Source organism: Varanus komodoensis, unplaced genomic scaffold (genome assembly GCF_004798865.1).
Source record: "Varanus komodoensis strain SLA01 unplaced genomic scaffold, ASM479886v1 scaffold43, whole genome shotgun sequence".
Taxonomy (NCBI): domain Eukaryota; kingdom Metazoa; phylum Chordata; class Lepidosauria; order Squamata; family Varanidae; genus Varanus; species Varanus komodoensis.
The window spans coordinates 8295518-8347280 of NW_025335985.1; the positions used below are offsets into that span (position 1 = coordinate 8295518).

At 64.8% G+C, this 51763-nt stretch overlaps 1 protein-coding gene across 5 annotated transcripts; it reads left to right on the forward strand.

Annotated features, from left to right (window-relative positions):
- The first annotated feature begins 9385 nt into the window (after positions 1-9385).
- TLN1 (talin 1) lies at positions 9386-47500 on the forward strand. Of its 5 annotated transcripts, none has more exons than XM_044443889.1 (57): positions 9386-9518; positions 11879-12042; positions 13439-13536; positions 13888-14017; positions 14176-14328; positions 14428-14570; positions 14714-14841; positions 15149-15209; positions 16854-16958; positions 17117-17272; positions 17455-17556; positions 17913-17989; positions 18147-18327; positions 18582-18695; positions 18784-19101; positions 19413-19511; positions 19728-19778; positions 20677-20844; positions 21000-21294; positions 21524-21690; positions 22074-22202; positions 22326-22439; positions 23004-23117; positions 23217-23351; positions 23721-23849; positions 24167-24269; positions 24552-24760; positions 24913-25032; positions 25781-25978; positions 28970-29109; positions 29301-29394; positions 29517-29606; positions 30011-30133; positions 30316-30459; positions 30753-30914; positions 35120-35260; positions 35431-35612; positions 35954-36086; positions 36554-36655; positions 37971-38141; positions 38322-38471; positions 39057-39158; positions 39306-39425; positions 39739-39885; positions 40833-40999; positions 41141-41324; positions 41409-41534; positions 41639-41755; positions 41850-42035; positions 42544-42651; positions 43720-43825; positions 44027-44151; positions 45096-45221; positions 45301-45363; positions 45874-46056; positions 46415-46543; positions 46658-47500. In XM_044443889.1, exons 2-57 carry the CDS (start codon positions 11913-11915, stop codon positions 46787-46789), a joined length of 7680 nt encoding a protein of 2559 aa, XP_044299824.1. In that variant the 5' UTR covers positions 9386-9518; positions 11879-11912; the 3' UTR covers positions 46790-47500. The 5 variants fall into 5 exon arrangements, with proteins under 5 accessions (XP_044299824.1, XP_044299826.1, XP_044299825.1 ...); XM_044443891.1 differs by having other exon boundaries at positions 38325-38471; XM_044443890.1 differs by having other exon boundaries at positions 9386-9504.
- Positions 47501-51763: the final 4263 nt, after the last annotated feature.

The following is a 51763-nucleotide window of genomic DNA, read 5'->3' on the forward strand; positions in this document are numbered from 1 at the left end:
GAAGCGCAAAGGGCCGGAAGAAAACCTCCTGGCCTCCCAGGGTCTCGGCGCTGGCTGCCCGGCCTGCGCCGCTTGAACCCCGAGTGCTTGTGCAGCGCTTTGTTGTGCCCTGTGCCCTTTCTTGCACCGCTGCCCCCCGTTGCCAAGGCAAACGCCACTTCCGGGATCATCAGGAAGTATTTTGAAAATGCGGCCACCGGTGCTGCACCTACTGGGCTGTGACTGCGCCTCCAAAGGGCACTTGTAGAGCTGAAAGGGGCAAGCCAGACAAGCAAAGTTGACTCCCTTGGGAAGAAAGATTGCAACCCCTGGGACTGCTTAGCCTGGAAGAAGCGACATGTTAAAAACCCAAGAAAAGCCTCGCTGGATCGGACCACCCAGCCCAGTGCGTGGCTCCCACAGCGGCGGTCTGTGTGGCATGGACTGATAAGTGGACTCCAGCCCACAAAAGCTTGCAGACTGGATCCCTCAAGCAGGATTGGTTCTGGACCACTTCCAGTCACGCCGCCTCTGGTTGCCAAGGCAGTCCGTAGCCAGCAGAGCCAGTCCGTAGCCAGCGTTCGCCTCCAGTCCTCTTTCAGAGCCACCCAGTTTGGCAGCCACAGCCACTTCCTGTGGCGGTGGATTCCATAGCTTAACTCTGCGTTGTGTGAGGAGCTGTTCCCTTTTGTCTGTCCTAAACCTCCCACCAATCAGTTTCATGGGATGGCTGAACTGAAAAAGACCTTGGAGTTACTGTGGACAACAGGCTAAATATGAACTAGCAAATGCTGTTTGGGATGCATTAATAGAAGTGTTACTTCCAAATCACGAGAAGTAGCAGTTCCTCTATACTCCTCACTGGAATACTGTGTCCAGTTCAGTGCACCAAGATTTAAGAAAGATGCAGGAAAGTCAGAGAGGGTCCATCAGAGGGCAACAAAAATGATCCAGGGCTTGGAAGCACTGCCCTATGAGGAGAGACAGAGAACTGGACATGTTTAGCCTTGAGAAGAGAAGACTGGTGGGACATGACATCACTCTAGAAGTCCTCTCGCCGATTCCAGAGTGCAGGACACAGAATAATCCATTCAAGCTGTGACAACCCAGATTCGGATGAGGTATCAGAGCAATAGGAAAGTGGAACCAGTTGGCTGGAGAGGTGGGGGCTCTCCCACGCGCGAGGCATTCAGGAAGAAATGGCAGCCGCCAGCGTGGGCTGGGTGCAGGTTGCTGACCCGCAGCAGCAGGGGGTGGACCAGATGGCCGCCTTGGCCCCTTCTAAATCTGCTGTGCTACGATACCATGATCCCAGGTTCCAGTGATAAGGGAGGGGAGGGGTTTTACCATGTCTCCTCTTGAGCGCTTCTTTCTGAGCTAACCCATCTCGGCCACTCCTCGCAGGGAGTTGCTGCAGCCCCTTGGTCCCCCTGGTCGGCCTTCTCTGCGCTTCTCCCAGCTTGGTGACGTCCTTTTTCTGGTGCAGCAACCAGAACGAGCGCAAGTGCCATCACAGCAAAGGGCGTGGGAGCACGATCTTGGCAGCTCCGCTTTCCGTTCGCAGCAGCTGAGCCCTGGGCTGGTCTTTTCCTCAGGCTGCCTCTGCCACCCCAAGATCTGCCTCGGTCGCCGGCAGCTCAGATTCCACCCCCTCTACTGGAAGTTGAGCTTCTTGCCCCAACCTGCATCACTTCACATTTGCCCCCTCGAACCACATTCGCCACTCTGCTGCCCCTTCTGCCAGCTCGGAGAGACCCCCCTGGAGCGCCTCACAGCCCCTTCTGGTTTTGGCCACCCTACACAGTTTGGTGTCACCAGTAAACTTGGCACATCGGTGCTTATTCCAAACTCCTGGGGACCAGGTGGGAGGGGGCATGATAGAGGGGCATGAAATGACTCACGGTGCAGCAACGAGGGAGAGGAGCGCCCCAGTAAGGAGCACCCTCTGTGGCTGAAGGGTGGGAGCTCCGGAGCCTGGGGGGACCCTTTTGCCCAGCGCACAGCCAAATTATGACACTCTTCCGCAAGCCGTCTTGATGGCCACCAAGCTGGACAGCTTTGGAAAGGAAGGGGGCACGTTCGTGGCGAAGAAGACTCTCCGTGGCCGCCCCCGCCAAATGCCCCGTGCTGCATCCTGAATGGGAGGCCGGGCTCCGGGGAGCACAGCTCCTGTGCCCAGGCACTGCTCGCGGGCTTGCCAGGGGCTTTCCCCGCTTGGTGAAAAAACAGCCAAGTGGTTTCAGTCCTGCTCTTACGTAGGGCTTCCGGTGAATTGCACTGGGCTGCTGGAGCGCTGCGCTGAGCAGCGTGTGCTTCCCGTGGCCCCCTTGCCAGGGGTGCCGGGGATCGTGTGCTGCTCGGCTGCAGCTCTGGGCGTCCTTCGGCCCCGCGAGGGCGTCCCGGGGGGCACGCAGTGGTGCGGGTGGGGCCGGGGTGGATCTGCAGGCCTCCCCGGCGAGGTGCAGCGGCCTGCTGGGCAGCTGCCCGGGGGCATTTCCTTCTAGGTGCTGTCGAGCAGGCTTGTGCTTGGCCTTGGTTTTGTGTGACCAGGAGACACGCAACAGACGCGCTCTTGGATTCGGCCAGCATTCCATGGGCCTGCGGGTGATCGTGTGCTCTGGAACAGTGAACGCCTGGGGGTTGCATTGTCCCGGCGCTGGAGGACTTCCTTCCAGGTGGTGCGTCTCTTGCCGGGAAGCTGCTGCTCCTGCGTCTCCCCTGCACTTCTGCCTCCAGGGAGAAGGGCTCTTGCCGCAGCTTGCTTGTTCGCCGGCGGTCCGGAGCTGCCAGCCAGGGGACTGGCGGGTGCGCTGTCCTGCCGCCACCGCCTCTGCTGACTCCTTTGGCACGAGCGCAGCACGTGCTGGGGGGCACCCGCTTGGGTGGGGGCGTGGCTGAGGGCGGTCTGCCGTCCCAGCCCTGCAGCCGGTCGGTGCTCAGCAGAGCTGGGAGCGGCATGGGCGCTGGGCTTTGAGAGCCGAACAGCACAGTTCGTGAGTCGGGATCGGCTCATCCGGCGTGGCGTCCCCGGAGTCTCAGCAGACGATTGCTGCTGGGACAAAGCTGTCACAGTGGAAGTCGCCCCATTTGTTAAAGTGTGGTCTTTTCGGCTCTTTGGAACTGCTTCCAGCTCTGATGAGCAGACACGGGTCTCTTGCTGGCTGGCGCTGGTCAGGGCTGAGGGAGGACTGCGCCCTCCTCCGTCGGGAAGCCTGAGGTGACCTTCAGGTGGCACATCTGGCAAAGAGGTGGTGGCCGTGCAGGCAGCGCTGTCTGACCGCTCAGCCCCTCCCCGCAACGGGCAGCACGTGGCTCTGTCCTCACGGGATGTCAGTCCTCGCGGCCCCCCCATTCCATCTGGCTTCTAGCCCGAAACAAGGGCTCCAGGCCACGCCGGCACTCTGCTCGCTGTTTCGCAACCTTTTGTTGCCCCTTCCCCTCATGTGGCATTTGGATTTTTCCTGATGGTCCATCTTGCCTACCTCCAGCTTCGCTTCGCTTCTCTTCTGTGAGAGTTCAGTTTGGCAGTGGGTCCTTTGTGTATGCCCTGATAAGGCAACTGCAAAAATGTGACTTTCGGCTCCCTGATTAGCACCATGGCTTCCTGCCCCAGGAAGTAGTAGCTGCACTTTATTCTGCACCAACCAGGCCTCATCTGGAACCCCGTGTCCCTTTCTGGGATCCACCCCCGCCGAATGCCCCATGCTGCATCCCGAATGGGAGGCCGGGCTCTGGGGATAAAAAAAATGGGGATAGGTTCAGAGGAGAGCAAAGAAGCTGGCCAGGCACATGGGTAAACCGAAGCCTGGAAGCGCTGTCCCAGGTAATTGCTCAGAGCTTCGTTCCCGGCTGCCCTGCTTTCAACGGGCTTCCGCTGCGGGAGGTTAACTTTGGGTTAAGCACCAGAAGAAGCTTCTTGCTGGTAGGAGCAGTTGGAGCACGGAAGTGGCTCCTGGGAGGGACTCAAAGAAACTTGGCTTCCGGGCTTCCTCCACTGAGCAGCCGGGCTGGACGGCCTCCTCTCCAGCGCTGAAGGTCTGCGATCAGCTGAGCTGATTGTCTTCTAGGGCGCCGCCCCTGCCAGGACTTCTGCCTCCTGCCAGGACTTCTGCCTTCAGACACGCATCTGTCAAGGCAATTTATGCTGAGCACCTTTGCAGCTGGCTGTGAATCAGAGCCGCAACAAGGGTTTCCTGGAGGGCAAACTATTTTCCTTCTCATGCTTGAGCAATCAGCTCTGCACTTACCTAACAAAAAGATGGTGGTTGGACAGGAGGTTCAAGTGCCACTGACTGCGCTGCGACACCCGCAGTGTGTGCCGCTGTGTGTGCGTGGAGCCGTGCTGTGCTCCTGGCTGGCCGCCCCGGGGCCTGTTGTGGGGGCAGGCGCAAGATGCAACTGGGCTGCCAGGGTAGTGTGGGAGCTGGGAGGAAGCGTGGGGGTTTCCGACGCATTTCCCATCTCTGTGGTGGGGGAAATATTTGCATGCGCTGCAGGGTGTAGGTATGCGCATGCTGCTGCTCCTGTGCAGGCACAGGCCAAAGCCCTGCCTCCCCCAGCTGAAGTGCGGCGTGGAGACGCCCTGCTCCTTGCCTGGTGCGCTCCGCCAGCCACAGGAAGCCGGAGGGGCCTCTGGTGCTCACTGAGCAGAAGCCGTGCAGAGCATCTCAGGAATGCGCTGCTGGAGCGTCTGCGAGGGCAGGCGGCAGAGAGAAAGGAATGCCCCCCCCCCGCTCCTCCTCCCGGGTTGTGGCCGTGCACAGCTGCTCTGGTGCTCCTTGCACAGGAGTGACCCCGCAGCCAGAGCGGAGAGGAGCTGCAGCGAGCATGTCCGGGCCCCCTCTGCCCCGGGCTCTGGGGGACGGGGGTGGAGGGGGACCCAGGCTCCTCTGCAGAGTCACCCTCGCTCCGGCTGGCGTGGGCCCTCACTGTGGGTGGCAGGGCTGGCCCGCTGCCTTCTCTGGTGGACTGAGCTTCCAGTGGCAGCCCTGCGGAACGGCTGCTATGCGTTTTGTTATGTGTCATCGGGTCGGACGGCAACCCAGTGCATGAAGACCCCCCAGACCGTCCGGCCGAGCCATTCTAAGGCCAAGGCTGTGGCTTCCTTTGCAAGTCTCCATCTCTGGCTTGGCCACCGCCTTCTGCCTTCAGCTTTCCCTGACATGGTGCTGCTCGTCGGGGAGCTTTGCTTCCTCACGAGGTGCCCAACGTGCAGCAGCCTCAGCTTTGCCATTTTTGCTTCGAGGGAAAGCTCTGGCTTGACTTCACTGAGGACGCCCTTGTTCACCTGTCTGTCTGTCCGGCGTTTTTGCAACGCTCCCCTCCAGCACTGTGCTTCACGTGTGCCCACATGCTTCCTGTCGGCCCTCCTCACTGTCCAGCTTTCGCATCCATGCGCCGTGGTCAGGAATGCAGTGGTGTGCATAATCCTGAGCATGGTCTCCAGTGAAATGCCCTTATATTTGGTTCTCTGTTCTGGTTGCTTCATTCCTGCCCTCCCAAGTCTCGGTCGTCTTTCGATTAATTGCCCAAGAAATCCAGTCTGCCTTGAATTGCTGACCAAGCCGAAGTCTGCAGCGTCTGTCACAATGTCAGTTTCCTCACTGTCGACAGGAAGGCTCCTTTGAAGGCCTGTTTGGTTGTAACATTCAGCTGCAGTCCTGCTCTTGCACTTTTTTCTTTCACTTTCATTGTGTGTCAGCTCAGTTCATTAGTGCTTTCTGCCACTAATATGATACCATCTGCATAGCTCAAACTGTTGATAGATCACTCGCTAATTGTTGTCCTTTCCTCTGATCTTAATCCAGCGTTCCTTATGCAGGTGAATTGGAGATAGGGAGGGAAATGCAGCCTTTGCTGGCGGCTTGGCCGATGGGAAGCCATCCTGTTTCCCCATATTCTTTCCTAGCAGTAGCTTCTTGCGGGTGCTGCAGGTTACGCATTGGGACAATTGGGTGCTTTGAGGCTTATTGTGCTTGCTGCATATGGGATGTTGCACCAGCTTGACCATCACTTGCCAGCATGGAAAATTAGAGAAATAGTCTTGTGATGGCAGCTCTCTTCCACATCCCCTTTCTGGAAGACAGACATGTGCACCGAAAATGTTTCCAGTTTGTGGGCCATGGTTTTTCCCCCATATTGGCAGATTCCTGTCAGGATTTTGACTGATTCCATCTCTGCCGCTTGGAATAGCTTTTCTGGTCTCCCATCTCGTCGAGGGCTTCCTTCCTTCCCGGTGCTTTCAGAGCAGCTCTCGCCTCACTCGCCAGCGCTGCGGGCTCTTTCTCACAGGATTCCTCTTTGATGGACTCTGTCATCCTTCTTGCCCTTCTTCACAGTCCGTCTGTATAGTCTTTCCACATTCTCTTGCTTTTATCCTTGTCTGGTAGGAAAGGAGAGGAGAGGAGAGGAGAGGAGAGGAGAGGAGTCCCCGCGGATTTCACTCTGCTCGCTGAGGTGGCCCTGGGGTCTGACAGCAGAGACACCCCGTTTGTCTTTTGGCATTCGTACTCAACCTCTGGATTTCCCTTTGGTTTCTTGGAAGAGGTCCCCTGTTTTTCCTCTCCTGTTTCTTTGCACTGGTCATTGTACGAGTTTGTTTTGCCTCTGCGTGATAGTTGCTGAAAGGCTGCATTCAGGATTCTGGCCCTCTTTTGGTCACCTTTATCTGTTGCTTCTTGTCTGTCCTTGGCGATTGTGCGTGTTTCTTCTGCCATCTTTCCAGGCTCTTCCTTTCGTTTTGCTATCGGCATTGTCTTCTTGCGTTCCTCCCTAATGATGCCTCTGGTTTCAGCCCACAGTTCTTCTGGCTCACTGTCATGGCTAGCAGATTTTAAGTTAAACAACCACAAGCCAGCAACAGACACGAATTTGGAGCAAAAACCCATTTCAGAAAAAAGGTGTGTGTCGGGGCTTAACCATAAACAAATTCAGCAACTCGGAGTTTGGCACTGGAAAGATCAGTCGGTGCAGGGGACCCACCCTGCTTGCGGGGGTGGTGGGGGGCAGAGCCTGATCCATCAGGAGGACAGGTGAGATTGAAAAGGCCATTCTAGGGTTCCCACCCACCTAATTGGTTGTGGTATGTCTCAGTTTCGGCAAGGCATTTGACCCTTGCAGTTCTCTTGTTGGCAAACTGGTACAATGGAAGCCGGTAAGTGCTGCTCTTTGGTGGATCGTAGCTGTTCAGTAGATGGCACCCAAAGACTCATGCTCATCAGTGGCTTCTTGTTCGTCTGGGGAGCAGACAAGTGAGGCGCTGCGGGCTTCTGGTGGAGAGGAAAGTTGATCAAACCTTAGAAGGAGGCAGGAGCAGGATTTAATGCAATCTTGACAGGACAAAGACTTTTGCCAAGGCTTTCAGTGAATTTCTGCAGCAATAAAGCCGAGGTTTTAGGAGGCCTCAGGCTCAGCCACGTGACGCAGTGGCTGGAGAACCCACTGTGGTTTTGCTCTGCATTAGCAGCAATGCATTGGCCAGACGGCCAGACGGGACCGCTCTTCTCTACCCCATCTGAGGTGTTCTCGGGACTCTTTGCCTCAATTCTTGGCACCCCCTCTGCAGAGGGATCTTAAGGAATTAGAAGGAATGAGGGGCAGCCAAGAGGGTGAGAGGGGCTGGAGGCCACATTCTGTAAGAAGAGGTGGAAGGATTTGGGCATGCTTAGCTTGGAGAAAAGATGAGTAAGAGGCAACATGGTATTTTCAGGTATTTGGGGGCCTGCCACATAATTTGTTCTCTCATCATAGAATCACGGAATAGTAGAGTTGGAAGGGGCCATGAAGGCCATCAAGTCCAGCCGCCTGCTTGTGCAGGACACCTGGCGATGCCATCCCACTCGGAGGGCGGTCCAGGCTCTCAAAGCATGGGGCTCAGGTGCGAAGAAAGGGGTCTTCACTAAAGAGCATCCACAAGATTCCAGCTGCTTGGCGGTGAGGCCAGGCACCCTGCAGGCGGGGAGTCTTCTTGTTGGCAGTCTTTACGCCGTGGCCGGACAGGCACCAGTGGCGCGCTAGGCCAGGAAGCTTCCTGCATCAGTGGGCTGGCCGGCTTGTGAGAGCCCTCCCCACCTTTGGCTCTGTGGACCTGTTCATGCAGGTGGAAAGCAGCCCCATCCGACGGGGGCCAAAGGGCATCTTCCAGTGCACCGAGCCTTCTGCCAACAGCGTCTCCACCTCCTGGGGCCTGAATTTCCGCCTGGGGGCCCTGGGCCGCTTGATGCTGGGCAGATGGCATGTGATCCACTGGGAGGCAGGTTGGTAGCCTGTCCAAAACAGCAGGGCACTCCTTGCTGGGCCTGGGCGTGTGGGCAGGTGAAGGACACGGCAGCACGCCTGGCCCAGGTGCTGGTGCTGCAGAGCAGCCCTCTCGCTGGGGAGATGTTGACCCCGTGCCCTGGTGAGTTTGCGAGTGCCTCTGCAAGGCACAAGGGCGGGCAGGTCGGAGGCCCTTGGGCTTTGGGAAGTGCACGCCTCCACCTTACCTCTCTCCGTTCTGCGTCATGCCAGAGCTCCTCAGAGCCCATCTTCACAGGCTCAGACCACAGCCAAGCCCAGCAGGCAGTGCTGTTTCTCCATCTCTGCCGGGGAAGGGCTTGGAGGGGGAGGGCTGTGCCTGCCCACGGGGAGGTGGGGACCAGCGCACGGCTGCATGGCCCAGCCTCTTGGCTCCTCGGGGTCGGCCAGGCTGCTGGTCATGTGGCGGGGCCTCGCCTGGCTGGCCTTGCTGTAGCCTAGGGCCAGTGAGGGGCGAGGGGGACACCTGCCTGCGGTTGGGGCAGGGAACAAGGCGTTTATCTTTTATTGAAACTTTTGTATACTGTCCACTACAAAATAGTCTTGGGATGGTCTTACAAGAAAACAAAGTAACCGGGGTGCCACCGCAGAAAAGGCCCTTCTCCGGGAGCCATCCTCCTAGTCTCCTTCCCACAGGGCTTCCAAAGAAGGACCTCTGACCCAGATCCTTTCAGCTTGCCCCCGGTCCCACCAGAGTCGCCGCTAAAGAAAGAGCAGTCCCACAAGGCTGCTTTCTGCGGCAAGGGTTCCCTCTCTTTGGGCTCCCAGGGGCCCGTCTTGCCTCCGGGAGTGTATGGGGTGGGGGCCGCTGCCGTGCCCGAGAGCCTGGAGACGGCTGCCCCAGCCCCGCGTCGCGGCCTTCCTGTGCTCGGACAGTGTCCGCAGCTGGCTGTGCGCTCGTGAGACTCCGTCTGCATGTGCCGAAGGCGCCCCCTGCACGCAGCATCCCGGGGCTGTTGGTGGGCCCAGCGTGGGGCAGCGGTCCCGGGGACGAGGGGGAGCCGGGGAGGGGCGTGTCTTGCTTGGGGAGGAAGCCGCTGCGGCTGCTCTCGGCCAGGGAGAGGAAGCAGCGACAACAGGAAGCCCTGAGCAGCGCTGGCTGCGGCAGCAGGAGCCGTGTAGCCCCCAGCGGCGGAGCGAGTGGGGGGCTGGCCCCGGGGCCCCGGCCTGGCTGTGGGGGTGCTTTCTGGCGACTTTCTGAGTGAGCCCGTGGCCGACGGGAGCTCTGAAGTGAGTGGGGCCAGGTAGGCGGCTTGGGTGCTGAGCCCCAGGCAGGAGACAGTGGGACGGTGGTGTTTGGGGTCTGGTGCTCGGTGGCTCTCAGGAAGGGGTCGCGGCCGACCAGCGGCAAGCATGCGTGGAAGGCACGGAGAGGCCACATGGCTGCGCCTCCGACAGTCGCTGGGCTTGGGTGCGAGTCCCAGGAGAGCCACTTCTGCGTGCGTGGGGAGTTGCTCTCCCCAGAGCAGTGGATGGCCCCTCAGCGAGAATGAGGAGCAGCTGGTGGGTGCCAGCTCTGGGTGCTGTGGTGCTGACCCGAGCTGGGGCATCCCGCCAGGCGTGCTGCTGGGCCCGGGCCGGGGCCTTGGTAAACCGCAAGCCTGTTGCCCGTGTTTGGGGGGCAGAGCAGTCCCGCCCGAAAGAGCCAGCTGAGCTGCTGGTGCAGAAAGGAGGGGTGGGCACTGCGGGGCCGAGGCCTGGCCCTCAGGTCCCTGGAAGCAGCCAGGCATGGGGAGGAAGTGGTCCCCGCAGCCCCCTCGCCCTGCTGTCTCGGGCAGCAGGTCCTGCTGGCCATGAGCCCACGGAAAGGCTCCCCGGCCAGGAAGGGGGAGGAGCCTCCCCGAGGAAGCCGGAGGGGGAGCCGGCGGTGAGCAGCTCCGGGGGGCTCTGCGGCTTCTCTCTTGCGGCTTCTCTGCCGTCAGCCGCTGCCTGTCTCACTTGCGCACCCGTCCCACTGTGGCTTATCGGCCCGGCTCCCTCTGGGCAGCCTTCCTGTGGGGGATGACGGGGCCAATCTCCTCCCGCCAGCCCAAGAGGGCTTTTTCCGGCAGCCCTGGAGCTCCGGCCAGCGGGCAGCCCTCACCCTGCCAATCCTCGTAGCTGCCGTGGCGCAAGACCCGGTGTGCTCCGGAGCAGTGAGGGGGCCCTGTTGTGGTGTGTTTGCCGGTGAGGCTTGGGGAGGAGTTGCATTGTGTTGATTATGACCTACAAAGCCCTAAACGGCTTGGGTCCTGGCTACCTGAACGAGCGCTTACGTCCGTATATGCCCGACCGCCCTTTGAGATCTGCGGGAGAGTCCCTTCTCCAGGAACCCTCCATGAAAGAAATTAGGAGAGTAAGTACCCGGAGGAGGGCTTTCTCTGCGGTGGCGCCCAACCTATGGAATTCACTCCCCAAAGAGGTCCGCCTGGCACCGTCGTTACTGGTTTTTCGGCGCCAGGTAAAGACCTTTTTATTTAAACATCATTTCAATTGTTAAAACATATGATCTGGCCTGGGCAACTTCTTCTTCCTTCTCTTTCTCCTCCTATATTTTTATTTTATACTGATAATTTTAATTTTGTATTTGTAAATCAATGTATTTTTTTTGTATTTTTATATTTAATGGTAATTTATTGTGTACTATTGTATTTCAATGTATTTTATCATGTTGTAAGCCGCCCCGAGGTTTCGGCAAGGGGCGGCATAGAAATGTTATAATAATAATAATAATAATTGTGGGGTCAGGCCAAGTGGGGCTCCTGCGGGGCAGACTGGGTGGGGATTTGGCTGTGGTGGCTTCGGCCAGGCTTTAGTCTGCACGTCGTCTTTGCTGCGGAAGAACCGCCTGCAGCCTGCGCCTTCTCAGCATTCTGGAGAACTTTGCAGATTGGAAGTCAAAGAAGACAATTCCTGTTCCCCACTAGACGGAACCGTCACTTCCACTGCACCAGTTTCTTGGCCAGCTCTGTAACGCGTGTCCAGCTGCACTGCTTCTCCAGCAAAGAGCCAGAGCGACTCGCATGCTCCCCGGCCCTCTGAGGGGCTGCTTGTGCTCTCTTGCGCCTGCTGAGCGCTTTTGTCGCTCAAGCCAGCAAGGGCAGCTCCTCTGGCCGCTGTGGGAGGGGCCTTGCGCCCCTGCGCAGCCCGCCCGCCCGCCCGCTGCCCGCAGGCCCCGTGGACGGGAGCGCTCGTGGCAGATGGTGCAGCCATCGCGATGTCACATCATTCCCTGGAGAGGCCCCTGCCCTTCCCCGTTGGGAGCTTTGTTCAGCTGCCTCTGGTTCCTTTGTCGTTTGGGCCTGGGCCTGGGCCTGGGTGCTGCCCAAGAGCTGTGCCTGAGCATGAGGAGCCCGCTGCTGCGCAGAGCTGGGCTTGCGGCAAGGGCCGGTGGCAAGCCAAGGGTGGCCTGTCCCCGCTGGGCGGAAGGCATGCTGCGGCTGCTGTGGGGGCTGCCCCTCCTGAGTGGTGGTGCCGGGTGGGGACCCCTCGCAGCACGGGGTGGAGGTGTGGAGAGCGGCGCTGTGGTGTGGGCTCGCTGGCAGCTCCGGGTGGTGGGGGGCTCCCCTGGGCCTCCGTGCCCCCCACCCTGGCAGCAACCGTGTGTCTCCTTGTGCATCTGCAGGTGAGGCCAGAGGGGGGACCTCTCAGCTGCCAAGATGGTTGCGTTATCGCTCAAGATAAGCATCGGCAATGTGGTGAAGACGATGCAGTTTGAGCCCTCCACCATGGTGTACGACGCCTGCCGGATCATTCGGGAGCGGGTGCCGGAGGCGCAGATGGGCCAGCGTAAGTCCTGCGGGTGGGAAGCAGCACTTCAGGCCTTTCCCTCTGAAGTCTTGTGCCCCTTCTGTGCATTGACTGTCTCTCCCGCTCGCTCTGGAGAGAACCGGGGCCGGGGCGTCTTGCCTGCTCTTGCACTGGTCCTCCGGCCCAGTTGCCTGGCAGAGCTGCTCTGCTTTCCACGTGGCTGGGAGTTCGTCCTCACTCTGCAAAGGTGCCTCTCCGTCTCCCTGGTGTGGCGGTGCTGCTGCCGCAGACCCTCTTCCTGGGACAAGGGCAGGCTGGCCTTACAGAAGCCCCGGCGAGGCTGCTGCCACTGCCCAGTCAGCCCGGGCCCGCCTGGCTCCGTCCTGCCCGCAGCGGGCGGCAGCTGCAGCTCCGGCCGCACGTGCAGCAGGGATTCCCCGCCGAGCTGAGCGAAGCCGTTCAGGACACCTTGACAGGTGACCATCCTGGGTCAGTCGGCCTCGAACACCGGGATTGTTTGGATGACAAGCCCTTAGAAAAAGCATGGTTGCAAGGAAGGACTCCCTGTCAGCTGCAGACGCTGGAGAGGAAGCGGCAGGCCATGTGAGGGGCAGGAGGAGCCGGGCCTGCTGCCCCCGCGTGGGACGCAAATGTGTGCCGGGCCCCTGGACTGCTTTGCCGGCAGTCCATTCCCCAATCGCTCGGTGGACCCGGGTCTCAGCTGCTGACCCTGACACTAGTCAAAGCCGCCTGCACGGATGCGTAGCCCCCGGTCCCCTTTTCGGTGCCAGGGGAGGCAGGGGAGTCCGTGCTGCCCCTGCTCGGAGTGCGGTCCTGGTGGCCTCGCCATGCCCACCGGTGCCATCCCACTCCTGGCGGGCCAGGGGTCAGCGGGCTCTGCCTCTGCGGTTCACATCAGGTTTCAAAAGCCAGGGGAGAGGCTGGCCTCAGGCCCACGAGGCCACGGCACGCTGGGGCGGGGTAACCGGAAGGCTCCACCAGCCTTTCCTTGCAGGCGGGAGTGAGCGGCACGTGCGTGGCAAGGAGAGGGACTGTGCACTGGCCACCTGCCTGTCCTGCTGCTCCCGTGAGGGGGTCTCGGCAGAGTGGGCCGGCTTGCAGCCGTTCCTTGCCTTGGCCCAGAGCGTGCCCAGGCCCGTGGCCAGCGTTCCTTCGCACTGGAGAACTGAGAACCGAAAGGGGTTGTCCACTGCCCCCACCGGTCGTGGGAAAACCAGGCTCTCCACAGTTCCCCTGAGTGGGGGACGGGGCCCTTCTGAAGGCCCCATCCTGGTCCCCGTGCCCTGGCGGGGGGCAGCCCTTGAGCCGGGCCGCATGCAGCAGTGCGGTGGCCACAGGGCCAGGCTGGGCCTCTGGGTGCGGCCGCCTTCCGAAGGCCCCCGCTGAGTCCTGCCCTTTCTCTGCGGCTCTGCAGCCAGCGACTTCGGCCTCTTTCTCTCCGATGAAGACCCCAAGAAGGGCATCTGGCTGGAGGCCGGGAAGGCTCTGGACTACTACATGCTCCGCAATGGGGTACGTCCCTCCCCGCCTCGTCCCGTGGTCTTCGCGGTGCGATCCCGGCTTCCTCGGAAGGGGCCCGAGGGACCCCTGGCCCATCCTTCTGCTCTCGCAGAGGCCACCCTGATGTGCCAGGGGGGCAGCCATAAGCAGAGTCTGAGCGCAAGAGGGCATGCCCGCCTGCTCTCCGACAGCCGGTGTGGAGGTGGTGTGTGGCCCTGTGCCCACGGTCACTCCGGGCAAAGTCCCCCCTTCTGCCCCCCCCCCGGCCCGGCCCGGCCCGGCCCAGACCCATGAGGTCTCCCCGCTTGCGTTCACACTCCGCTCTGGCTCTGGCCTCCTCTGCCCCCTCCCCGGGCTGTGCAGGACACCATGGAGTACAAGAAGAAGCAGCGGCCCCTGAAGATCCGCATGCTGGACGGCACCGTCAAGACCGTCATGGTGGACGACTCCAAGACAGTCACGGACATCCTCATGACCATCTGCGCCAGAATCGGTGCGGGTGCCGGTCCCCCTCCCGGGATTGGGGGGGCTCTGCCGCAGTGGCTCCCCCCAGAGGCCGGGTGCCCTGTCCCGGCTGAGTGGGGGGCTGCACGGCCCTTCGCTTCAGCGGGGTCCCGCAGCGGCTGATGCCGCCGCCTTGGCGCCCCGCAGGCATTACCAATTACGACGAGTATTCTCTGGTGCGAGAGCTGGTGGAGGAGAAGAAGGAGGAGCAGACGGGCACGCTCCGGAAGGACAAGACACTCCTGCGCGACGAGAAGAAGATGGAGAAGCTCAAGCAGAAGCTGCACACCGACGACGAGCGTGAGTCGGGGCGGGGGGGGGGGGGGGGGGGGGGGGGGGGCCACGCGGGGCAGCTCGTCCGCCCGCCCACCCACCGCCTCCCCTCCCCTCCCCGTGCAGTGAACTGGCTGGATCACGGGCGCACGCTGCGCGAGCAGGGTGTCGATGGCAGCGAGACGCTGCTGCTCCGGCGCAAGTTCTTCTACTCGGACCAGAATGTGGATTCGCGCGACCCGGTGCAGCTCAACCTCCTCTACGTTCAGGTATCTCCTGTCTGCCCGGCACGGGCCTCACTGATCCACCGCCCCAGCCGGGGGGCCGTGCGGGTGCCCAGCGGGCCCGGCCCTGCTGGACAAGGGCTCCCCAGGGGAGACGGGCCCCCACCCACCCTGTCCCTCCCCCACAGGCCCGCGACGACATTCTGAACGGCTCCCACCCGGTGTCCTTCGACAAGGCCTGCGAGTTTGCCGGGTTCCAGTGCCAGATCCAGTTTGGCCCCCACAATGAGCAGAAGCACAAGCCGGGCTTCTTGGAGTGAGCCGGCCCATCTGCGGAATGGCCCCCGTAGCCGCGTGGCAACGATGCGCGGGGCGCACTGGGGGCAGCGGGAGGGAAGGTGGTGCCAAGTCACGGGGGGTTCCCCAGGATGCCCCAGTTCCTCGGGCCCCTCGCTGGGTCTTCCTGCACCCCCCACTCGCTAGAGGCAGCCCCTTGGGTTTGGCAGCCCTGTGCCCCACAGCGTCCCGCCTCACCTCGGGCTGCTCGGGTCGGAGGGAAGGTCCGCCTGCACTCTGCCTTGCCTGCCACGTCCCTCACTTCCCCCTGCTTTCCTTGCTCGCAGCCTGAAGGACTTTCTGCCCAAGGAGTACATCAAGCAGAAGGGCGAGCGCAAGATTTTCATGGTGAGTGAAGGCCTGGAGCCAGCGGCTGCTCCTTCTGCACGGAGGAGCGCTTGGGTGCTCGGGTCGGGCCGTGCCGCCGCTGCGAGCATCCAGGGGACACGTCATGCGCTGGGTTGTCAGCGGAGGGTGCACTCACACACCCTGACCCACTCGGGCTGCTGGCCGATTGGGCTGGTCGCTGGGTGACCGGCCCGCAGCAAGTCGTCTGCCAGGCTGTCTGTCTGTCTCCCTGTGTGCTCTTGCCCCGCCCAGTCCCCCCAGGGGCGTTCCAGGAGGCGCACGGGAGAGCCGAGCTGCGGCCACCCACTCGCCGCAGTGCCATGCGCGGTCTCCCGCTTTGATCCCAGAGGCCACGGAAGCTGCAGCCGCACAAGCCGCCTCGCTCGAGCCGTGAGCCGGTAGCTGTGGGCTGCACCTCCAAGCCCCCCAGCGGCACCAGGTTTCTCTAATAGCTGCAGTTGCAGAACTGCCTGGGCATGGAGGTTTGCGGGGCGCTCGCTGCTGAGCAGCTGCCGGGCTCCACCCCAGAGGGAGCTGCGAGCCCCCCACCCCCGGGCATGCATGGGCCCCCCTTCAGTTGCTTGTGGAAGGCGAGCAGCCAGGAGAGACCGATGGTGTGGGGTCCTTGCAGGTGAAGGGGACGTTTGGGGGTTCGCATGCCCTTCGAGTCCCTCGTTTCCCCCGCCATCTGGTGCCCGGGAAAGCACCAGTCCGCCCTTTCCCAGGGGACTCTTTAGAAGAGCGTTCTGAAAGGGAAATGGAGGTCTTGGGGTGCACAGCTGGATTTGCCAATCCAAAAATTATCTTTCTCCAGTCCCCCCACATGCTTTCTAGAGGGGCCTGATGTTTTTAGTCCTTTTTCTTAGACATTTGCAAAACACGCCCCAGAAAGGGCACTAAGAAGAGAGGGGGAAGTTGGGGATTGTAACATGAAGGGAGCGTCACTTGCAAATGTCCCCTTTACATGTCCCAGAATCCTTCGTGCCTTTGGTTACTCTGGAGAGCTTCCCTGTGACCCCCATGGGGGCCATGGGGCTGGGAGCAGAAAGGGGGCTTGGGATTGCAGCTGTGAGCGGGGCTGTCAGCACTAGCTGCCTCGGGTGCGCTTTGGGGCACCTCCACGGGTGCTCTCCGGGGATCCTGAGGCAAGATGGCAAGGGGTCTTTGCTGCTCTTGCCGTGGGGCTGCGTAGCCAACTCCCCACGTCTCCTGCGGGGTCCGAGCATGCGGCAACCTTGGTGGGGCGCGCTGCTTCCCCCAAGCAAGCCCCCCGGGGGGCTTGGCCCGGCGGCAGCCACGCTGGTGGGTTGCCTTGCGCAGGGCCGGCCATGGAGCCTCCCAGGCCGCTGGCACACCCCGTCTGCCGGGTGTGCTCACAGGGCCGGGGGCTTCGCGGCCCGGACCGCCCGGGAGACCCGGGTTCCCACGCCGTTCTGCGGGGCGACTGCTGCCCTTGGCCGGTGACTCTCCCGCTTGGCCTTCGGGGGCCAGGGTGGCACCGCGTGCAGGGTGCCTGGCTCTCCTCGCTGGGCCTTCCCCGTGCGGGTGGGTACAGGGACCTCCCAGCAGGGGAACGTGTGGCGGGGCTGGGCCGAGGGCGGCCCTGGGGGGCTCCGGGTCACGGGCCGCCCGCTTTGCACGCAGGCCCACAGGAACTGCAGCACCATGAGCGAGATCGAGGCCAAGGTGCGCTACGTCAAGCTCGCCCGCTCCCTCAAGACCTACGGGGTGTCCTTCTTCCTGGTCAAGGTGAGACCGAGCACCTGCCCGGGGGAGCGCGGCCCCCGCGGCCAGGGACTGGGCCCGGCGTGCTGCGCTGCAGAGCCCTCACCCGGGGCCTGGGGGAGGGACCGCGGAGGGGCATGGCTGGCCTGTGCCGTGACCCCCCCCGCCCCCACGGTCCGCAGGAGAAGATGAAAGGGAAGAACAAGCTGGTGCCGCGCCTCCTGGGCATCACCAAGGAGTGCGTGATGCGTGTGGACGAGAAGACCAAGGAGGTGATCCAGGAGTGGAACCTCACCAACATCAAGCGCTGGGCAGCCTCCCCCAAGAGCTTCACGCTGGTACGTCGTGCATGGGCTCCCCCCCCCCCCCCCCCCCCCCCCCCCGTGCCCCCAGGCCCGGGGCCCTGTGGGGGGGGGGGCAGGGCCGCCCGCTCCCCAGAGGGAGTGCTGGGGGGGCGGGCGGTGTAGGCGCCCTCTCTTGCCCGTCCCTCCGCCATGCTGCCCTCCTTCTGGTGCTGCAGGACTTTGGTGACTACCAGGATGGCTACTACTCGGTGCAAACCACCGAAGGCGAGCAGATTGCCCAGCTCATCGCAGGCTACATTGACATCATTCTGAAAAAGGTCAGCTCGGCCGGGGGGGCGGGGGGCGTAAACCAGGGGAGCAGAAGGCTGCCGGGACCCTCCTCCTCGGGTCCTGGAGGGAAAGGCAGATGCTGGTGAAGGAGGCCCCCTCCCCTCCCCTCCCCTCGGCCACTTGCTTCCTCGCTGGACTGTCCCTCCTTGTCCAGCGAGATGGCTCCTTTCTGGCCTGGGCCCAGCTGCCCCCTGGCCTGCCCCTGCCCGCCCCAGCCCTCCTCTGTGGCCTGGGGCCATGGGGGGCATCCCCGCCCGTGCTGGGGGCGGCTCCTCCGCGACGCTCTGCGGCATCCCCTCCCGGCCGCTCCAGCAGTGGGTAACGGCTGCCTCTCTGACCGCAGAAGAAGAGCAAGGACCACTTTGGTCTGGAGGGGGACGAGGAATCCACCATGCTGGAGGACTCCGTTTCTCCCAAAAAGTAAGCCTGGGGGAGGGCGGGGGGGCTGGCCGGCCGGCCGGCTTCGAGGGCGCAGTCCTTTGCACGCAGGGACGTGGGCCATGCAGCCGGGGTGCTGAGCGAAGGCGGCGGGAGGGCAGGGCGGCTTGTGCAGACCCCTTGCCGGCTTTTCCCACAGGTCGACCGTCATGCAGCAGCAGTTCAACCAGGTGAACAAGCTGGAGCACGGCTCGGTGGCCCTTCCGGCCATCATCCGGCCGGGCGCCGGGGGCCCTGAGAACTTCCAGGTCGGGACCATGCCCCAGGCCCAGCAGCAGGTCACCAGCGGCCAGATGCACCGCGGCCACATGCCCCCCCTGGTGAGTGGCCCCCACGCTGCAGCCACGCATCTCGCTGCCCGGCTGCCGCTCGTCCCCGCCCGTGGCGAGTGCCGGGCTTGTGCGGCGGGGGCTTGCGTTGCGCCCCTTCCCTTCGGCCTCCCGCACCCGGGCGGCTCGCGGGCCCCAGTGCGGGCTGTGCGCGCCAGCTTTGCAGCCCCGGGGCCGGGCTTTGGCCGATCTCCCCCCCCCCCCCCCCCCCGCCCCGGCCTGACCGTCTCCCCCCTATCTTGCAGACCTCCGCCCAGCAGGCCTTGACCGGCACCATCAACTCGAGCATGCGGGCCGTGCATGCGGCACAGTCCAACCTGGACGACTTTGAGACGCTGCCCCCGCTGGGGCAGGACGCAGTGAGTGTGGGGGCCCCTGGCGTGGGCCTGCCCCTCCCGCCGGGCTGCACTGACCCCCCCTCCCCCTCCCCCTCCCCCTGCCCCCCAGGCCTCCAAGGCGTGGCGCAAGAACAAGATGGACGAGTCCAAGCACGAGATCCACTCCCAAGTGGACGCCATCACGGCCGGCACGGCGTCCGTGGTGAACCTGACCGCCGGCGACCCTGCCGAGACCGACTACACGGCCGTGGGCTGCGCCGTCACCACCATCTCCTCCAACCTGACGGAGATGTCCAAGGGCGTCAAGCTGCTGGCGGCCCTCATGGAGGACGAGGGCGGCAACGGGCGGCAGCTCCTGCAGGCGGCCAAGAACCTGGCGGGAGCCGTCTCCGAGCTGCTGAAGACGGCCCAGCCCTCCAGTGCCGAGGTGAGCGGGGGGGGGGGGCACGGCAGGGGGCCTTTCTGCGGATGGGAGCCCGGCTCCGTCCCCCTAGCCGAGCGGAAAGGCTTCTGGGTGGAGGGCGGCCTCGGGGAGCAGAGGGGCTGCCCGAGGGGCTTGCCCGGCTCACCCAGCTTGGGGGCTCCGCTGGATGGCCCAGGCTGCCCTCTTGCCGGGCTCGCTTCTGGCAGGGGCCGCCCTTGCCTTTGGGGGTCGGGCTAGGCGGGCAGGGATGTGCCAGGAGCAATCGAGCCCGCCGGCCCCAGAGGCTGGCCCTGACCTCGGACCCTTCCCCACAGCCCCGGCAGAACCTCTTGCAAGCAGCAGGGGCGGTGGGGCAGACGAGCGGCGAGTTGCTGCAGCAGATCGGGGAGAGCGACACGGACCCCCACTTCCAGGTGAGTTGGGTGCAGCCGGCCGCAGCCTCTGCCGGGGCCGGGCCAGCAGGGAACCTCGGGGCTGGGCTGGGGAGGACTCTGGTGCAGCAGGTCCGTCCGTCCGTCTGACTGTCTGTTTGTCCAGGAGAGTGGGGCTGGCGAGCGGGGAGGGGAGGGGAGGGGAGGGGGTGGCCTTTCGGCCCAGTAACCAGCCTTGTGTTGTGAATTCATGCACAGATCATGGAAAGCCGGTGCCCCCGGACCCTGTCCTCTTCCGACCCCAAAATGGTAACGGAGCCTGCCTGTTGGGCTGTGGTGCCCGGGCAGAGCCCGCTCCTGGTGTGGCCGCGGCCAATCGGGCTCCTTGCTGGCCAGGGGCTTGCGGCAGAGCTTCCTCCCAGAGTCGGTCCGTGGTGCTTGCTTGCTGCTGCAGGGCAACTCACTGCTGGCCGCTCCAGGGCCCCCTCCCCCGATAGCCGGGGCACTGCCCGGGCCCGGCGAGAAGTCCTCTGCCACAGGCCACAGGCTTCGGCGAGGCAGAGGTGCTGTCCGGGCAGGGCTCTGCCGCCTTTGGCCAGCCGGTGCACCGGGCGGCCAGGTAGTCCTCATGGCACAGGCAGCCCCGGGGGCCACTCCCGGGGCTGCTCCACCCCCTCGCCTACACTTCCCTGGCTGGAAAGGGCCGTGGCCGCGGGCCCTGCTCGACCCGCACAAGCTCCAGGGAGACCTTGGGATTGAGACAGAAACCGAGTGAGTCTGAAGGGGCTGCCCGGCTGCAGCCGGCTCCGCTCACGACACGCATTTCCCGCACCTGCGCCAGGGTCAGCGGGAGGGCAGGGGAGCCCCTCTCGCTGGGGAGGGGGTCTGTGGAGCGCGAGAGGCGGGAACTGAGCCCCTCTCTCATCCTCGCCTTGCCAGCTGCTGCGGTGCTTGGCCTTGGTGGCGGGCTTGGCGTGGCTTCCTGCGTGGGCCCGTGATTGAGGCCGGAGTGGTGGTGGCTTGGCGGGGGTGCTTCTCTGGACGATGGACGCGCAGGTGGGCCCGTGGGCCGCCTGGAGCGTGGGGGCTGGGGCAAGGGGGGCACCAGGCTCACCCCGGGGCAGGGAGGCCTGGGGCCGCAGGGCATCGCTTGCCCCATGTTTCCTGGGGGAGTGCGCGCACCCACGGCCTCATGCCCCCCCCACAGGACATGCTGATGCAGCTGGCCAAAGCGGTGGCCAGTGCTGCGGCCGCCTTGGTCCTGAAGGCCAAGAACGTGGCCCAGAAGACGGAGGACTCCGTGCTGCAGACGCAGGTGATCGCCGCGGCCACGCAGTGCGCGCTCTCCACCTCTCAGCTGGTGGCCTGCACCAAGGTGAGTGCCGAAGCTTCCCGGCCCGGGGCGCTCTGCCTCTGCCTCTGCCTCTGCCTCTGCCTCTGCCTCTGCCCCGGCCGGGCGCAGCCTTCAGCCGTCGGGGGCTTGCTGCCTCCGGCACTGACCCCGCCTCCCCCGCTGTGCTTCCCGGGCAGGTGGTGGCTCCCACCATCAGCTCGCCCGTGTGCCAGGAGCAGCTCGTCGAGGCGGGCAAGCTCGTGGCCAAGTCCGTGGAGAGCTGCGTGGACGCCTCCCAGGCCGCCACCGCCGACGCGCAGCTGCTGAAGCAGGTGGGCGTGGCGGCCACGGCCGTGACGCAGGCGCTCAACGACCTGCTGGAGCACATCAAGCAGCACGCGGCGGGGGGGCAGCCCACCGGGCGCTACGACCAGGCCACCGACACCATCCTCAACGTCACGGAGAACATCTTCAGTTCCATGGGGGATGCTGGTAAGGCGCGGTGGGGCCGCCGGGCGGGTGGCCGGGCTGTGGGGGCTGCCCAGCGTGGGAGGCGGGGAGGTCCGGTGGTTCCGGAGACCTCGGAGCACGGCTGGCGGCCTTCGGGGCCCGGAGGCCGAGGAGTGGGAAGGCACCTCCCCGAACGGCCGCCTTGGAGCCGCTCGGCGGGGCTGCAGCTCAACCGCGTGGCGCTCATGGGCGGCCCTGTTGTCCTCGCTAGGGGAAATGGTGCGGCAGGCCCGGATCCTGGCCCAAGCGACCTCTGACCTGGTAAATGCCATCAAGGCCGATGCGGAAGGGGAGACGGATCTGGAAAACTCGCGCAAGCTGCTGAGCGCCGCCAAGATCCTGGCTGACGCCACGGCCAAGATGGTGGAGGCCGCGAAGGTTGGACGCTGAAGCGAGCAGGGTGCTGAGGGCGGGCCACCGTGCCCCACTGCGGTACCCTTGCGCCCCACACGGGCCAGAAGCTGGCCTCCGTGTGCTTGGCTAGTGGTGGTCAGCAGGACCCGAGTCCTCCCCCACCCTCCGCCCCGGTCGGCCGAGGTGTGTCCCTCCTTCTGTGGGGATTGGAAAGGCCCGTGCAGCGGTTGCCCCATGATCCCCGGCCTGAGTCGACCCACAGGCCGTGGGCCTGGGCCCACACAAGCCCCCGTGCATTCCGCCTGGGCTGGGCCCCTGCTCGGGGGCCACTGTGCCTGTGGGGCCCTGTGGCCCAGCAGGGGCAAGGGGAGGGCCTGGCCTGACAGGCTCCGCTCCGTCCCTGCCAGGGGGCCGCGGCGCACCCCGACAGCGAGGAGCAGCAGCAGCGCCTGCGGGAGGCGGCCGAGGGACTCCGCATGGCCACCAACGCCGCCGCCCAGAACGCCATCAAGAAGAAGCTCGTCCACCGGCTGGAGGTCGGTATCCGTGGGGGGCAGCGTGGCTGCTGCTGGCCTCCCCTGCCGCCTCGCGGGGGCGGGTGGGGTGTGGGGCTGGCCCCACAGACTGGGCAGGGCACCTGACCGCTCTTCTCCCCCCAGCACGCTGCCAAGCAGGCGGCAGCGGCGGCCACCCAGACCATCGCGGCGGCGCAGCACGCGGCCAGCGCCAGCCGGAACCCCTCGGCCCAGCAGCAGCTGGCCCAGAGTTGCAAGGTGAGCGGAGGAGGCGTGTGCGCGCGGCCGGGGTGCGGGTGGTTCTCCTCCACCCACCGTCGGCCGGCCAGCCAACAGGGAGCCCGTGCCTCCTCCCGAGGGCCTCCCCAGGCACCTAGGCGGTGAGGCCGTCCAGAGCAGAGGAGCCGCCCCCCGGCCCGGGCAGCCCACAGGTGCCCCACCGAACGGGCAGAAGCGGCTCCCTGCGCATTGGGCGGCCTCCCTGCAGAGGCCCAGGCTGGGCCTGCGCCGTCTGCGTGCAGAGCAGCTGCCATGCCTCGCGGCGTCTCCCGCTGGCGCCTCGGCCTCTGGAGGCACCCCACCTGGCCAGGGCGACCTCTTGGCGCAGCCCTCCGGGGCGCAGAGGGCCAGGGCAGTCTGTCGGGGGAGACTGAGAGGCCCTCATGCTTCAGCTTCCTGAGGGCAAGGGGGGTGTCTATGGCAGCCCCCTGCCGCATTCCTCCAGTTCAGGGGGGGGGGGCTGAGTGCCTGGGGGCCGGGCCGCGGCTGCAGCATTCTCAGCTGGCCTCCTCCTCCTCCTCCTCCTCCTCCTCCTCCCTGCAGGTGGTGGCGGACCAGATCCCGATGCTGGTGCAGGGAGTCCGTGGGAGCCACTCGCAGCCGGACAGCCCCAGCGCCCAGCTGGCTCTCATCGCCGCCAGCCAGAACTTCCTGCAGGTGAGCGGCTGCTGGCTCGGAGCGCCTGGCCAGGCGTCCCAGGAGGCGGGGGGGGGCGCCCTCCTCGCTGTGCCTCACCTCTTCCCCCTTCTCCTGTAGCCCGGCGGGAGGATGGCAGCGGCTGCCAAGGCTGCGGTGCCCACCATCTCCGACCAGGCCTCTGCCATGCAGCTTGGCCAGTGCGCCAAGAACCTGGCCTCGGCCCTGGCCGATCTCCGCACGGCTGCCCAGAAGGTAAGGCGGGAGGCAGGCCGGTGCTGGAGAGGGACTCTGGTGCTGCTTGCCTTTGTCGCTGTGAGTAGCCAGATGCCCGCGAGCCAGCCAGCCCCCCCACCCGCACTGGTGCTCCCAGGTGGACTGCTGCTGATGAAGGAGGTTTCAGGCAGCCAGCGTGCCCCTTTGCACTTGCTGCTCCACACCCCCTCCATCACGATCTCCCAAAGGAGTCCGAGCTGGCGGCTCTCCTCTCCGTTGGCGGCAGATGCCCAGTCCATGCCACGAACGGATTGCGAAGGGTGTCCCTTCTTTGGCTGCCTGGGTCGGTGGTGGGAGGGAGCGGACTGGCCCAGGAGGAAGTGCTCATTCCGTCCCCTGTCTTGGCAGGCGCAAGAGGCCTGTGGGCCGCTAGAGATCGACTCGGCCCTCAGCCTGGTGCAGGGCCTGGAAAGAGACCTGCAGGAAGCCAAGGCAGCTGCGCGGGAGGGCAAGCTGAAGCCCCTTCCGGGGGAGTCGGTGAGCGGCGAGGGCGGGGGCTGCCGGGGGCGCCTGTGGGGGCTGCGCTGTGAGGGCGGGGCCTGGCCCCGAGGGATCGCCGTGCGTGGCCTCGGGGCTCCGGGTGCTGCACCAGTGGGGATGGGCGCACTGGGCGCAGGCGTCCCGGGGGCTCCCGTCGTGGTCTTGATGCTTCGGCAGGCAGCCTGTCAAGGATTTAAGGAAATGGGAATCGGGAGGTTTGCAAAATGGGTGGCCAAGATGGCGCTGCCTGAGGGGGCCCACGGAGTGCTTCAGCGCTGAGACCCCCCTCGACCGTCCGTCCGTCTGTCCTGCAGATCGAGAAGTGCGCCCAGGACCTGGGTAACAGCACCAAGGCCGTCAGCTCTGCCATTGCCCAGTTGCTGGGGGAGGTGGCCCAGGGCAACGAGAACTACACAGGTACGGGCTCCCTCGGAGCTGCCCGGCCCCCTCACCCCAGGGCTGCCCTCCGTGGGCCGCCCTGACTTCTGCCCAGGCACATGATTCTGGCCGGCGGTCCCACCTGCCCCTCCACGCCTGGCGGGGGCCCATCTCCTTCACCCAGAGACGGCCGCCGCTCGCTCCCCTGCGGCCTCCCAGCCGAGCATGTGGTCCTCCCACCCCCGCTCGTTCGCTCACCCACCTCCAGGCCAGGCTCGGGGGGGAACTGCCTGGTCCCACTGCCCCTTGGCTCCCCCGCAGGAATGGCAGCCCGGGACGTGGCCCACGCATTGCGCTCCCTCAGCCAGGCGGCACGCGGGGTGGCGGCCAGCACGGCCGAGCCTCAGGTGCAGGCGGTCTTGCTGGAGTGCGCCGGGGACGTCATGGACAAGGCCGGAAACCTCATCGAAGAGGCTCGCAAGGCGGTGGCCAAGCCCGGGGACCCCGAGAGCCAGCAGCGGCTGGCCCAGGTGAGTGCCCGGGCCTTCGGGCTTGCGCCGCTCTCTCGGCCGAGGGCCCGGGGCTGGCCAGCGCCGTCTTCTGCAGGGGCCCAGCTGTGGGCTGAGGGGCCGGGCCTTCCGAGGGCCCGGCAGGCTGAGCCCGGCACCGTCTCTCCCGCCAGGTGGCCAAGGCGGTCTCGCAGGCTCTCAGCCGCTGTGTGAACTGCCTGCCCGGGCAGCGGGACGTGGACGCTGCCATCCGCACCGTGGGCGAGGCCAGCAAGAGGCTGCTGGCCGACTCGGTGAGTGTCTTTCCTGAGGGGTGGGCAGCACAGGGCAGGAGGCAGAGGCGGAAAGGTGGGCGGGCACCTGGCAGAGGCTATGGGGGGCTGTGCTATAAGCCCGATGGAAGCTGAGCCAGGGGAAAGGTGGTGGGGCCCCCGAGGGCATCCTTCTGCCAGGGGCCCCTTTGGCCCCAGCTCTCAGAACGGCTGCCCAGGCCTCCCCCGAGTGCTCTTCGGGGCTCCCCGCGCGTGTGCCCCGCGGCTGCTTGCAAGGGCTCTCGGTCGGCCACGGCCCGGCTGCCCTGCACTGCGGAGCTGCTGCAGGACTGAGCCGCTGTCTCCGGGTCTCGGCCCGTGCTGGGGAGCATCGGGACCATGCGCATCTGCAGCATTCGTGCCGCCATGGGGGCCGCTCCTCTGCTGGGCCGGAGCTGCGGCCGGAGGACAGAGGGCCAGGGGGCCCCCAGTGCAGGGCGCAGGTGGCGCGTGGTGCCTGCCCCCCCCCCCACCGCCCGGCGTTCGGCTGCCCCGCAAATCAGAACCCCCGTGGCTTTCCTCCCTGCCTCGAGTAGAGGGCTGCAGACCTGGGCAGGAAGCAAGACGGGTGCGCCGGGGCCGCCGCCTGCGGGTTTTCTAGCACATGGGGTCTTCCTGGCAGATCTCGCACAGCTCCTGCCCGGTGCGGCCGGGGTGGCGGGACGCGGAGCGCGGTCAGGACTGGTGCCTCGGTGGCTTGCTGAAGCCGGCTCTCCTTTCCCGCCCCCAGTTCCCTCCCAGCACCAAGAACTTCCAGGAGGCCCAGAGTCACCTGAACCAGGCAGCTGCTGGCCTCAACCAGTCCGCCAACGAGCTGGTGCAGGCCTCCCGGGGTACCCCGCAAGACCTGGCCCGGGCATCCGGCAAGTTTGGCCATGACTTCAACGAGTTCCTTCAGGCCGGTGTGGAGATGGCTGGCCAGTCCCCGGTAAGAGCCTTGTGGGGCAGGGGGTGGAGGTCCTGCTTGCAGGCAGAGCAGGTGGGGCCTTTGTGCCGGGGAGTTCAGGGGAGAGGTGGGCTGCAGCTGAGCTGGACTGAGCCTGGCCAAGGGGCTTCTCAGAGAGCGAGGCGAGGCGAGGCGAGGATTGCTCCGGCATTCTGGCAGGGCAGCAAAGCCGCTGGCCCCTGGGAAGGGAGCGTGCGAGGGACCGGCGCTTGCAGAGGTCGGGCAGCGAGAGGCCCTCTGGGCTGTGTTGCCAAAGCTGGGCTGGCTTGCGAGGAAGCAGGGTGCGGCTCCTGCAGGCAGGGAGCGCTTTCCGCGGGGCTGTCCAGACCCCGCTGTCTGCCGCAGCTGTGCCTGGTGAGCTGCTCTTCGGCCTGTGGCGTGCTCGGCCCCACCTGAGAAGGCTCGGGCAGAGCGGCAGCTGGCGGCGGTGGTCGCGGGGCTTCCCGCAGCGAGGGCCTGCCGGCCGCCTCTCAAGCGGGGCCACTTGCCCCCGGGGTGCACTTTCTGGTGTCATGGAGAGGCCCAGCGAGGCACAGTGCCGCAGCGATGGGTGCCAGGCCAAGGCCAGCCGGCCAAGGAGCCCGGGCAGAGCCGGCTAAGCTTCTTGGTGAGGAGCGGCATTGCTGCCGGCAGGTGAGGCAACCTGCCTGCAGTTCGGAGCGGGCTGGGGGCTTGGCTGCAGCGGGCTGGGGTCTCCCGGTGAGGCAGAGGCTTGTTGCAAGCTGGAGCCAGGCAAGGGTCGGCTTGAGGCGCGCCAAGTGCAGCAGCGAAGGGCCTGTCTCCGTGCAGAGGCGAGCCTTCTCTGTTTTCGGCTGCCAGGAACTGGCAGGAAGGATTTACAGGTGCTCCTTTCTGGCCAGGCCATCCTATTTATTTATTATGCGTCCGTCGTACCCGCATAGCATATGTAATTCTCCTCCTCTTGATGTTATCCCGAAAACATTGAGAATCTGTTACTGGCCAAAAGTCTCCTGGTGAGGGGCTGGGCTGGGCTGTGGAGCTGGAATCCAGATCTCCTGAGTCCCGATCCCATCCTGTTAACCACAGCACCCCACTGGCAATTTTGGGGGTTTCTGGCACCACGATTGTTCGAGGAGTTCCTTTCTGCACCTCCTCCAGGGGTGCAGCATTGTTCCGGAGGTGCCGTATCCAGACGGGTACGCGGGGTTCCAAGGGTGGTTGTGCTGTGGGTTTGTGTGCAGGCATTGTCATAAAACTGGTAGTAGCACCCTGCTCTTGTAGAAGTCCTGGGCATGACCGAGGCGGTTCTGTGCAGTGCGAGTGGCCACACCTTAAAAAGCAGGATCTTGTCAAGCTGTAAGAACTGCAGAGAAGAGCATCGCAAATGGTCATGAGGTCAGAGCGATTCCCCGCTGAGGAAAGGCGGCCTCATCTGACAGCATAGCAAGAAGTGAGCGAGGGGAGGCAAGGCAGGCGCACAGAGTTGCGCATCATCTCTTCTCTCATTGCACAGCGACCGGCAAGAAGCAGCCCATGAAGGAGATTGAACGATCGCCTCAGGCTGATCGAAACAGGAGAGCTGAAGGGAGCTGGGAGCCAGGGGGCATCAGGCCCACCCCTGCTCGGTGCAGGGTGCCCAGATTAGCCGTCCCTCTCAGACGGCTGCCCACGTGCCTCATGAACGCCTCCAGTGTGCGAGAGCCCGTGACCTCCTTAGCTCACAGGACCAGGATAGTGGAGTTGGAAGCGGCCGAGAAGGCCGTGGGTCCAGCCCCCTGCTGCTTCAGGACGCCAGTCTGCACCATCCCACTCAAACAACTGTCTCCGGGGTGGGAGAGCCCACCCGCCCCCTCCCCAGGCAGCTGGTCCCACGGTCGCATTGCTCTGGCCGTGATTGGGGAAGCTTTTCCTGATGCCCAGCCTGAACCGGACTGGTCACAGCTTCCACTGATTATTCTGTGTCCTATGCTCGAGAATCAGTGGGAAGAGATCTTGACCTTCCTCTTTCTGACACCCTTTGAGGGACTTAGCGGTGATCTTATTCCCCCTCGGATCTTCATTCTGCCTTCCAGGGTGTGTGCCGTTCCACCCAGTTTTGTATCTGTAACGATGAGCCACCCACGAGTCCCCATCTCCCCGCGACTTTCTGCACTCGCCTTCTCACCCTGCTTCCCAGAATCCCCAAAACCCAGATGGGCAGTTGGACACTGGACTCAGCACACAACACCACAAGCTAGAGAAAAAGAGAGTTATTAAAAAGACGTTAGACAATATAGGGGTTGTGCTTGGAGAATCTTCTTTTTCAAGATTTCCCTCCTCTCTTGGACTACTTTTTCCATGGCACCGTTGTTCTGAATTCATTAAAGTCGGCCTTCCTGAAGTCCAGGGTGCACGCTTGGCTGCAGCTCGCCTTCGCTTCCTTGATAACTGGGAATTCAAGTATCTCAGGGTCGCGTTCCCCCAGGGTTCCCACGGCTGCTGTTTTGTGTAGTAGGTCACCCCTGTTCGTTACTGTTAAATCGAGGGTCGCTCTTCTTCTCGACCAGTGTGGGGACAGAATGCTCGCCTTGGGTCTGATCCGTTGCGACTCGTGGGCGTGCATGAGGGGCCACGTGGAGGCAGAGGGCTGCACCCGTGAGGCCCATTTTCAGCCTCGCGCTTTGCACTGACCGGGGTTGGCGAGGAGGGTTAGGCAGAGGAGGGGGAATTGCGAGGCAAAGAAGGGCCGAGCACCAGCTCCTTCCAAGCAGGAGTTGGGCTTGAAAGCTGAGGTGTTTCTTCCACTTTTAGTAAGCTAAGCAGAGAGAGCCCTGGTCCATGGCCAGAAAAATCGTCCTTCCTGCGAAGGTCATTCCCGACCCGGCTGGGCATTCGGGGGAGCAGCCTGACGGGGTCGGCTTGGCTGGGACTGGCTCCGGGCAGGGGGCTGAAGTCGGCTGCTGGGGAGGGGGAGACCAGCCGGGCTGCCAGGTCAGGGCGGTGGGTGAGTGACCTCTCCTGCCACTCCTCTAGTCCAAGGAAGCCCAGGCCCAGGTGGTCTCCAACCTGAAGAGCATCTCCATGTCCTCCAGCAAGCTGCTGCTGGCAGCCAAGGCGCTCTCCGCCGACCCGGCGGCTCCCAACCTCAAGAACCAGCTGGCGGCCGCCGCCCGGTATGGCTCCTTCTGGGGTGGGTGGGTGGCTTGGAGGGCTGGCAGGCCGCTCCGGGGAGCCCCGTGGGGGACGGGGCAGCGTCCCCTCCGGCCCTTCCGGCCAGGGACTCCACGATCGCGGCTTCCCGGTGCCTGCCGGGCAAGGGCCTCTGCGGGGACCGGGGCCTAATGCGCCCACTTTGCCGTGGCAGGGCCGTGACCGACAGCATCAACCAGCTCATCACGATGTGCACCCAGCAGGCGCCGGGCCAGAAGGAGTGCGACAACGCCCTGCGTGAGCTGGAGGTGAGCCGCCGTGGGCTGGGGCAGCCGGGCGGGCGGCCATGCAGGCCGGCCATTTTCCGGGGTGGGCGGAAGGGAGGCGTGCGAGCGTGGGGTCTGTGACACGGAGCGCCCCTTCCCCACAGACCGTGCGAGAGCTCCTGGAGAACCCCACCCAGGCGGTCAACGACATGTCCTACTTCAGCTGCCTGGACAGCGTCATGGAGAACTCCAAGGTGAGCGCGTGGGCCGACGGGGGAAGCGGGGCTCGCTGCCGCTGGAGGCAGTGCTGGGCCCCAGTGCGGGCCTCTTGGAAGCGGATCCGCCAGCCTGGCAGAAGGCACTGCTCCCGTCGGGGGCCGGCTGCAGCAGCTGCCTGCGGGGCTCGTCGTGGCATGCCTCGCGGGACCCTTTGCCGGGGATCCTGAGCAGGGCGGTGCCACGGGGCGCCCGTCTTGGCTCGTGGGCTTCCCGGGGGCGCCCACTCGGCCCCTGCAAGAGCAGAGAGCTGGGCCACTGCAGGCCCCTTGCAGCTCTCCTTGGAAGCTTTGATGTCCCGTGCCCAGCTTGGAAGGCCTGTGCCCGTCCTCGGACTCCGGAGCTGCTGCTCCCCGCTAGCGGCTGTGTCTGTCTCCTGCAGATCCTGGGCGAGGCCATGGCCGGGATATCTCAGAACGCGAAGAACAGCAAGCTGCCGGAGTTCGGCGAGTCCATCAGCACCGCCTCCAAGGCCCTCTGTGGCTTTACTGAAGCTGCTGCCCAGGTAAGCGGTGGTGGGAGGGGCAGGCGGTGGCCCTTCCGCCCTGGGGACAGAGCTCCTCAGTCCGGCAGGAGGTCGCGGGCGTCGCTGCCCCGGCGTCCCTGGCCTGGCCTGGCCTGGCCGTGTGCCAGCCGCCCCCTGCTTCGCAGCGTGCTCATCTCGTCTTGTCTCTGCGTTGCTCACAGGCAGCCTACCTGGTTGGGGTCTCAGATCCCAACAGCCAGGCCGGGCAGCAAGGCCTGGTGGACCCCACGCAGTTCGCGCGAGCCAACCAGGCCATCCAGATGGCCTGTCAGAACCTGATCGACCCGGCATGCACTCAAGCCCAGGTAGTGGCAGCCCCGGGCCGTGAGCGGGCAGGGTGGCGCTGCTCCCGCCGGCTGCCCCGAGGCCGATGGGCCTGGGGGCCGGGGGAGGCGGTCCTGAGGGGGCCCTCCAGCCCGGGCGGGCCGGCTCGCCCGGCTGCCCCGAGCGGCAGCCGTGGCCCCAGGAACGGGCCGGTGCACTGAGCCTGGCTCGGGCGGCCCACACGGCGGGAAGAAGGTGCCCGGTGCGGGGGAGGCAGAGGCTGGCGCCTGCCTCCGGCAGCCCCGCGAGTGCCGGCATGCCGCGCCCTCCGCAGGTCCTGTCCGCCGCCACCATCGTGGCCAAGCACACCTCGGCCCTCTGCAACACGTGCCGCGTGGCCTCGTCCCGCACCTCCAACCCGGTCGCCAAGCGCCAGTTCGTCCAGTCCGCCAAGGAGGTGGCCAACAGCACCGCCAACCTCGTCAAGACCATCAAGGTACCCGAGGCGGGCCTGCGAGCCGTGGGTCGGGATGGGACGCGAGGCCCCAGGCTGGTTTGCAGGCCCCTCAGTGGGCCTTGTGTTCCTCCGGAGTGGCCGACGGAGGACCTTCCACGCCTGTTCCATAGGCCCTCGGCTTTTTGGGAAGCAGGCAGGCGCAGCCCAAGGGCCCGTGAGGGCAGCCTCTGAAGTGCATCCTCTGGTCACACGGCCAGCCAGTGGCCCCCGCGGGCACCGGCGTGGAGCCCGTGAGCGTGAGTCGGTGCCAGCACTGCCCAGGCCCTGCTTCAGGTCTCGCCTGCTGGAAGCCACGCAGCTGGCCTCCCGCTCGTGCAAGGAACGAGGTGCAGGACTTGCACAAGTCCTTCCGTGTCTCACGATTCTGCAGACACAGTTGCACAGAAGTAGCTAGTTAAAAGCCTGTGGTTATTTGATTAACTACAAATATTGTGTAAATAGGGTCAGGGACTTCTTGGGGGCTACCTCCAGTCCAGGGAAGGCCAGGCTGGAGAAGCCTCCCGGAGAGGGTGCTGGAAGGCCAGGGAGTCCAGGAGCAGGTATGGCTCCGAGAAGGGGGGTCTTGGGGGCGCAAGCCTTGGCGATGCGGCTGATCCGCGAGCGGGGAGGCCTTGGAGGGCCACTGGATGTGCAGAGTGGTGGTGGGAGGGATCGGGAGGAAGGGGGACCCTCACGGGAAATGGCCCTGGGGCAAGTGGACCAGGGGGCCCACCGGGGAGGGGCAGGGGGCTTCTCCGCAAGGCTGAGGCTGCGTATGAGCTCAGACTAGTGGAAAATGTCAAAAGGGAGAAAAAGCGCATCTGCCTTCATTTCCAGTGCAGCTGCTTAAGAGAGGGAGGGGATCCAGGCACTGACGGGAGGGAACAGGCCCAGATGCTAAATGAACATTTGCTTCTGCGTTCTCCCCAAAGCAGGTTGGGGGGGGGCAGATGAGGCTGGGGTTCTGGGGGCACAGAGTCGCTCCCCTAGACATTCAGCAGCTCCTTGGGGCCCTGGATGTTATGAAGGTGCCTGAGGGGTTACACCCAAGTGTGCTTTGGGAGCTGGCAGGGGGACTCTCCTATCCATTAGCCTTCAGTTTCGAGGCCTCGTGGAAAACTGGAGGCGTTCCAGAGGCAGCCGTGGATCCAATCTACAAAGAGAGTAGGAGAGGGGATATGGGGAATTAAGGCCAGTTAGCCTTATGCCCATTCTGGGAAAGAAGATGGAAAGTTTATACTCTTTTCGGTACCAGGCCAAAACCTTTTTATTTAATCGTTATTTTAAAATTAGCATTTTTAGTGGTTCACAGTTGCTTTAGTTTGATTTATCTGTATTGGTTTATAGTAATTTTATTGTACTGTTTTATTGATTGTTTTTTAAGACAATTGATTCTAATCTTGTAAGCTCTCCTGAGAGGCTATTGTCAAGGATGGCATATAAATGTTTTAGATAGATAGATAGATAGATAGATAGATAGATAGATAGATAGATAGATAGATAGATAGAAAGAAAGAAAGAAAGATAGATAGATAGATAGATAGATAGATAGATAGAAAGAAAAAAAATACATAAATGAAGGAAGTAAGGAATTGCTCGTGATAAGAAAAGCTCTGGAAACCCTAGACAAGGAAGGGAGGTTGGCAGCCACACAGCACGGCTTCCGCAGAAGTAGATTCTGCCAGACAAGCCTTGTGGAGGCCAACTACAAGGTCTTGAGGGGGCTGGAAGGGGGGAAGGGGGTGCATGAGCTTTACCTGGATTTCAGCAGGGCCTCTGACGGGGTCCCACATGATATCCTGGTTGAGAAATTGTGACCTTTGGGATAGGTGGATGCACAGTCCAAGGGATTAGGCTACTGGTGGCGAACCTTTGGCATGTTTGCCACAGCGGGCACGCAGACCCCTCTCTGTCAGCAAGCGAGCCGAGTCGCGCCAGCAGCCGAGCATCGGATAACAGCGCACATAGGGGCCATGCGCATGCTCAGATAGGATGACATCTCGAGCTACGGCTCATTAGCCCCGCTTTGCCTGAACTTTCGCATGGCCGGTCAGGAGCTTGCCAAGGATATATATATATATTTTGCTTGGACTGGCAGTGAATTGTTTTTTCTAAACAAAAACCTTAGTTTTCAAGTTTCATTGTAGCATTGGCACCTTGCGATAAATAAGTGGGTTTTGGGCAGCAGTTTGGGCACTCAATCTGTAAAAGGTTCGTCATCACTGTGTTAGGATTGGAAAAACAAGGTGCCCTGGAATGATTTTGATGATTGGAATGTGCTTAGAATGGGCAGAAATGTTGAGCTGTCAAGAAAAAGCGGCTCAAGAAAGGCTTTTTCAAAATTGCATTATATTCAGTGGAACTTTCCCTCTGTATTAGGGTTGGGGGGTGCACCAGGGTAGGGTTAGGGTTGGAAAAATGAGGTGCCCTGGAATGATTCTGACAGTTGGAATGTGTTTAGAATGGGCAGAAATGTCGAGCTATGAAGAAAATGCTACTCAAGGAAGGCTTTCTGAAAATTGCATTATTTCAATGGAACTTTCACCGTGTATTAGGATTGTGGGGGTGCACCAGGGTAGGGTTAGGGTTAGTAAAACAAGGTGTCCAGGGCTGATTTTGACGGTTGGAATGTGTTTAGAATGGGCAGAGATATTGAGCTGTACAGAAAAAGCTACTCAAGGAAGTCTTTCTGAAAATAAAATTATTTTCAATAAAACTATCACCCTGTATTTGGGTTAGGGGTGTGCACCAGGGTAGGGTTAGGGTTAGGGTTAGAAAAACGAGGTGTCCTGGCATGGTTTTGATGCTTGGAATATGTTCAGGATGGACAGAAAGGTTGAGCTATGCAGAAAAAGCTACTCAAGGGAGGCTTTTTCAAAATGGCCCTCTGTTCCGTGGAGCTTTCGCCCTGTATTAGGGTTAGGGGTGTGCACCAGGGTAGGGTTAGAGTTAGAAAAATGAGGTGCCCTGGCATGGTTTTGATGCTTGGAATGTGTTTAGCATGGGCAGAAATGTTGAGATACGCAGAAAAAGCTACTCAAGGGAGGCTTTTTCAAAATGGCCCTCTTTTCAGTGGAACTTTCACCCTATATTAGGGTTAGGGGTGTGCACCAGGGTAGGGTTAGGAAAACGAAGTGTCCAGTGCTGATTGTGATGGTTGGAATTGGTTTAGAATGGGCAGAAGTCTTGAGCTGTGCAGAAAAAGCCACTCAAGGATTTGTGAAAATTGCATTATTTTCAATGGAACTTTCACCCTCTATTTGGGTTATGGGTGTCCAGCAGTGTAGGCTTGGGGTTTCTAATACGAGGTTTCCATGCCTCATTTTGATTGTTGGAATGTGTTTAGAAGGGGCAGAAATATTGAGCTTTGCCGAAAAAGCTACTCAAGGAAGGTTTTTCAAACTTGCCCTTTTTTCAATGGAGCCTTCATCCCCTTTTGGGTTAGGGCAGTCGTGATGAACCTATGGTACGTGTGCCAGAGTGTGCCATTCACCCAGCTCATGCGCATCGTGTAACAGCACACGCATGGGCCATGCTTATGCTCGGGAAGGTTGACATCACGAGCCATTGCTAATTAGCCCCGCTTTGTCTGAGCTTCTGCAGGGCCGGTCATTGAGTTGCCAAGTATATATGTATATTTGCTTGGACATGCTGTGAGGTTTTTTTTACTAAAAAAACATCTCTCTGTTCACGTTTTATTGTAGTGTTGGCACTTTGCGATCAACAGTGTGTTTTGGGTTACAGTTTGGGCACTTGGTCTGTAAAAGGTTCCCCCTCGCTGGGTTAGGGCCTGGTGGACGGACTGCAAGGCCGAGGGTGGCTGTCAGTGGGGAATCAGCTGGATGGCAGCCGGTGGCAAGCGGAGTCCCCCGGGCTCAGCTCTGGGGGCAGCTCTGTTCAGCCTTTCTCTCAGTGACCTGCAGGAGGGGGTAACCAGTCCATGTTGCTTGTGGATTTGTGATCAGCCTTTTGAAACCAGTAATAAAAATGTATGTAAAGCCCCCCACTGCGCTGCATGTTTTTTCCATGCAGCTCAGCCGAGCCAGCCTGTCCGCCCAGGGCTGCTCTGTCCCTCGTGGCAGGCTGGGCAAGCGTCTTCGCATTACTGGGCCAGCTGGGCTAGGCTGAGCCAGAGCTCTGGGCTGGGCCCACGGGATCCACCTGCCGAAGGAAGGTAAAGGCGGGCACTGTATGTCTCCCTCCAGGCTCTGGACGGGGCTTTTACTCCAGAGAACCGCGAGCATTGCCGCGAAGCCACAGCCCCCTTGGTAGAGGCAGTGGACAACCTGACGGCCTTCGCCTCCAACCCGGAGTTTGCGACCGTTCCTGCTGAGATCAGCCTGGAGGTGAGAGGGAGGGTGCCCGAGTGTGTGTGCTGCGGCCAGTGGGGCCAGCCCCCTGGAGACCCCCCCCGCGAGGATGGCCGGGGAGCCGGAGAGCAGCCCCCTCTTGCGGAAAGAGGGCTTCGCGAGCCCTCCCAGCGCCGCCACCGGTCATCCCGCCTCTCCTCCTGCAGGGCCGCCGAGCCATGGAGCCCATCGTCTCCTCGGCCAAGACCATGCTCGAGAGCTCTGCCGGCCTCATCCAGACCGCCCGCTCGCTGGCCGTCAACCCCAAGGACCCGCCCAAGTGGTCCGTGCTGGCCGGGCATTCCCGCACTGTTTCCGACTCCATCAAGAAGCTCATCACCAACATGAGGTGAGCGCAGGGCCTCCGGCAGCCCCCGAGGCCTGCCATGTCCCTGGCTCCGCCAGACCGGCCCAGAGCCCATGGAGCTGTGGAGTCCCGGCTTGGCCAAGGCGTGGCCTGCTCCCGGCATCCTGCCCAGCTCTTGCCAGGCACAGCCAGGGCTGACTTCCGGCGTGTCGCGGTGCCCTCCACAATTCCCCCGTGGCCAAATCCTGCCCTGGATGCAGCAGGGCTGCGGGGGGGGGGGGGTGGACTAGTGAGGGGAACAGTCCTGCGGCCCTGGAAAGAGGGCCAGGGGAGCCCTGGGCGTGGGCCCCCCGCGATCCTGCTGCTGGCGGCTGTTCCCTCAGAGACAAGGCTCCGGGCCAGCGGGAGTGTGACGAGGCTGTCGGGCTGCTGGCCAGGTGCATCCGGGACTTGGACCAGGCCTCGCTGGCCGCCATCAGCCAGCAGCTGGCTCCCCGTGAAGGCATCTCCCAGGAGGTGAGGATCCGCGTCTGCCGTGGGGCAGGTGGGCGGTGGACGCCTCATGCAGCTTTTCCTGAAGACGTGAAGCCCGGTGCTGCATGGGACCCTCATCCCTGGCGGGCAGGCACCCCTGCGCGAGGATGAACCCTCTGTGGTTCCCCTCCCCTCCCCTCCCCATCTCAAGCAGTCTCTGGCCACCCCCGTGCCTCGGAGGCTGTGCCAGGTCTTCGTGGGCGCCCGTTTCTCCCAGGTGGATCGGGGGCAGCCTGAAAGGGCCCTCTGGGAGCAGGCAGGACTCACCTCGCCTGCTCCTCTCGGGGGAGGAGGTTGGCTGCTGCGGGGGTCCCAGGCGGTGGAGCTGCTGCAGCTGCCTGCGCTGCTGGGGGTCCCCTGCCCCCAGAAACACCTGCTGGCCGCCAGGCTGGCGCTTGCCTCGCCTCTGGCCCTACTGGGAGCTCAGCCATCTTCTCCTCTCCTTCCAGGCCTTGCACAACCAGATGCTCACAGCTGTGCAGGAGATCAGCAACCTCATTGAGCCCGTGGCTGGTGCAGCGCGAGCCGAGGCTTCCCAGCTTGGGCACAAGGCAAGTGCCAGAGGCAGGGCCAGCAAAGAGGCGGGAGCAGAAAAGGGAGCGGTCCTGGCTGCTCCCAGGGGAGGCAGGGACGTCCCTCCGGTTGGGCTCTTGCAGATCTCAAGCTAAATACGAGCCAGCGGTGTGATGGGCCTGCAGAAGGGGCCAGCACTAATTCAGGCTGCAGAAACCGAAGCCTCCCTTCCAAAGATGTAACGGTCGAGTTCCACTATGCTCGGCACTTGTCAGACCTCACCTGGAGCCAGTTCTGTGCAGCCAGGTTCAAAAGAGATGCAGGGAAGCTAGAAGGGGAACGAGGAGGGGAGCACGGATGCTTCAGGGACTGGGGGCAAACCCCTCTGAGGACGGATTGAGAACTGGGCATGTTCAGCCTCAAGAAGGGCAGAGTGAGGGGAGAGAGGAGAGCACTCGACAGGTGCCCGAGGGGCTCACAAAAAGGAAGCGGAAGCTCTCTTGCCGCCCACTGCGGAGTGCAATGGAGTAACACTATTCGTCCTTGGAGCAACAGACTTAAGGGAAGAGAAACGAGGCCCCTGGAGGAATTCCCTGGCTGTCGGCGCAGTGGGGCCGCGGGACTTGTGAGCTGGGCGAGTTGTGGGCTCTTCTTCGCCGGAGACATTCAACAAGCATCCCAATGGTCCCCAAATGGGATGGTGTGACTTCGTACCCACAGCAGCGGGGTTGGCTCCAGAGGGCTCCTCTAGCGGTGCTTGACTCTGTGAGGCCAGCGCTGGGCTAAGGCCGAGAGAGTAGCGCTCCTCTGTCAGCCCAGTCCTTTTCCCGCAGGGCCTTGGCATGCAGGCTGGGGGCGCAGTGCGCAGCAGGCCTGGCTGGAGCCGCAGAGCAAGGGGGCAGCGAGGCGGTTAGGCAGGATGTGTGGGGCCGAGGGGGTCATTTTATGGGGCCTGGTGGGCAAGGGCTGGTGCTCGGGGGGCATCAACTGAGACAGCCTCCAGGGGTACCTCGAGCACGTGAAGACAAGGGGCGGCGCCAGGTCCCTTTTGCGGGCTGCCTCTGCAGCAGTCCCAGCCCAGCTGCTGTTGACCAAGCTGAGCTGGTCCTGGCGGGCACCCCGAGAAGGAGGAAGAGGAGGAGTTCCTCTCTTCCTCAGTAGCGGGGGCTCGAAGGCCCTTCCCCAAGCAGCAGTGCTGCCCTGGTCCCTCCGGGGCGGCTCACTGCGCAGGAGGGGAGGGTGGGCACGGTGCTCCCCTCGGTCGGCGCTGGCGTCGTGCTGGAGGCACACCTGGCCCTGCCCAGTCCGACAGGAGCCGCCCTCCACCAGCGTGGCCTCCCGTGTCCCCCGCAGGTGGCGCAGCTGGCGCAGTACTTCGAGCCGCTGGTGCTGGCCGCCGTGGGCGCGGCCTCCAAGATGCTCAACCACCAGCAGCAGATGAACCTCCTGGACCAGACCAAGACGCTGGCCGAGTCCGCGCTCCAGATGCTCTACACGGCCAAGGAGGCTGGGGGGAACCCCAAGGTGCCACGGGGGGTCCGCCACCGGGGCTGCAGGGCTGGCCTGGTGCCCGGCGGGGAGCAGGCCTGGCTCGGCGGAGCACAGCCACGCCGTGTGGGGAGGGCCGCCCCTGGCCGCCCCTCCCCTCCCCTCCCCTCCCCTCCCCTCCCTTCCACAGCACGTGAAACGAGCCTCTCCCCACAGCAGGCGGCTCAGACGCAGGACGCCCTGGAGGAGGCCGTGCAGATGATGAAGGAGGCGGTGGAGGACCTCACGGCCACCCTCAACGAGGCAGCCAGCGCGGCGGGCGTGGTGGGCGGCATGGTGGACTCCATCACGCAGGCGATCAACCAGGTGAGGGGGCGATGCCGCACCGGGCCTGTGCTCTCCCGCGCCCTGCCGTCCGCGCCACACGGCCCTCCACGCACGCCACACGAGGAGCCGGTGCCTGCCGTCCCGGGGAACCTGGGGAAGAAGACTGGGGCAGAGCCTTGCCAGGTGTGGAGGTGGCTCTGCGCCCCCGCAGCGATGCCTCCGAGCGGAAGGGCTGCCTGGCTGCCTGGGCGGGCCAGGGCAGTGATCCCAGGATGGGGGGCCCACGGCCGGCCCGGCGCCCTGGGCAGGGGGCTGCCTTCAGCGTCACCGGCCGGGCTCGGCTGAGCTGCCTTCTCGGCCCTGTCCCGGCAAGGGCGCCCGGCTCCTGGGGGCAGCGGGGGCCTGCTGAAGTGGGGACAAAGCCAGCGGGCCTGTCCCGCCGTGGGCTGAGGGCCGCGCTCTCCCGGGGTTGCTGGGCATGGGGCGCATGCAGTGCACGGACAGCCAGCCAGCGGGGCCCCTTGCCCACCCCCTTGCTGCGGGCAAGGAGGCAACGGGGTGGACGGGGGGCAGCGGGGGGTGGCTGGCCTGTAGAGTAACCCCCCTCCCTCCCTCCCGGTGCAGCTGGATGAGGGCCCGGTGGGGGAGCCTGAGGGGACTTTCGTGGACTACCAGACAACCATGGTGAAGACTGCCAAGGCCATCGCGGTGACCGTCCAGGAGATGGTGAGGCGGAGCAGAGGAGCTGCTCCCGGGAGAAGGTCCCGCGGCAGGGCTGCCCCTCCCAGGGGGTCCCCACCCCCCTTGGCCGGTCCGCCCCGCGCTTTGGGGGCCTCCCTGCCGCCTCACCTTGTGCTTCCTCCCTTGCGGCAGGTCACCAAGTCCTCCGCCAACCCGGACGCGCTGGGGACGCTGGCCAGCCAGCTCACCAGTGACTACGGGCAGCTGGCCCTGCAAGCCAAGCCGGCTGCCCTCACGGCCGAGAACGAGGAGGTGAGGGCGGCCGGGCCGCGCCGGCTCCGGCGGGGCACGTGGCAGAGAGGGAACGGTTGCGGGCACTGGGGGCTTGCCCCACGGCTGCCCTCCTCGACCGGGGGTGCAGAGGATGGGCCACCCTTGCCTGCTGCCCGGGGCAGAGACGCCCTCGACAGCCTTGCTGGGAAGGATTTGGCCTCTGCGGGCCCCGGCGGGCACGGGCCCCGACGCTGCAGTGCTGGGGAGGAGGAAGGGGTGCCGGCGGGTTCCGTGCAGCGCCGGGCTTTCCGCCTTCGGAAGAGCCCACCCCCCGCCCGCTCTGCCCCCTCAGATCGGCTCGCACATCAAGAACCGCGTGCAGGACCTGGGCCACGGCTGCGCCGCGCTGGTGACCAAGGCTGGCGCCCTGCAGTGCAGCCCCAGCGACGCCTACACCAAGAAGGAGCTGATCGAGTGTGCCCGCCGCGTCTCCGAGAAGGTGCCTGCCCCGCCACGCTCGCCGGACCCCCCGCCCACTCGTGCCCCCAGCCCCCGGCGGCCCGGCCCGCCTGGCCCTCTGCCGGGGGAGCGTGACAGCTGTCCCCTTGGGGAGCAGTGTGCCCGCCAGGGAGGGGGCCGCCCTCCAGGTTGCCTTGAGGGTCCGGGGCCTGGGCAGGGGCGGCCGGCTTGCGCAGCCACAGAGCACAAGCCCCGGTTTCGCCTTCACACACGCAAGGCACTTAGGAAGGAGCGCTCATTCCGCAGGAGAACCGAGTGCGGGCCCCAGCTTTGCACCCGGTGTTGCCTAGGCCGCAAATGTTGCTGTTGCGTCCCAGGCTGGCTCAGTCTCTGAGGAGCTGCGGCACTTCCTGTGTAACAGAGCCCAGCGGGGAAGGCGGGCCGTGCCTTTCCTGCAGTGCGGTTTCTCTCTTGGCCGTAGCCTGAAGGGGGCCGGGACGGGTGCGAGCCAGAGCCCGCCCCTGCTTGCGTCCGTAGCTCGCAAATGCCTCTTCCCAAAGCCTCCCGTGCTTGCCGTTTCTCTCTGACCCTGGGAGGAAGGCTCCCCGGGTCTCTGCCCGTTGCTGGAAGGTGCCGGGCTCCTTCTCGGTGGCCTCGCCAGTTGCTTCCCTGTCTCAGAGGGGAGCTCCTTGGCCGTGTTTGCCAGCTGCGACAGATCAGGCAATTTCCAGGTGTCTCGAGACAATGGGCTGCTTTGCCCAGTCTCCTTAAGCGGGCAGCGGGGGTGGGGGGTACCTGGCCTTTTCTCTGCAATCCCGGCCTCCCTTCTGCTCTCGCACGGGGTAGCCTGGGATGCGCGGTCCTTCCACGGCCCGAAGGCCCGCTCTGACCTGGAAGCTCCCTGCTGCGGCGCCGGTGCTGCTGTGGGCAGGCTTGCCACACGGCTGAGGGCTCGAGGGCTGAGGCCGGCGTGCTGTGCGTCCGCAGGTGTCCCACGTGCTGGCAGCCCTCCAGGCAGGCAACCGGGGCACCCAGGCCTGCATCACCGCAGCCAGCGCCGTCTCCGGCATCATCGCGGACCTGGACACCACCATCATGTTTGCCACCGCGGGCACCCTGAATCGCGAGAACGCCGAGACCTTTGCTGACCACAGGTATGCCACCAGCGCACCAGGGGGGGGCTGCTCAAGGGGGGGGGCCGCTCAGAGGGAGGGGCCCTCCCACCTGCTCTGAATCGCCCTCCCACCTGCTCTGAATCGCCCTCCCACCTGCTCTGAATCGCCCTCCCTCGGCAGGGAAGGCATCCTGAAGACGGCGAAGGCGCTGGTGGAGGACACCAAGGTGCTGGTGCAGAACGCCACGGCGAGCCAGGAGAAGCTGGCCCAGGCGGCCCAGTCCTCTGTCGCGACCATCACGCGCCTGGCCGAGGTGGTGAAGCTGGGGGCCGCCAGCCTGGGCTCCGAGGACCCCGAGACTCAGGTCAGGCAGCCGCGGGGGGCAGCTCCGGCCCTGGGCCCCTCCTGCCGGCAGGACACCCCCTCACCCGGCTCCCCTCTCGCTCAGGTGGTCCTGATCAATGCCGTGAAGGACGTGGCCAAGGCCCTCGGGGACCTGATCGGCGCCACGAAGGCCGCTGCGGGCAAGTCCGGGGATGACCCCGCCGTCTACCAGCTGAAGAGCTCCGCCAAGGTGGGTGTGGGCCGTGCCCGGGGGCGCGGGGCAGGGGCCTAGGCCTCCCCGGCAGCCCCTCGCCCGGCTCGAGCCTGAGCATCTCGTGGCCGCGTGCTTGGCAGGTGATGGTCACCAACGTCACGTCGCTGCTCAAGACGGTCAAGGCTGTGGAGGACGAGGCCACCAAGGGGACGCGTGCGCTGGAGGCCACCATCGAGCACATCCGCCAGGAGCTCGCTGTGAGTGCTACCGCCGGGGCCGCGTGCCCACGCGTGGCCCCCGCCTCCCCCCCCCCCCCCCCCCCCCCCGCTCACCCAGGCTGTTCTGCCCCAGGTCTTCTGCTCCCCTGTACCCCCTGCGAAGACCTCGACGCCAGAGGACTTCATCCGCATGACCAAAGGCATCACCATGGCGACGGCCAAGGCCGTGGCAGCCGGCAACTCCTGCCGGCAAGAGGACGTGATCGCCACGGCCAACCTGAGCCGGCGGGCCATTGCCGACATGCTACGCTCCTGCAAGGTGGGGCCGCAGGGGGGGGGGGACCGGGGGTGCCTCGCCTGCGGAGGGAGTGCCTCCTCTGCCAAGGGGGCCGGGCCAGGCCCCCCAGCCGGGGGCTTCGCTGATACAGCCCGTGTGGGGGAGCCGGGGGTCCCGCTGCCGGCCAGCCCCTGCCTGTGCAGCGAGTTCCCACGAGTGGGGGGCTGCTCCCGCCTCAGCCCAGGCAAGGCTGGTGAGGCGCCAGCAGGCCTTCCTCCAGTGAAGCGACGGCCTCCCCTCCGGGCCCTTGGCAAGCGCGGGCATGGGGAGGGGGGAGGGAGGGGGGCCGCGGTCCCTGCGTGGCAGTGCCCTGAAGGCCGGCCTGGCCCGGCCCGGCCCGGCCCGGCCCGGCCCGGCCCCATGGGTGACCACTGCCCCATCCGCCGGGCTGGCCCCTCTGCCCGCTCTGCTCTGCTCTGCTCTGCCCGCACTGGGCTGGGGCGGGCGCTTCCCCGGTCGGCGGGCGCCTCCTCACAGCTGTGCTCTCCAGGAGGCTGCCTACCACCCGGAGGTGAGCGGCCAAGTCCGGCACCGGGCCCTGCGCTTCGGCAAGGAGTGTGCCAGCGGCTACCTGGAACTTCTGGAGCACGTGCTGGTGGTAGGTTTGCTGCCTCTGCTGTGGCCCCGCGGGTGCTGATCCGGGGGACCCTCTGCCGCCCCCTCCTTTGCCTCCTCCCTTCTCACCTCTCTCTCGTTCCTTCCTCTTCTCGGCAGCCGGTGAGTATGGGCGTGCACGGCATGAGAGCGTGTGCCCCCGGTCTGCGAGCACGGCGGGAGGGGAGGGCCGGGTCCCGCCCGGAGGGCGTGGAAAGGGGCGAGGAAGCCACATCCTTGCGGCGCATCTGCCCGGCGTGGCTCGAAGGATGTCGGCCCCTCGGTGGCTCCAGCCCTGGCCACCCACCTCCTCTGCATGGACTGACAGGCCCCTTTAGCGCTGCACCCTTGGAAGGGCTGCTGTTGTGCCGTGCCGTGCCGTGCCCTGCTGGGGTGCCGCTCTTGATGGCTGCCGGGAGCGAGTTCCAGCTTCAGTGTGTCTAATCCCCTCCCTGGCGGGTGCTGGGCACAGTCGCCATCCTGCAGCCCCCCCGGAGGGGCAGCCGAGGGACTGGGGGCAGCACCCGGGGGCAGAGTGCTGGCCCGGCTCATGGATGCTTCCAGGTGGGAAGGCTGGTCCCCCGGCCTGCAGAAACTCTCCTCGGGCCACTGCAGAGCCCCAGGTGGCCGGCAGGGGCCTGGCTGGCCCTCGGGGAGAGGCCCTCTGGTGCTGGGAGTGAGCGGGGGCAGCACGTGCGAGTCCCCGGTCGGCCAGTGGCCCGCGGAGAGGGCTGTTGCGGGCCGTCCCCCACTTGCCCCGGGCCGCCTCCCTGCAGGCGCTGCTGGCACTCCTCCTGCCCCACCTGTGGCTCCCGAGCCTCTTCCCGTGGGCCTCCTGGGGCTCTCTTGCCCGTGCCTTCCTGAGAGCCAACATGCCGGGCGAGGGACTGACCACCCGCCCGCTGCAGCAGTCCCGGGGTTGTCTGGGGCGGGGGGCGGGGGGCGGTCCCTTCCCGCCCCCCCAGCCACCCTCGGTGCTTCTCCCTCCAGCCAGTGAAGGGCCGGACCGGGGGGCTGGGGTGCTTGCGTTGCCCTGCAGGCTGGGCCCTGACGCCTCTCCCTGTTGCCCCAGATCCTGCAGAAGCCAAGCCATGACCTGAAGCAGCAGCTGGCCAGCTACTCCAAGCGGGTGGCCGGCTCCGTGACCGAGCTCATCCAGGCCGCCGAAGCCATGAAGGGTAGGTCCCCCCCCCGCCCCCCCCTCTGCAGGGGAGCCTGCCGGGGCAGCGGACCTGTGGTGCCAGGCCGGAAGCCAGGAGAGCCCGGTGCACATCCGAAGCGGTCGCCCGTCCTCTGGCGGGCCGCGCGGGGCATCTGTGGTCGCGGGGGGGGGGGGGGGGGGGGGCTGCCGCACTTTGACCACTTCTCTGCTCTTCCAGGCACAGAATGGGTCGACCCAGAGGACCCCACGGTCATCGCGGAGAACGAGTTGCTGGGCGCAGCGGCTGCGATCGAGGCGGCTGCTAAAAAGCTGGAGCAGCTGAAGCCGCGGGCCAAGCCCAAGGTGGTCTCCCGCCCGTGCCGGCTCCCCTCTGGCCTGGGGCTTTGACTCCCTCCCCCCGAGCGAGGACATCTGGGGGCTGCCGTGGTCGTGGCCACGTGGCTAGGGAAGAGCTGGAGCGGGGGGGGGAGCGGCAGGGGGCTCCCCCACCAGCCCCCCGTGTGCAGGCGCTCCCAGCGCCCACGGCTCGGCCCGGCCTTTGGCACGGCTGTGTGGCAAGCGGCCCTGCGGGTGCGAGCAGGACGGCGGCCCCGCCTTGGCCCAGCCCTGCTGCCTCCCCGAAGGCCAGGAAGGAGAGGCCCCTGGCGACCTCGTCGCCAGCCGCCCCCCGGGACTCCGGTGCCCCCCCATCTTGCAGGGCAGGGAGTGAAGGCAGCCGGCCTCTCCGCAGATAGAGAAGCAGGCCCCAGAGCTGCCGCCGCTGCGCCTCTCGGCTGCGCTGGGGGTGGTTTCAGTGCAGAAAGGCAGGTTCCTCCGTTGCTGCTCTGGCTTTCGTGAGCGAAGCAGAGAGCATTTGCACGTCTCCGGAAGTGCCCTGGTCGTGCCTTGGCGATGCCACGGGAGGGGCCTTCCCTCCGGGCAGCAGGACGCCCCCTTGGTTAGGAGGAGAGGCCGCCTCAGACGTGCCCTTCTCGGCTTCTCCACCGCGATCGACTGCTGTGCAGCAGATAAGCGCCCCTGCGCCCGGGCGCCCGCCCCCACTTAGCCGCTCGGCACGGAGGTCCCGCTGTGCGAAGTGGGATTTGGAGGCAGGCGGGTCAGGCCGGGGGACTGCCTGGTCCGGTCCCTCGGCCCCTCGGCCGCCAGCCCACCGTACCAGCAGGTGGCCCGCAGGCTGGGCGCATGCGCCACGGCACTCCGCTCTCGCTCGGCCGCGGGGTGCTGCGGGGGGCACCCCGTGGGGCCCTGCGTGGACTGACCCCTCTCCGCACCCTCTGTCCCAGCAGCAGGCGGACGAGAGCCTGAACTTCGAGGAGCAGATCCTGGAAGCGGCCAAGTCCATCGCCGCGGCCACCAGCGCCCTGGTGAAGGCCGCCTCGGCCGCGCAGAGGGAGCTCGTGGCCCAGGGGAAGGTGAGCCACGGAGGTGGGTGCGGGGGAGCGGTCGCGCCTCCCGGTGGCTCGTGGCCTCACCCACGCCTTCTCCCTGCAGGTGGGCGCTATCCCAGCCAATGCCCTGGATGACGGACAGTGGTCCCAAGGCCTCATTTCAGCAGTAAGTTCCCCGGGCTCTGATGTGGCACCCCCCCCCCGGGTCCGAGAGCACCCCGTTCCTGCTGTGCCCCCGCCCAAGCCTCGGGGGCCCTGTGGACGGAACGACATGCCGTCCCTGCCCCTGAGACGAGGCAAGGCGGGGGGGGGCGGCTCCTAAAGGGGCCCCAGGGAAGGGGCCCTCCGGCGTGGCCCTCTGTGCAGCCGGCCCCGCTTGCTCCTGGCAGTCCGCCCTCCCGCCCTCTTTGGCAACCTCGTCTTCCCCAGGGTCTGAGGGAGGCCGCCAGGGATGGAGCTGCAGCCGCCGTGTGCACAGGCGCTCTAGGTGGGCGCGAATGCCACTGGCTGGCCGCTCGCTGGAGGGCCCCCGTGGCCGGGATGGCGCGCTCCGAGGTGCTCGGGGGCTCCCCGTGGAGCAGCCCAAGTGGTGGGCACGCGAGGCCCAAGGGCCCTTGCCACACCTCCGTGCCGCTGGCCCGGCCCTCCCGCAGCGCCCTCCCCTCTCCCTGCCCAGGCCCGGATGGTCGCAGCCGCCACAAACAACCTGTGCGAGGCCGCCAACGCCGCCGTGCAGGGCCACGCCAGCGAGGAGAAGCTCATCTCCTCGGCCAAGCAGGTGGCCGCCTCCACCGCCCAGCTGCTGGTGGCCTGCAAGGTCAAGGCCGACCAGGACTCGGAGGCCATGAAGCGCCTGCAGGTGAGTGCAGATGGGGCTTGCGGGGAGGCCCTGCAGGGGCCGCCTGGGCCCGGCTGGTGGGGGGCTGAGCCGGAGGCGCTGGCAGGCGATCAAGGCCAGCCTCCCCTCAGCACAGGGCCAGGTGTGGGGTCTCTGCGCCCCGTGCCGGCCCGAGGAGGCTGTGCTGGGTGCACGGGCGGCTGATGCTGGGGACAAGGTGGCTGGCCCTCTGCTGCCCTTGCGCCCCCCACCCGACGTGGCCGCCTCCAGGGAGGGGGCTGGCGTGGCCTGCGCACCTCCTCTGAGCTGCTGCCGCCCCGCCGAGGGGACGCCCTCCTGGCGGGCCGAGCCTTTTCCCACGGGTCACTCCCCTGTCCAGGCTGCGGGCAACGCCGTGAAGAGAGCGTCCGACCACCTGGTGAAGGCGGCTCAGAAGGCCGCCGCCTTCCAGGAGCAGGAGAACGAGACCGTGATTGTGAAGGAGAGGATGGTCGGGGGCATCGCGCAGGTGAGGGTCTGGCCTGGCTGCAGCCCCAGGCGGGGGGCTGGGGGCAGGAAGGGCCTGGGGCAGTCCTGGGGCGGAGAGCACCAGGGCAGCGCATGCTCGCCTTCCTCCCCTCAGATCATCGCGGCCCAGGAGGAGATGCTGCGCAAGGAGCGGGAGCTGGAGGAGGCGCGCAAGAAGCTGGCCCTGATCCGGCAGCAGCAGTACAAGTTCCTGCCATCGGAGCTGCGGGACGAAGGGCAGAACTGAGCCGCCGCCACGCTGTGCCTGCGCCGCTGGCCGTGTCCCCCAATGCCGGTGCTCCCGAGCGAGGGCCGGCCTAGCCCCCTCCTGCCCCACCACGCTGGGCACGCCGGGCCTGCGCCACGCCAGCCACGTCCACTCACTGCACCAGCCACACGGTGCCCTCGCCCCTCCTGGACTGCCTACGCAGGAGTGGGGGAGGCGGCTGCGCCTCGCCCCCCGGGAGCCCCCCTTCCTCGTGCCTTGGCCCGCGCGTGGCCTGCTCACCTGTGCGAGGGGCCCGGCGTGGGTCGGCCCCCCAGCCTGACTGTGCAATGTGGGGGGGTGCCCCGCCCCGGCCCGCCCCTGCGCCAGCCACCTCTTTGCCTTAAGCCGGGGCGCCTCTTCCCGGTGGGCGTGGGCCCCCCGCCACCGCGCTCCCGCCACGGCCCCCGCTGCTGCTGCTCGCTTTCCCAAGTGCCTGTCCCCGTGGGCCAGAGGGGCCTGGCCGCCCTGCCCCAGCCCGGACGGGGCAGCCGCCTTGCCCACGGCACCGCTCCCGCCACTGCGCCCGGCCCCTTTCGCGGCCCTCCCGCTCGCTGAGGCTTCCTCGCCTTTTGTAATTTTGATACGCCAGCAAGCTGCCACTGAAAGCTGTCAGGGAATCCATGGAGGGAGGGAGGACGGGTGGATCGGACCAACTTCTGAGGATGCCTTGAATAAATTGGTTTCCCTGGAGCGTTTGTGTCTCGGCTGCTGGAATGGCACAACCTGCCCCAGCTCTTGCCCCAGGCCCTGGGCATGTGGGGTGGTTCAGGGTGGTGCCCCACTGGTGGGGCGTGAGCATGTCTTGGCCAGAGGCGCTTTCCAGGCTGGTGCGGCCCCTCCGCCTCGCTCAGGAGCCGGGGCTCCGGTGTTCCCTTTCCGGGGCGTCCTGAGCGGCTGCTGCCTTCACGGGACAGCAGGCGGGCCCGGGAGCGTGGCCACTGCGGTGCAGGCGGAGAGCCGCCCTCGGGCCCTCCTCGCCCAGTCACCTTCACAGTCCTCTGCCATGCTTGCCCGCTGCTGTCCTGTGCTGCTCGGGCGGATTGCACATTTAAAAGTCACATATTCAGTGCATAAACACTCATGTTGATCAACAGGAAGACAGTAAAACAACACGCAGCAACCACAGTAGCACCAAGATTTAACCAAGGAATAGAACCATCTTGAAACCTGCACAGCAGGCAGTGACGCACAATAGGCGGAACTAACGTCACTGGGGAATGGCAGGCATTCCCTGGCACAGGAAAGTTGGCACCAGGCGTTCCCAGGTGCTCGCCGGCCCCACGGCTCCCCGTGGGAGGGAGGGCGCTGCCCGCCCGAGACTGTCAGCGGAGGCAGCCCTTCCCGGCCCCGCTCTCCCTGCGACTGGATGCACTCTGCTGGCTGGGCGAGATGTTTGGAACGGCTGCGAGGAAGGCGGCTCGGTGCCGCTCTGTTCTCCCGAAAGGCCGGGGCCTCGTGCTGCAGGCGGGGGCCGCTCGCTGTTCTTCAAACGCCCCAGAGCAGGAGTGGAAGCCCCCCAAGAGAAAGGCAGGGCAGCGCTCCCTCGAGGGTCCTGGCAGGGAGAGCATGGCTGGGGGACCCCGGTGGGCTGGCCAGGTCCTCGGGGAAGCCGCTGGGGGGCTCAGGCTCTCAGTGCTCCGTCTCCTCTTGTCCCAGCAAAAGTCCTGCGCAGGAGGACGGCCTGAGACCAAGTGTGCCCTGGGCTTGCTGACCAGCTCGGAAACAGGCTGCCTGGCCTGCAGACGTGGCTCCAGGCGCGGACGGCCCGGCGAGGGTGGGCCCGTGGCTGCAGCCCCTCCCTGGCCGGCGGCCGCACCGCTCACTTGCTCCGTCCCCCGTGCCGGCGCTTGGTCAGCCGGCTCCAGCCAGCGGGTGCCCCCGTGCTGCCCGGGCCCTGGCACTTCGCGAGCCCGGGAGCCTGCACCTGCTGCCGGAGGAGCCTCCGCTTGGCAGGGCCGGGCCTAAGCAGTGTGGGAGGCGTGCCGGGCGCTGGGCGGCCTGGAGAGCCGCCCCACACGGGAGGGAAGGGGAGCCGGGCTCGCAGTGGGTGGCCAGGAGAGCCCCCCGCATGCCCTGCCGAGCAGGCCCACGTGGCAAGGTGCCGCTACAGCCATCTAGCCCATCTCGGCCAGTTCGGGCTCCTGCCCGACCGTTCAAGGCGGGCCCTCCCAGAGCAGCCCTGGCTCCTGGCCCCTGGCCAGAGGGACGCTTGCAGAGCCAGCGGGAGGTGTCATTCCCGGCTCGGCCGGCCAAGCATGCAGCCATTTATTCTCCGCTTCCTCGGGCCTCTGGCTTGCCCTTGCTGGCGCTGCGGGCGGCGGACCTCCTCCGGCTCGCCTGCGCTTCTACCCCTCCACACCAGCACCCAGGAACGGCTGCATTGCAGGTCTCCAGCAGGCGGGGAGGGCGGGGGGCAGGCTCATTGCCCGCACACAGGAGCTGCCAGGGCTCCTGCCCCCCCCTCACAGCATGCGAGCAGCCCCTGCCCCCGTGACCTGCTGCTCCCCTGCAGGCAGACAGCCCCCCAGAGCAGGAAGGCAGGCCGTGCCCGCTGCCCAGCCGCTCACCGGAGCTCGCAGGCGCCACGGCCTGCTGCCGCTCCCTCTGCGGTCTGGGCAGCAACGGAAACTGCTTTGGAGGCAGGGCCCCAGTGCGCCCCAGCAGCAGTGCCAGGCAAAGCTGGGAGGGGGCCGTTCCCCTCCAGAACTGCAGGCGGAGCTGCTGCCGCCGGCTCATTTGGACTCGCTTGGCCACCTCTGCTCACCGCCTGGCACTTCTCCAGCAGCTGGTGGCTTGTCAGCCTCCAGAGGCAACTACTGCCCCTTGTTGGCCAGGCGGCCGCGTCCGCCTGCAGCCCTGCCGCTGTGCATGCAGGCAGGCCACTTCCAGGATGCACAGAACGGTCGGGCAGCGAGGCATGGTTCGCTCCCTCGCTCCCTTGTTTGGCATCGTGACCTCTGAGCCGAGTGCTTTTCTTCCTTCTCCTTGGGAGTGGATGTCTGTGCCTTTGGCTCCTCTGCAGGGGTTGTCTGGAGATGGGGGGCTGCAGGCCAAGCGCCCACCGCCTGTTCTTCCAGAGGAGATGGTCCGGGGGTCCATGTGCATGAGGGAGAGGTTACGTTTTTGGCATGGGAAGGTCCCTTAATCCCCAGCTGCCTCCAGTGAGCCCAGAGCCAGAAATAGCCCCCAGGGGCTGATCGGACAGACAGGTGGGCAGACGGGTGACAAGGAAGGCACCCCTTCCCCAGCCCACACCTGTTCTTGGCCCATCACTCAGAGGAGAATTAGAGAGCACCGGAGGCCAGTGAGCGCCCCGGCCTCTGCCCCAGAGCCACCCAGGGGGAGGACGGCGGGCTCGTCCTGGCTCTGCTCCTCACCCCCCCCCACCACAGAGGAGCCCTCAGTGGCAGGGCAGGCAGGGCAGTTGGAGGGGCTGCTGATGCCACCGGGGGTGCAATATCCTGCCCTTTACAGTGTATCAGGGCAATAATGTTCTTATCTTCAAGAAAGGAGGGGGAAAACAATCCAAGGAACTACAGACTAGATGATCTGACATCAGTCCCTGGGAAAATCCTGGAGCAGATGATACAGCAGTCGGTCTGCAAACACCTTGAAAACAGTGCAGTGATTGCTAGAAGCCCAAGAGGGTTTCTCAGGAACAAATCTGCAAAGCTCGCCCAACTTCGTTCTTTGATTGGTAACCTTCCTGATGAACTATGGGAATGCTGTGGACATAATCCATCTTGACTTCAGCAAGGCTTTTCCCAAAATGCCCCATACTTTCCTGATTAGCAGACTAGCTAAACGGGGGCTGGATGGAACTACTGCCAGGTGGATCCACCACTGGCTACAACCTCATCAAGGGAACCTTCCCAAACTGGGGAGAGGTAGCGAGCGGGGCTTGGCCAGGTTCCATGCTGAGCTCAGTGCTCTTGGATATGTTTATTGATGAGGAAGAACAGTGGGTAACTATCAGATTTGCAGATGACACAAATTTGGGGGGGATGGCTAATATCCCAGAGGAGAGGTGATTCAAGGTGGGGGGTGGGGTAACCTAAAATGCATCCTCACAAGATGGAGAATACGTGGCTCAGCCAGACTGCAATTGGGAAGGACCTTGGAATTGTTTTAGATCACAGGCCGAATATGAGACAACCAAGCGATGTGGCTGCAAGAAGGGCAAATGCTATTTTGGGCTGTACTAATAGGAGTCATCAGTTCCAAATCCTGGGGGGTGCTAGTTCCCCTCTTCTCAGCATCGCTTGGGCATCATCTGGAGTGCTGTGTCCAGTTCTGGGCACCACAGGTGAAGAAAGATGCAGGCAAGCTGGGAAGGGAGCAGAGGAGGGCGACGAGGACGACCTGGGGACCGGAGCCCAAGGAAAGGCTGAGAGGGCAAGGCATGTTCAGCCTCGAGAAGAGGAGACGGGGGCACTCTACATGTCCCTGAAGGAGGACGGGGTCTCTTCTCGATTATCCCAGAGCACAGGACACAGAATCATGGGCTGAAGTTACAGGAAGCCACCTTCTGACTAGATACCAGGAAAAATGACTGTGGAAGCCATTTCCTTGGGAGGCGGTGGGCTCTCCCACACTGGAGGCATTCAAGATGTAGCCAGATGGGCATCTGAGGGGAATGGTTCAGCTGGGAGTCCTGCACTGCAGAGGGTTTGGCCCAGTGGTCTTCTGGCCCCTTCCAACTCTACCATGAGTCTATCTCAAGCTAGAGAGAGGGTGCCTCCTTTTTTGCCAAATGCAGAATGCAATGTGCAAAAATTCAAATGTGGGTTGGGGGTTAGTCTGAATGACCTTTCCGTGCCAGGGATAGCAGAGAGATTCAGAAATCGTTTCGGTTGTCTAGCCCTGGATTTTAGCTTGATGATATTGGGCAAAGGAGTCCTTGCAGTGGCTGCAAAACCGAGCGTCTAGCATAGCGGGGATGCACAGGCAGAA

Bases quoted from the DNA above. Each gene is read 5' to 3' on its own strand.
- TLN1 (XM_044443889.1), top strand. From the start codon at position 11,913: ATGGTTGCGTTATCGCTCAAGATAAGCATCGGCAATGTGGTGAAGACG. The intron at 17,273-17,454 runs GTACGTCGTGCA...CTGGTGCTGCAG, and splicing joins CCCCCAAGAGCTTCACGCTG to GACTTTGGTGACTACCAGGA. The intron at 29,110-29,300 runs GTATGGCTCCTT...TTGCCGTGGCAG, and splicing joins CAGCTGGCGGCCGCCGCCCG to GGCCGTGACCGACAGCATCA.